Source organism: Thalassophryne amazonica, chromosome 4 (assembly GCF_902500255.1).
Source record: "Thalassophryne amazonica chromosome 4, fThaAma1.1, whole genome shotgun sequence".
NCBI lineage: Eukaryota > Metazoa > Chordata > Actinopteri > Batrachoidiformes > Batrachoididae > Thalassophryne > Thalassophryne amazonica.
Genome location: NC_047106.1, coordinates 91,839,924 through 91,912,012, shown reverse-complemented (window position 1 = coordinate 91,912,012; position 72,089 = coordinate 91,839,924). Strand labels below are relative to the sequence as shown.

Below are 72,089 nucleotides of genomic sequence, written 5' to 3'. Positions count from 1 at the left end.
AATCTACTCTCAAATGAATCACTGCTTTAGAGGCCAAAACAGACGACTTGGAGAATTGAGGAAGAAAGAAATGCTACCTGTGTGGCTGGGCTTACCACCGCAACGCACGTTTACACTGGAACGAGTTCATCGTACGCTGGGGTCTGCCAAACCAAACCAACAGAGAGCTGTCCTGATACGGTTTTTAAAGTTCCAAGAAAAGGAGTTTGTCTACTGGGAAGCGAGGAAGAGGGAGATTAAACATGACGGGCTGAAAATCACATTTGTTCAAGATCTCTCTGCGGAAACTCTTCACGTGCAGAAGGGGTTTTCAACCTGTGATACAGCGATTTGTGGACATTAACGCTTTTCGTGGATTCCAGTACAATCTTTGTAAACTCCGGATTCTGCATAATGGCAAGATTCATCTGTTTACATCGCCCCAGCAGGCAGAAGATTTCTATAAAGGCCTCCCAAAAGAACTTCCTGACTAAGGACAAGTGTAAACTGAGAAGATGGTAATATTAAAGAGAAGTTTTTGGACGTTATTAAGGAATGTTGGGCTGTAAATTTTGGTAAGAATTCATACCAATATTTTATTTGTTTTTTGTTTTTGACAATCATTCCCAGTTCAAAAACTTTAGAGTGTAAATTAAAACACTCACATGTATTTAAAAGGAGGTGTGGATAGTAATTGAAAATATTATTTTAATCGGAAAAGAAGGGTAGATAATAATAATTCTTGATAGCATGGTTCGGAAATGTTGTTGGGGGTCATGTTGACTAATTGCTCCTCAGTTTTATGGATCAATGTCCTTGCAACTCTTCATGTTCTAAGGGGAGGGGGAAGCACCTCACTGGTTTTGGTGCAAGTGTTCAGTGAGGGAAAGGGTACTAGGTTGAATGAGTGTGTGTGTGTGTATGTAAAACATGACCCATTTTGTTTTGTTTTTCTTAATATTCGAGTTAAATTAAACTTATAGAAAGGAACAATCAAAGTGAATTCGAGGTTATAATCACAAGTTGGAATGTCAGGGGAATGAGGAAACTGATAAAACTAAAACAAGTACTAAATAGGATAAAATATTTTAAATCTGAAATATTATTTCTACAAGAGTCACATCTAACCACAACTGATATGCACACTAAAAGATGGCAGGGCCAAGTGTTTCACGCTCCTTTTACAAGTCATGCTAGAGGGGTTGTTATAATACACAAATCAATACCATTCCAAAAATCAAAACTTATCACAGACTCAGGGGGGAGATTCATTATTGTCCAGGGGAATATTTTATCACAAAAAATAAATTTTATAAATGTGTATGGGCCTAATGAGGATTCACCATCTTTCTTCGAAAAATTATTTTTGAATATTTCTAACTTAGAAGGTCTGTATGTTATGAGAGGAGATTTTAACTGTACCTCGGATCCAGTAAAGGATAGATCATCTCAAAAGGATACTACACATGGCAAAACTAGAAAGCTATTTAATCAATATATTCATGAATTTAGGATATGTGACATATGGAGGAGTCTTAATCCAGACAGCAGACAATATTCTTGTTTCTCAAGTATACATAAAACCCACTCTTGTATTGATTATTTTTTAATCTCAATAGAACTACAGTCAAAGGTAAAAGAATGTTGGTACAGCAGCATTGTGTTAAGTGACCATGCACCAATCTCAATGAAGATTCAATTTGGTAAAATGGAAAGATGTCCAAAGAGATGGAGACTCCAAACTTATTTGTTAAGAGACTCAGATGGGAAGCTTTTAAGGCTTATATAAGAGGAGAGATTATTGGTTACACAAGTAACCAAGGCAAAAAACACAATCAAGAACTCATATTGATGGAGTGCCAAATTAAGGAATTAGAAATATTCTGAAACCAACAACCCAGAAAAATTACAGACACTACAGGTTATGAGAGCTAAATATGACAAAATAACAACAGACAAAATTGCTAAAAGTTTGATGTGGACGAAACAGGCATTTTATGACCAAGGAGAAAAGGCAGGCAAATTATTGGCCTGGAGAATAAAAAAACAACAAGCTGACAGATCCATTATAAGCATAAAATCAACTACAGGGAAATTAACCACTGATCCTAAAGAGATAAATGAAAGCTTTAGGTCATTTTATAAATTATTGTATCAATCAGAATGTAATTCAACTGAGGAAGTCCAAAATAAATTTTGCAACAAATTACAGTTTCAAACATTATCAGAAGAAGACAGGGCAATACTTAACAGCCCACTCACAGTTCATGATATAGGAGAAGCCATAGGGGAATTGAATAGTGGCAAAACACCCGGACCGGATGGGTTACCTGTTGAATTTTATAAAACATTTAAGAACAAGTTGACACAGCCTCTCCTTAATATGTATAGAGAATCTCTTGATTTAGGTGTCCTTCTGGACACACTGAGATTAGCTACAATTACATTAATTCTGAAACCAAACAAACCATCCACAGAATGCTCGTCATATAGAGGAATTAGTCTCATGAGCTGTGATACGAAAATATTATGTAAGGCTTTATCCAAAAGATTAGAAAATTTCATTAAAAAGAGACAAGGATACCATAACATTAGGTGGGTTTTAAATATTTTATATGAAAAACAGGATACAAGAGACACTGCAATGCTAGCTGTGGATGCAAGTCCAGCATTTGACAGAATAGAATGGCAGTATCTTATGGAACTGCTTCAAAGGTACGGTCTAGGAGAAACATTTATACAATGGATTCAGTTGTTGTATACAAATCCCACTGCACAAATTTTAACCAATAATAATATCTCTAAAATATTTAATCTAGAACGCTGAACCAGACAAGGGTGCCCTTTGTCCCCTTTGCTTTTCACATTAGCCTTGGAACCACTGGCTATGGCAGTGAGAAGCCATGAGGGGATAGCGGGAATCAATATTGGAAAATAAATCACTTGATTTCATTATTTTCTGATGATATTATATTCTTCTTGATGGACCTTAAAAAACAATTCCTAACTTGGTAAATATAATAAAGGATTTTGGTGAGTTTTCAGGCTATAAAATTAACAATACAAAATCTGTACTTATGCTACTAAATGCAGAGGAAAGGAAAAACCCTCCTGTCAGCACCGAATTTACCATCGCTACTGATGGTTTCAAATATTTGGGTATTAAAATCACACCCAATCTAAACCAAATTGTCGATGCAAATTACAGCCTCCTAGTTAACCCTTTATCTACGGCGATGGCGCCCACGCCATATTTTCCCTATGCGTATTTTTTTACCGTAACTCCGCCATAGTTTGCCCAATCTGAATGATTCCAAGTGCATTGTTAAGCTAACACCAAGGGCTTTCCAATGATATATGGTGTATTACGGTAAACGTAAGCCTGTGATGTCATAATGCAGAGGAAAAACACAGAGGTTTCACACTAGTGCGCTGCTGATTCTCATTACCGTAAGTTCTCATGTAAGCCCTCAATCTGAAAAATTTCAACACTGACAGCAAGCCAAGAACCCGTGCTTTCCAACAGTATGCTATATGTTGTATATATTACGGTAAAGTACGTTCGGTGACTTTTGAAACGAGGGAAAAGTATGAAAAAGAGTGCAAAAGTGACAGAAAAGTACAGAGACAGAAAGCAAACATAAATGTAGTAATTTTTGAGGAAAAGGCAGGGTGTTAGTGTCATTTGTGAAGGTGTGTGTGCGTGTTTGTGTGGGTGTGATGGCTCCATCAGCCACAAGCCACTGCCCAGTGTCAACAAGCAGTGGAAACCCAACTTGCCAGCAGTCCACAAAGGGGCGGCGTTCTTGCAAGGTTTACAAGAGGTCAACCTGCTGGATGTGCAAACTTTGTAAAATTGGCCTCTGTCTTCAGCCAGACTGAAACTGTTACAAGCAGTACCACACTGACTGATGTAGTTTAGATCTAATTTTGATTCTTGGTTATATATTTGTATATAGTTTGACACTTTATTGTTTTATTCATATTGTATAATTTTGCAGAAAATGAGTGATAAAATGAGTGATTTATTGCACATTTTAATAATACAGGTAATAACTGATATATGTATATATAGTTTTGCACTTTGTTGTTATTCATATTGTTTGGTTCTGCACTTTAAAATTGGTTACTTTTTGCATATTTTCGCCTTGTAAAATGTTTACTTTTGCACTGTTTCTGCACTGTTTCTGAGTTCTAGACACACAAAATTAATTATTTTGATTGTAAACACTTACAGCTTCCTGTTAAAAATGTGAAATCCAAACTTCCTTTACATAACAATCATTTTTCACTAAAAAACTGAAAAAAAAAATCAAGTTCGTTTTTGTGTTTTTTCTCATTTTAAATGCTAAAACTTACAAATAATGTGCATAAATAGTTAATCAGGTGTAATACAATTGAAATTCAAGTACTCTTGGAACAGGGTACCAAAGCACACAAACATAGAACATTATTTCTTAATTTTATTGTTATAATAAAAAATTATAACCAATCATCCATTTATAGCCTCAGTAGGTAAAGGGTTAAGGAAGTGATGGAGACGTTGAACCGTTGATCAACTTTGCCAGTGTCAATGATTGGCTGAATACATATAATAAAAATGTCCATCCTGCCAAAATTTCTGTATTATTTTCAGACACTCCCCTTGCCATTACCATCATCATTTTTTAAAGATTTAAATGAATCAATTAATAAGTTTATATGGAATAATAGGAAAGCAAGACTTCGTTTAAAATTAATTTATTTGCCATATGAAAGAGGGGGTCTGCAACTTCCAAATATGGAATGGTATTATATGGCTGCTCAGTTAACATCAGCTTCATATTATTTTTGTACTAATTCCCCCCCAGCTTGTGTAAATACTGAGCAGCAGTCAATTCCGGACTTGCCAATATACTGCTATTTTTACTCTGCAAATTTACGTATATTAAAAAAACGAACAAAGAATCCTTTTTTGAGAAACACTGTTATGGTGTGGCATGCTGCCCATAAACTTGTGAACGAATATGTGGGTTTATCACAGTTTACTCCGCTGTGGGGTAATGAACAGTTTACACCTGGCAAAAAAGATGGAGGATTCAAAATATGGAACACTAAGGGCATTCACACAGTCAAAGATTTATACAACGAAGGAACTTTGTATACATTTCAAGAATTGTGTGGTAAATACGAAATTCCTTTGAAACATTTTTTCAAATATTCATTCTGTGAGTTCATTCTGTGTTTGTAGATGGTGATATATTCAGAAATTTATGGTTTATTTTACAGTTTAAAGGATTCGTGTTTCCAAAAATGCTTAATTTGCTCTGTGAGAGAGAGGGAGGGGGAGGGATGGAGAGAGTAGGAGGAGGGGGGAGGGGAGAGTAGGAGAAGGGCTTCACTCATTTTCCACATGAAAAGATAATAGTTTTCATGTTTTTGAAATATTGACATGTTTTCATGTTAATAGTTTTATATTGTTTTGTTTTGTTTTTTTGTTTTTTTTTAAGAAATGCAATCCCACTCAAAAATGTTGAGAAATAACTGTCATAAAAGAAGAACTGTGTGCTTCACAGAATTAAAGGTGTCATTTTTCAATGGTCCTGTGTACGACCTAAAACTACATCTGGCAGTGAGGTCTCTGTTCAGGAGTTCAGAGATTTGAGGATAATTGGCGCTACCTCTTAATCACTGTTGTGCTTGGGTCACCCTTAGGCAAGGCGTAGCACCCACCAGCCTCCCCATGTCAAGGGCCACTGGCACACTGTTTTTGCTTGCGGTATATAAATCCCCAAACTCATGGACAGCAAACAAAGTCCTCAACGGTGGAGCAGGCGGAGAAGGTGTTTCAACAACACCAAACGGCTGTGAAAGTGGAAGAAGGCTGCAGCAGAACCTCAACGCCAATCGTCTGGTTTCCCCAGCCATTGGAACCAGTTGTGGATCGGTCAAGAACCGTGGGCCTGACGGAGTGCAACGTCATCCCTACACTAAACAAACACACGCACAGGCGTCTTCTTGCTTAGGCAATTGTTTCGTTGCAATCTGCCTTCTACTTCAAGTCTTTCAGTGACCGGGAATGAGTGATGGGGGCAGGATTGTGAGTCTGGGAGGCCTTAGTTTCAGACCCGGCACGGAAGCAGTGGGTGCTTGATCAGTCGTCTGACTCCTCGGACGAAGCAGGAGGATCTTTTGGCAGCTACACCCATGACTGAGCAGCCCTTTTTAGGACCCACTCTGCTCACCCTGAATAGGGAGGGGGCTAGAAAAGGTGCACTAAACATAGCCTGCGTCAGTTTCGCCTGTCTGGGTAACCACGCCCAGAGGGTCACCACTATGCGGTCGAAACAATGAGAAGATTCTGAAAATCAGCACGTGGAACATACACACCCTAATGGACACCACCAACACAGACTGGCTAGAAAGAAGAACCGCGCTGGTCTCGAGAGAGCTCACCAGGTATAACTTAGACATTGTCACCCTGAGCGAAACAAGAAGAACAGGAGAGGGTCAACTGAGGGAAGAGCTGGGAGGATACGCATTCTTCTGGAAAGGACTCCCCAAAGAAGAACGCCGGATCCACTGTGTCGGCTTCACTATCAACAACCGCCTCCTCCCCAAGCTGACTGAACTCCCACTTGAGGTCAATGAATAACTCATCACACTCTGACTCCAACTCACTTCCCAGCAGCATGCATTCATCATGAGCCCGTATGCTCCCACCCTGGATGCCTCTGATGAAATGAAAGAAGCCTTCTACCAGCATCTTGAAGACATTCTGGCAGCAGTCCCTGCATCTGACAAGATCATGCTCCTCGGCAATTTCAATGCCAGAGTCAGTAGAGACTACCAACTCTGGGGCAGAGTCATCGGAAGGAACGGGGTCGGAAAGTGCAACAACAACGGAACCCTGCTACTCACCAAGTGCACCGGACACTGCCTGGTTATCACAAACACCATCTTCCGACAGAGAGAGAATTTCAAGGTCTCTTGGCAACACCCCTGCTCCAAGCACTGGCATCTGCTGGACTACGTCATCGTCCGAAAGCGGGATCAAAAAGATGTCCTCTTGACCAAGGCGCTCACCGCTGCAGACGACTGCTGGACAGATCATCGGCTCATCTGCTCCAAACTCAGGCTAAACATCAGGCCAAAGAGAAGACTGCCAGGAAGTGCAATGTTGCGAAGCTACAGGATGACTCAATCAGGCAGGAATTCCAGCAACGGCTCGCTCAGGAGCTGCCCACGCAGTTTTCAGCCCCAGTTTCCACCCACTGGGAAGAACTCAAGATGTCCACCAGCGCCACATGCCAGAACCCCCTTGGCTATAACCAGAAGAAACATCAGGACTGGTTCGACAGCAACGAACATGCACTGCAACAACTAATGGACCAAAAGTGCAAACCCTTGCTGGAGTTCAAGAAAGATCCCAAGTCCAATGCAAATAGGGCTCTACACCAACAGAAGAAGGCAGACATTCAGAGGGAAAGCTGAAATCTGAAGAATAAATGGTGAAGCCACTGAAATTCAAGCCCTCGCTGACAGAAACGACACCAGGGGATTCTTCTCCACCACCAAGGCCATCTACGGCCCATCCACCCAGGGACAAGCCCCACTCCGAAGCAAAGATGGCACTAGACTCCTGAAGACCAAGACGGAGATCAATGCAAGGTGGAAGGAGCACTTCGAAGACTTACTGATGAGGTCCTCAGCCTTCTGCCCGAGCATGACATCATTGAACATCTTGCCAGAGTGCCAAGCTTCCAGGAGACAAGCCAGGTGATCCACAGACTGAAGAACAACAAGGCCCCTGGTCTGGACGGCATCCCTGTTGAGGTCTTCAAACTGGGCGGACCACTCCTGCAAATGCAGCTGCACCAGCTCATCCTGAAGATCTGAGTCAACGAGGAGATCCCAGCGGACCTGAGAGACGCCATCATTGTGACGATCTACAAGAAGAAAGGGGACAGGGCAGACTGCGGAAACTACCGTGGCATCTCACTGCTGTCGACCGCGGGAAAAGTCCTAGCCCGAATCACCAACAACCATTTAAGATCAGTGGCAGAAACCTTTCTTCCAGAAAGTCAAACTGGCTATCGTCCATCGCGAGGAACCTCGGACATGATCTTCACAGTCCGACAACTACAGGAAAAGTGCCACGAACAACACCTCCCACTGTACCTGGCATTTATCGACCTCACAAAAGCCTTCGACAGCATCTCCCGACCGCTTCTCTGGAAGATTCTAGCCAGGTTCAGCTGTCCAGAAAAGTTCATCAAGGTTGTACGACTGCTTCATGATGACATGACGGCATCCGTGCAAGCCAACGAAGAAAGATCAGATGCTTTCAGAGTCAACTCTGGCGTCAAACAGGGCTGTGTCATCGCCCCCACCCTCTTTGTCATCTTCGTGGCCGCCATCCTCCACCTGACTAAAGACAGACTCCCACCAGCAATCAAGATCAGATACTGGACAGACGGGAAGGTCTTCAATTTGAGCCGACATCGATCCAAGAACCTGACCCAGACAACATCTCTCTGTAACTTCGAGTATGCAGTTGACAACAGCGTCTCATTTCACACGGAAGCAGGACTCCAGACAACCCTCGAAGCCTTCCAGTTTGCTTACACAAAGCTCGGCCTTCACATCAACCTGAAGAAAACACAGGTTCTCCAGCAACTGCGCCCAAACGATGCCAATCCACAACCTCCAGCCATCGTACTCGAGGGCCAAACCTTCAAAACATCGACCACTTTCCCTACCTTGGCAGCCACATGTCATCCAAGGCAGACATTGATGCGGAGATCCAGCACCATCTTCAGTGCGCTGGCACAGCCTACGGTAGACAATGCACTCGCGTCTTTCGGAACCAAGACCTCCAAACTGAGACCAAAATCAGAGTCTACAGGGCTATTGTCATCCCAACTCTTCTGTACAGCTGGGAAACACAGACCATCTACCATCGGCACATCAAAGCGCTGGAACGTTTCCACCAACACTGCCTGAGAGGCATCCTCCACATCACCTGAGAGGACTACAGAAGAAACGACAGAATCCTTGAAGATGCCAAACTGTCTAGCATTGAATCTTTTGTCATCAAAAGCTAACTATGCTGGACAGGCCACATAGTCCGGATGAATGAGAACCGGCTGCCGAAACAAGTCTTCTACTCTGAACTGGAACTGGGCCACTGAACCAGGGGAGGACAGAAGAAGCGATACAAAGATCTGCTCAAACTAAACCTGAAGAATTGCAACATCAACAGGAACACCTGGGAAACTGCAGCCAAAGATCGACCAAAATGGAGATCCTCCATTCACCTTGGCACTCAGGCATTTGAAGAGGCTAGGATCTCCTACACAAAAGAGAAAAGAAGAAGAAAAGTGCAACTTCAAGACTCCAACAGGCAGAAACTCCCACCAACTATCACCTGTCCAACCTGTGGGAGGCAATGCGTACACGACTGGGACTACTGAGTCACCTAAGAGTCCATGCCAACAACGAGGAGACCATCATCCTCGGCATAGCCATAGCATAGCATATAGCATTTTTCAAGAAGAGAGCAAGTGCTTTGTCCATCAAATGTTAATGTGTTTTTAGCCTTTTCAATGTTATTTATGACCTTTTCAACATTATTTATTTTATTAACTTAGACTTTGACAGAAACATGCAAAAAGAACTTTGATATTACAAATATTACAACATAAATGTAATTTTTTGTCTATTATTCTTGCTTTCAATGCATCTATAACCACTCAAAATGAGTTAAAATAGGGCTTGCCGCACTTCATCAGCTCCTTGGGCTGCCACCTGGCTTCAGACTTCATCCTCACCATCTCCACCTGGTTCGGTTCATCTTAAACAGTCGCAAATGTGATACGCTTTCCGGACCGATTGTCATGGTAACCAGTCTGATTTGGGAAAATATCAGACTGGAAATCAGCCAATCAGACCACGTACACCCTTGCAGCCATATAATAATCATTTTTATTGCGAGTTTTCTTAAGTCAGGGGATGGATATATGAACATTTACAAGTCACTGTATATGTCTTGGACTTTATTTACATCAATTGTGTAGAAATACAAAGAGTATGGCACTGTATGGTAAATCTGGATGGTGAAGATATTTCTCAAACACTGAGTGACTGTGCAAGAAGGAGAAGAGTGAGGAAAGTCACCAAGACACCCAAACAACCCAGAAGACATTATAGGCTTCTGTGGCTGTGATTGGAGTAATTGTGCATAGTGCATGTTTTGTATTTTGTTTCCCCAGTTATACAGCTTCATAATGAAGTGGTACAGAGGAGACTTTTCTTAAAGATAAGACCTGAAAGTTCAGCTACAATTTACCAGAAGGTGCATCTAAGATGCATGCCGAGATTTGATGTTTCACCAAAACATCAAATCTCGGCATGCATCTTTTTGCATCAATGAGAAGAACAAGATACGGGTCAGCCAGGACACAGAAGATGAATTTCCAAAAACATAAGATACTTTAATTTCCACAATGGGTGGTGTTAGAGAAATTGTAAATATGTTATCATTTATAATGTCTTTCTTATACATTGTTTGTGGGTTTTCATTTTCCAAATTAACTACTGATCATTTACTGTGTGAAAAGCTCTTGCTGCCTTGAGGAATGTCTGAGACCGTGAATCTTATCAGCTGAGCTAACTTCTATTTGCTTAGAGAAATGAGCTGAGCACAGTAGTGTATTTTTTTTTAATTAACTGACTGTCCTTGACAGGGAACAAAGAGGGCCTGTGTAACCAGCTGCAGACAAACCTGTATTGACACTGTCGAAAAACCCATAATAATGGCTTATCTGTATGGAGACTCTAAAAATGATTTATGCTTGCTTCTGCACGCTCTTATGTGTTTTGTCTGAATTACCTAAATAAAAGCTGAAGAGAGAGATGGCAGAGAGAGTGAAGGTGGATCGGAGGAGGTGTCTCACTGTCTCTCTCTCCTCGCTGCGAGAAAGAATTCCAGTCTCAATGTGTGGTTCTTCTCTGTCTCATGTTTGGGTTGTTTCATTTCAACAGGTTTGACCCTAACAGTGAAATAACACAAACAGGTGGAGGGAAGTCAATAACCAAAATACATGTCTAATCCTGCCAAAGGATGGAGGAATACCAGGAGGTGAGACCATGAGGAGTGTTGGAGCCGACCTTTTTACCACAGTATCACACAACTGTGAACCCAAAACATCAACATGTAAATATAAAACAATTTACCTTGGTCACCCCGTGCATTCATTTAATGAGAAGAAAATACTAGGACTCAGACCATTGCTCAGTTTGACCTCGTCACCATTTTAATTAACAGGCTGAGTCAAAATTACAGTAACAACAGAAGTTCTGGTGGGTTCAATACAGGCCTGACAGAGTAAATTTATAGTCCAGTAAAGAACCTCATTTATCACTTCTACCTTTCTTTTGTATAATTCTTGATCCCTCCCTAAACTGACATTGCGTGACTATCTTAGATGTCCTCAGTCTGATTGGTCTTAAGGGCCGCCTTCTGTATTCCCCTCTTTCGCCGGCATTACCTAAGAAAAAAGTTACGTGCACTCAACAGATATTCACGACTTGTCGTTTTATCTGACCTTGCTAACTGAAACCAACAATTCTCTAATCGACTCTCCCGTGCCTGAGTTTCACATTCTTGTAACACAACCATATTTCTCACACAATGAACTGTTCTTTCACCATACAGTAGTGTTCAGAATAATAGTAGTGCTATGTGACTAAAAAGATTAATCCAGGTTTTGAGTATATTTCTTATTGTTACATAGGAAACAAGGTGCCAGTAGATTCAGTAGATTCTCACAAATCCAACAAGACCAAGCATTCATGATACGCACACTCTTAAGGCTATGAATTTGGGCTATTAGTAAACAAAAGTAGAAAAGGGGGTGTTCACAATAATAGTAGTGTGGCATTCAGTCAGTGAGTTCGTCAATTTTGTGGAACAAACAGGTGTAAATCAGGTGTCCCCTATTTAAGGATGAAGCCAGCACCTGTTGAACATGCTTTTCTCTTTGAAAGCCTGAGGAAAATGGGACGTTCAAGACATTGTTCAGAAGAACAGCGTAGTTTGATTAAAAAGTTGATTGGAAAAGGGAAAACTTATACCCATGTGCAAATAATTATAGGCTGTTCATCTGCAATGATCTTCAATGCATTAAAATGGCCAAAAAAAAACAAAAAAACAGAGACACTCGGAAGAAAACGGAAAACAACTATCAAAATGGATAGAAGAATAACCACAATGGCAATGGCTCACCCATCGATCAGCTCCAGGATGATCAAAGACAGTCTGGAGTTACCTGTAAGTGCTGTGACAGTTAGAAGACGCCTGTGTGAAACTAATTTATTTGCAAGAATCCCCTGTAAAGTCCCTCTGTTCAATAAAAGACGTGCAGAAGAGGTTACAATTTGCCAAAGAACACATCAACTGGCCTAAAGAGAAATGAAGGAATATTTTGTGGACTGATGAGAGTAAAATTGTTCTTTTTGGGTCTAAGGGCGGCAGACAGTTTGTGAGACGACCCCCAAACTCTGAATTCAAGCCACAGTTCACAGTGAAGACAGTGAAGCATGGTGGTGCAAGCATCATGATATGGGCATGTTTCTCCTACTATGGTGTTGGACCTATATATTGCATACCAGGTATCATGGATCAGTTTGGATATGTCAAAATATTTGAAGAGGTCATGTTGCCTTATGCTGAAGAGGACATGCCCTTGAAATGGGTGTTTCTACAAGACAATGACCCCAAGCACACTAGTAAATGAGCAAAATCTTGGTTCCAAACCAACAAAATTAATGCCTCGCAGATATGAAGAAATCATGAAAAACTGTGGTTATACAACTAAATACTAGTTTAGTGATTCACAGGATTGCTAAAAAAGCAGTTTGAACATAATAGTTTTGAGCTTGTAGTGTCAACAGCAGATGCTACTATTATTGTGCACACTCCCTTTTCTACTTTTTTTTTACTAATAGCCCACTTTCATAGCCTTAAGAGTGTGCATATCATGAATGCTTGGTCTTGTTGGATTTGTGAGAATCTACTGAATCTACTGGTACATTGTTTCCCATGTAACAAGAAATATACTCAAAACCTGGATTAATCTTTTTTAGTCGTATGTACAGTAGTGTACATACGAACATCTTGTTGTGAAAGTGTCGTGACACGGACCCACAACAGGGGGCGTAAATGAACGGACAATGGATAAGCCAAAAGTAACAATTTAATGTTGTGAATCGCACAACGACGTACAGACAATAACAATATGGTGACTGTCAATCATACACCAGGTGACGTGTGGGCAGGCTCGACGATAGAAGACGCCTGGCGAGAGAAGAGCCGGATCCCAGACAGCTTCCACCGCCAAAGGAGCTGAAGAACACCGGAGCCGCCAAGCCCTGCGCCCCAGGTGGCCGCTGTCTTCAGCAGTCAGACCCGGTACTGCTGGCAGAGAACAGAGACAGTCCTGATGAGTGTGAGGTCGCACACTCAGTAATCCCACAGTCTGTACACAATGAGGAGGGAGAACCTCCACCTCCAATCACACACTCAAGCAGCTCCTGTCTAACCACTTATCTGGTTGGAGTGTGAAGCGAAGCCGTCGCTGATCACACTAAACGCCAATCCCACAGATAAGGAAACCACAGGAAAACGGCTGCAAAGAAGTTCAGATTATTACTCAATGTTTTGAGTCAGCAGAGAAAATTACCTGAATGGTAGCTGATTTCTCGGCGAGGAGGTGGAGTCGCAGTCCGGCCTTTACGGAGATGGTGATGAGTTGACTGAGTGACAGCTGGTGCTGATGAAGAGTGACAGCTGTCACTCCCAGTGGCTCCGGCGCCCTCTCATGCTTGAAGCCCGCACTCCAAGCAGGGCGCCATCGGGTGGTGGTGGGCCAGCAGTACCTCCTCTTCAGCGGCCCACACAACAGGACCCCCCCCTCAATGGGCGCCTCCTGGCGCCCGACCAGGCTTGTCCGGGTGCCGCCGATAGAAGTAGGCCAGGAGGGCCGGGTCCAGGATGAAGCTCCTCTTCACCCAGGAGCGTTCTTCGGGTCCATACCCCTCCCAGTCCACCAAATACTGGAACCCCCGGCCCTTTGACGGACATCCAGGAGCCTGCGCACGGTCCAGGCAGTCTCTCCATCTATGATCCGGGCAGGAGGCGGCGCCGGTCCGGGGGTGCAGAGAGTCGACGTGTGGTAGGGTTTGATCCTTGAGGTATGGAACACTGGATGAATCCGCAGTGAAGCTGGTAGCTTCAGCTTCACTGCGGCCGGACTGAGGACTTTGGTTATGGCAAAAGGTCCTATGTACCTGTCCTTGAGCTTCTGGGATTCCACCTGCAGGAGGATGTCCTTTGTGGATAGCGAAACCTCCTGCCCGGGCTGGTATGCAGGGGCCGGGGAACACCGGCGGTCTGCATGGGCCTTAGCCCTCGTCCGGGCTCTGAGCAGGGCAGAGTGGGCGGTACGCCACACCCGACGGCACTTCCTCAGATGGGCCTGGACCGAGGGCACCCCGACCTCTCCCTTCACTAGCGGAAACAATGGGGGCTGGTACCCCAAACACACCTCAAACGGGGAGAGGCCGGTGGCAGATGAAACTTGGCTATTATGAGCGTACTCGATCCAGGCCAGATGGTCACTCCAGGCCGTCGGGTGCGCGGAGGTCACGCAGCGGAGGGCCTGCTCCAGTTCCTGGTTCGTCCGCTCTGCCTCCCCGTTCGTCTGGGGGTGGTACCTAGACGAAAGACTGACGGTGGCCCCCAGTTCCCTGCAGAAACTCCTCCAGACCTGGGAGGAGAACTGAGGACCATGATCCGAGACAATGTCTGATGGAATCCCATGCAGACGCACGACGTGGTGGACCAGGAGGTCTGCAGTCTCCTGGGCCGTCGGGAGCTTTGGGAGGGCCACGAAGTGGGCCGCCTTGGAGAACCGGTCCACTATCGTTAAGATGGTGGTGTTGCCCTGGGACGGCGGGAGGCCCGTGACAAAGTCCAGGCCAATATGAGACCAGGGGCGACGAGGCACGGGCAGAGGCTGGAGGAGGCCTTGGGCCTTGTGGTGGTCGGCTTTGCCCCTGGCACAGGTGGTGCAGGCCTGGACATACTCCCGGACATCGGCTTCCATAGACGCCCACCAGAAGCGCTGCCGGACCACTGCTACGGTCCTTCGCACCCCTGGATGACAGGAGAGCTTGGAACCGTGACAGAAGTCAAGGACCGCAGCCCTGGCCTCTGGTGGGACGTACAACTTGTCCTTCGGACCTGTCCCCGGGTCCGGGCTCCATGTCAGGGCCTCCTGGACGGTCTTCTCCACGTCCCAGGTAAGGGTGGCCACGACAGTGGACTCGGGGATGATGGTGTCAGGGGGGTCTGACGGCTCGGTCTTGACCTCCTCTTCATGCACCCGGGACAGGGCGTCAGACTGTTGGTTCTTTGTCCCGGGGCGGTAGGTGATCCGGAAGTCAAAACGCCCGAAGAACAGCGACCAGCGGGCTTGCCTGGGGTTCAGACGCTTCGCGGCCCGGATGTACTCCAGGTTCCGATGGTCCGTGAAAACCGTAAATGGTACCGATGCTCCCTCCAACAGGTGTCTCCACTCCTCAAGAGCCTCCTTCACTGCAAGAAGTTCCCGATTGCTGATGTCATAGTTCCGTTCAGCTGGGGTCAACCTGCGGGAAAAGTAGGCACATGGATGGAGAACCTTGTCGGACTCCCCGCTCTGGGACAGCACGGCTCCTATCCCTGAGTCAGAGGCATCCACTTCAACAACAAACTGGCGCTTGGGATCGGGCTGCACCAGAACCGGTGCAGTCGAGAACCGGCGTTTCAACTCCCTAAACGCGGCTTCGCACCGATCCGACCAGGTGAAGGGGACTTTTGTGGAGGTCAGGGCTGTCAGGGGGCTAACTACCTGACTGTAGCCCTTGATGAACCTCCGGTAGAAATTTGCAAAACCGAGGAACTGTTGTAGTTTCCTACGGTTCGTTAGTTGGGGCCATTCTCTCACCGCCGCAACCTTGGCCGGATCAGGGGCGACGGAGTTGGAGGAGATTATGAACCCCAGGAAAGACAAAGAAGTGCGGTGGAACTCACACTTCTCGCCCTTCACAAACAGCCGGTTCTCCAACAACCTCTGTAGGACCTGACGTACATGCTTGACATGGGTCTCAGGATCCGGAGAAAAGATGAGTATATCGTCTATATATACGAAGACAAACCGATGCAGGAAGTCCCGCAAGACGTCATTAACCAATGCTTGGAATGTCGCGGGCGCATTGGTGAGGCCGAACGGCATGACCAGGTACTCAAAGTGACCTAACGGGGTGTTAAATGCCGTCTTCCACTCGTCTCTCTCCCGGATCCGAAACAGGTGATAAGCATTCCTAAGATCCAATTTCGTGAAAATTTGGGCTCCATGCAGGGGCGTGAACACTGAATCCAACAGAGGTAACGGGTATCGGTTGCGAACCGTGATCTCGTTCAGCCCTCTGTAATCAATGCATGGACGGATTCCGCCGTCCTTCTTGCCCACAAAAAAGAAACCAGCACCCATCGGGGAGGTGGAGTTCCGGATCAGCCCGGCAGCTAACGAGTCCCGGATGTAGGTCTCCATTGATTCGCGTTCCGGACGTGAGAGGTTGTACAGCCTGCTGGACGGGTACTCAGCGCCCGGTATCAAATCAATGGCACAATCGTACGGACGGTGCGCGGGCAGCGTGAGTGCCAGATCCTTGCTGAAGACGTCAGCAAGGTCATGGTACTCGGCTGGCACCGCCGCCAGATTGGGGGGGACTAAAACCTCCTCCTTAGCTGTCACACCGGGTGGAACCGAGGATCCTAAACACTCCCGGTGGCAGGTTTCGCTCCACTGAACCACAGCCCCAGACGGCCAGTCAATCCGGGGATTGTGTTTTAACACCCATGGAAAACCCAAAATCACTCGGGAGGTAGAAGGTGTTACATAAAACACAATCTCCTCCCTGTGATTCCCAGACACCACCAATGTCACTGGCTGTGTCCGGTGTGTGATTAGTGGAAGAAGGGTGCCATCTAGCACCCGCACCGACAATGGTGACGGTAAGGCCACTAGAGGGAGCCCAACCTCCTTTGCCCATCTGCTATCCAGCAGATTCCCCTCCGACCCCGTGTCCACCAGTGCTGGGGCGTGAAGGGTTAGATCCCCACTCAGGATCGTGACTGGGATTCGTGCAGATCGTCGGGGTTTCCCCACGTGGGTGTTGTGACCCACCCTTAGCCCAGTCTCTAAGGACGAGTGCTGCTGTTTTGACCGTTTGGGGCATTCTCTCTGTGTGTGCTCGGTAGAGCTGCAGAGAAAACACTCTCCACAGATCAGCCTCCTTTGTCTCTGCTCTGATCGCTTTTTGGCCCTGCTCCTTTCCATAGCAACGTCAGCAGGGGGAGCTGTCGTCACGTGGAGAGCCCTGGCAGCGGAGCGTGGGGAAGTCGGCTCCCTTTCGGACCCGGGAGGAAGAGGGACGGCTTGTGCCTGACCACGCCCTTCGTCTCGCTCCCGTTGGTGTTCTGTTAATCGGTTGTCTAACCGTATAACCAGGTCGATAAGCCCATCTAAATCCCGTGGCTCGTCCTTCGCCACCAGGTGCTCCTTAAGGACCAGAGACAGTCTGTTTACAAAAGCGGCGCGGAGCGCAACAGCATTCCAGCCGGCTCGCGCTGCCGCAATGCAGAAGTTGACTGCATACTTCGCTGCGCTTCGACGCCCCTGCCGTATCGACAGCAGCACACTTGAAGCAATCTCGCATCTATGAGGGTGGTCGAACACCTGTCGGAACTCCCTCACAAACTCAGTGTAAACTGTTAGGAGCCGTGAATTCTGCTCCCAAAGCGCTGTAGCCCAGGCGCGTGCCTCTCCTCGAAGCAAATTGATCACATAAGCCACCCAGCTAGCGTCTGATGCGTACATGACGGGACGCTGTGAAAAGACGAGTGAGCACTGCATCAAGTCCGCGCACGTCTCCACACAGCCTCCGTACAGCTCCGGAGGGCTTATGTATGCTTCAGGGGAAGGTGAGGAATGTCTGATTCTGGCACACGGTCAGCAGGAGGAGGTGCTGCAGCAGCGCCCTGAGCATGCGCTTCCACCTGGGCGGTGAGAGCCTCCATCCTACGATTGAGAACACTGCTCTGCTCGGTAACTAAGTCCAACCGAGCAGTAAAGGCGGTTAAGATGTGCTGCAGCTCACCCAACATGCCTCCTGCTGGCGCCTGTGCACCTCGCTCTTCCATTGGCTGTTCAAGCGATGGTTGACGCCCCTCGGGATCCATGACACTGGCCGAGAAATCCTGTTGTGAAAGTGTCGTGACACGGACCCACAACAGGGGGCGTAAATGAACGGACAATGGATAAGCCAAAAGTAACAATTTAACATTGTGAATCGCACAACGACGTACAGACAATAACAATATGGTGACTGTCAATCATACACCAGGTGACGTGTGGGCAGGCTCGACGATAGAAGATGCCTGGCGAGAGAAGAGCCGGATCCCAGACAGCTTCCACCGCCAACGGAGCTGAAGAACACCGGAGCCGCCAAGCCCTGCGCCCCAGGTGGCCGCTGTCTTCAGCAGTCAGACCCGGTACTGCTGGCAGAGAACAGAGACAGTCCTGATGAGTGTGAGGTCGCACACTCAGTAATCCCACAGTCTGTACACAATGAGGAGGGAGAACCTCCACCTCCAATCACACACTCAAGCAGCTCCTGTCTAACCACTTATCTGGTTGGAGTGTGAAGCGAAGCCGTCGCTGATCACACCAAACGCCAATCCCACAGATAAGGAAACCACAGGAAAACGGCTGCAAAGAAGTTCAGATTATTACTCAATGTTTTGAGTCAGTAGAGAAAATTACCTGAATGGTAGCTGATTTCTCGGCGAGGAGGTGGAGTCGCAGTCCGGCCTTTATAGAGATGGTGATGAGTTGACTGAGCGACAGCTGGTGCTGATGAAGAGTGACAGCTGTCACTCCCAGTGGCTCCGGCGCCCTCTCGTGCTTGAAGCCCGCACTCCAAGCAGGGCGCCATCGGGTGGTGGTGGGCCAGCAGTACCTCCTCTTCAGCGGCCCACACAACACATCTAACACCACTCATTAGAAAATGTGTGGCCATTTGCACTATCATCATGAAAACACTCAGCAGACAATCACTGTCGAGCTGGATGTGAAATCTGTCTAAGTGCCACACGACTGTGGAGTTGCAAAAAGCCACACACATGTGGTGCATATGTCGCACATGTGTATGTGTGCACCTGTGTCCCACACTTGCATAAAATGTAGGTACAAATCTGATCACATGGGGCTGGACAGCAAGGTCCAAAGGTACCTGTCAGATGATCACAGCACACTGACAGCTGGATGACAGCTCAGTGCACACATTAAAAACACAGAAACCACTACCAGGACAGTTATATAAATAATTACGACAATACCTACGTACACAATTACATAACAAACTAGAATCACTCAGAGAGTGCAAACCTCTGCCAAGGCCATAGGGTCACTGACCCTAAAGAGATTCCCTCCTTGGCACAGTGATCTATTCAACAATTCAGTGTTACAACCAAAACTATGATACATACACTTTTCTTTCCTGTATATTTGACAGCCTTGACCATGAAAACATACCAATAGAACTTGGAATCACTTTTATGTCTTTATTAGTTCAAAGGTTATTGTATAAAAATGATTTTTCGGTAATGGCGGTTTTCTTCTGGATCTAGCTCGATAACATTTGAAGCTACATCAAATCTGATGACACTTTACTGAATCAGTACAGATTCAGCTACAATTTCGTGTTAGTTGTGCATCTCTAGCTTCATTTGTCACCTCACACTGACACATTTTCTATTTTCCCTATATTTTTGCATATTCTGATCACCAGATCCGGAATCCGGATCCGATCATCACCAAACTTTGTTGTTTGATAGAACATTTGACTATGTTACACCCTAATTTTTTTTCAAGCCTTTCTGCCTTGTTTTTGTGGAGTTAGAAACTAGAATGTCAAAATTCCCCCTATCCCGCAATGGTGAAGAATCCTTTAAAAACTTCCTGGATCCGGATTGTGATCCGGATCACCATTAAAATTTAATCACTTGTTCCTCTTGTCATTTCCAACCACTCCACAAAATTTCATCAAAATCTGTTGAAAACGTTTTGAGTTATCCTGCTGACAAACAGACAAACAGACAGACAAACAAACAAATGCGACCGAAAACATAACCTCCTTGGCGGAGGTAATTATAGAAATAATTCATGGAAAAATAAATGTATAAGCTTCAACAAGTAATATTTGTGATCCACTTGATTCTGGGGCTTAGTAAATCAGGTTCTAGACTGATTAACTGTGGCCCGATTCACTGTGCCCCGGGTGCATGTGACACACGAGTCATGTTATCAAATAGCTGATAGTCTGGAGAAGACATAACACATGCTCATTAGTTGGACGGGGTAGTCTTCTAACTAATAACAATTTCTGGGCCACCTTTCCTCTGTTGTGAGAAATAAATACAAAGACACTGACATCCAAAAAAATTACTTTGATAGGAAAAACTGACTTCACTTGCCACTTAGTTTTACCCTTAATGTATCCAAAAATAAAATGCTAATTTATATGGGGATGTCTTTATGCATTAAAATATGGCATAACTGCTGCAAATATATATGTAGTTTTGCAGATATGGCTACTGATTCACTGTGCCCCTTGGTTGACTGTGCCCCAGTTTCCCTTACTGTTATGACTTACAGTCATAGGAAGCATGTACCACAATGCAGCAGATGAGGTAAAGCTACAGTGGGTAGGATTTAGGAGTGTTTGTAGTGTGGTGTAACCAGTTATTGTAACCAGGACGTCTACTGCGTTAGCCAGTATTAGCAGCATCAGTTGATAAACACCACCTTATGTGGTAAATATTCAGCAATTTTCCATAGACAGTGGTAGGATAGTACTGTGTGCAGGATTTATTAAACTGGACATACAACAGACAGATGTGCCAAAAGCATTAAAAAAATACAGCTTTCAGTGTCATTGCTGCTCAGAGGAGCCATGATGGATTGTGAATTTGGAGTACATGGGGTTTGTATGACTTGTCAAGAACAAATTATGACTTCAGTGGCTGTTCCTGGGAGTGCATAACTGAGAAAGTTTGACCTCTGAGTACAAATGGTATGCACCAATACTTACTGTAAGCACCGCATTTCACATTTTGCAGTGCGTCCCCTTAGAGTGCAATCAGTTTTGGAATCAGTGGTTGTACTGGTTGCTCATGCGGGTCTGAGGACCCCCAGTTTTGTGAAATGGAAAATCATAGATCTTGCTTATCACAAGAGAAAGCAAGGAAGCATGAAAAGCAAAAATGTGAAAGAAAAACTGATGAGCATCATGACCAGAGATGGCATAATGCAATCTGCAACCTCACCACTAGAAGACACTAAAACCTCTACACTGTAGCTTTAAGTTATGGTATGTAATGTAGTTTTGGTCCTGTATAATCTGCAGTTGCCATTATGACACCTTCACAATAGTGATCGATGTGTTTCCAATGAGCAAAGATTAAGTTTTGACCAGATATGTCTACACACACACACACACACACACACACACACACACACACACACACACACACACACACACACACACAAGGTGGTGATGCACAAAGGCTATGAATATGTTGGTAAGAAGCTATAAGCACTCAGAGAGTGCAAACCTCCACCACTAGAACTTGGAATCACTTTTATGTCTTTATTAGTTCAAAAGTTATTGTATAAAACAATTTTTCGGTAATGGCGGTTTTCTTCTGGATCTAGCTCCATAACATTTGAAGCTACATCAAATCTGATGACACCTTACTGAATCAGTACAGATTCAGCTACAATTTGGTGTTAGTTGTGCATCTTTAGCTTCATTTGTCACCTCACACTGACACATTTTCTATTTTCCCTATATTTTTGCATATTCTGGATCACCAGATCCGGAATCCGGATCCAATCATCACCAAACTTTGTTGTTTGATAGAACATTTGACTATGTTACACCCTAATTTTTTTCAAGCCTTTCTGCCTTGTTTTTGTGGAGTTAGAAACTAGAATGTCAAAATTCCCCCTATCCCGCAATGGTGAAGAATCCTTTAAAAAATTCCTGGATCCGGATCGTGATCCGGATCACCACTAAAATTTAATCACTTGTTCCTATTGTCATTTCCAACCACTCCACAAAATTTCATCAAAATCCATTCAAAACGTTTTGAGTTATCCTGCTGACAAACAGACAGACAGACAAACAGACAAACAAACAAACTCAACCGAAAACATAACCTCCTTGGCGGAGGTAATAATGAAAATGAATGACCACATAACACAGAGTGACACGTTTGTCTGGGTGCTGAATGCACGGGGGAGCGTGTCCCCTCACAGACGCGGCTGTAAATATCTCTGCTCCTACACGTCCCAGACTGACAACACGTTCCGTGTTTGGAAGGACATGAACTTACAACATTCCTCCATGAGGCACATGTCTGCCTGTCGTCCTCACGTGGAAATATATAAAACATCTTACACCTTTGTGGCGGGCTGTAGTTGCTGGGCACAGTGCACCTCGTCCATGTCTTTATTGATTTCAGGCATTTTTCCACACTAATTACAGGCCAGTGATTTTTGCACAGTGGCAAAGTTTCCATCTGGTAATCAGAGCTTATGGGTGCAAATCCTGTGACTTTTTTTTTAACAGGGTTATTTAACCAAGGTGTTCTGTATTACATCCCCTTTTATGTATTGTTTATATTGTTTATATTATATTGTTCCTTCCCACTGTCGCCAAGTGCTTGCTCATAGGGGGTCGTTTTGACCGTTGGGGTTTTTCTGTGATTATTGTATGGCTTTTGCCTTGCAATATGAAGCGCCTTGGGGCAACTGTTTGTTGTGATTTGGCGCTATATAAATTGATTTGATTTGATTAGCCCAGTGATATTCACTAATTATACAGCTGGTTTTTATTTTATTGTTCTCCACATCAGTGGCGTGATGTGGTGCAGCTGCTCGGAGTGTGTTCCTGCTCAAAAGGCTCGCATGCACGAACCATCACACTGGGATTGTGTACACCTGTCAGCAAGATGTTTTCGTAGTTCGCTCATAAGAGCTGTTTCGCCGTGAGTTGCCCTGAGTTGTACTTATTTGTATTATGTGTGAAGGGGCCCTAAACACAGTTGACTGATATTTTGAGAATATAAATAATGATTGATAATTTTATTACTGAGACATCTGTTAATAATGAGACATTAAAGAAGAAGCAGTGAAAGAACAATGTGTAGACATTTAATGAAAAAAACAATTTGGGTTCACAAATTATTATTAAGAAAATTAACAAACTAATAGCCATTTTGCATCATTTGACAACAAAGACTGTCAGACACTTGGTTGGTTCAGTTGTCTGGGTCTGTTGGATCAGATGTGTTTCTGATCGGGTCCAATTTCCTGATGGGCCTTTGCAGTCTTTCATTTGACCTGCATCTGGTTAACTCACTGGGTCTCCCAGGTGACCACAGGCTGTAGGTCCGGACTGTTTTGCCAGCAGAACTGTATGTGGTAGTTCAGTGGTTCCATCAAAATTGGTTCTGATTGACCAACGGATGATTTAAAGACTTTGTAAAAATTTAGAAAAAGTTCAAGTCTTGGCAAACAACATTTGGAGGGCATAAAAGCTAACAAAAACATGTTTGGCACCAAGCTGAAAATAGAATTTGGAGATTTCACAAATTCACTCTTAATCTGAAAAATGTGGCCAAGAAGTTGTCTTTGAAATGAAGAAAACTTGACTCAAGTCTTAAAAAATATTAAAACTGGTGCAAAAAGACTAAGAGCAATGAAAATGAAACAAAAGGACAATGAAACAAAAGCCATGAGGTTGAGAGTCTGGAAAAAGGAGGGCCACACACAGCCAATAAGAGGCTGTTGAACAGCCGGCAAACAGGACAAAACTTTTTAAGGGGTGCATGGTCATAACCTCCGCTCATTTGGATTTAGATTTCTGACCCAAAGGAAATGATGGAAAAAGATCACATATAATTAATAACATTCCTTATTTAGCTAACATAATATAAGATGACTAAGTTTCCTAAGTACATCCTAGAACCCGGAAATCGAGTAAAATGAATATGTGTCACCATAACAATTCATTAATAATTCATGAAATAACATCTGACGTACATCAACAGTTATAAAAGGCATTGCATAAAAGAAACATATTAACAGCTTAAACTGGAATATACAATTTGTCTTTTGGATACCTATAACAAACATCCATCCATCCATCCATTTTCTTCCGCTTTATCCAGAGTCGGGTCGCGGGGGCAGCAGCTCAAGCAAAGCCGCCCAGACCTCCCGATCCACACACACCTCTCCCAGCTCCTCCGGGGGAACCCCAAGGCGTTCCCAAGCCAGCCGAGAGATGTAGTCCCTCTAGATTGTCCTGAGTCTTCCCCGGGGCCTCCTCCCAGTGGGACGTGCCCGGAACACCTCTCCAGTGAGGCATCCAGGGGGCATCCAGAAAAGATGCCCGAGCCACCTCAACTGACTCCTTTCGACGTGGAGGAGCAGCGGCTCGACTCCGAGCTCCTCCCGAGTGACCAAGCTCCTCATCCTATCTCTAAGGGAGCGCCCAGCCACCCTGCAGAGGAAACTCATCTTGGCCGCTTGTACTCGCGATCTCGTTCTTTCGGTCATGAGCCGAAAGAACGCTATAACAAAGATAAAAAATAGAATTTCTCTGTTTGGTTAAGAGGGGTTATCTGCGCACCGGAGTGTGTCAGTGTTTTCCCTGTTGGTGGCACTGTGGTTCCACTGCCATGAGGGATCTTTGTGTCTGGATGTTGGAACTGATCGACCTCTTTATAAAATCTGCAAGAATGCTTTGAAGACCCTTTTCTGGAGACATGGGAGGCTATACATTGATCACAGAGTGCTTTGCAGTTGATATTTTCTGGCACCATATCAACAAATGTAATTTTTGATGTAGAGGTCCTGTTCGTTATATGGCCTGGAACATCTCCAATGTAGACAGGTTTATTTCAACTGTCTAATAAATTCAGGCTGAGCTGGGTTCAACCCATCCTGATTTCAGAGGAACCTTTGAAATACAGTATAACAGTGTTTGTTGGAGACTGGTCATGTTTGTGAGGAGGTGCGGGTTTCTTTGGTTACCCCAGGTCAGTGATAACACAGTCCTTCACCTCAAGACATTCGGCCTTTGGAAGGTTTGGAGAAAAAGTTCTTTGAAAAGGAGAAGATTAATGTATTTTTTGATTCTGTGAAGATGAGTCTGTGTCTGAGTCAGATTCACTACACAATCAAAATATATTTAGCTTGTAATGGAGGAGTGGGGGTGTCTAGCTGTCAAACCAAACTATTTTTAAGTACCTTACCTGCTGAAAATTTACATTATTTTTTCCTCAGAATACAAATTTGCATACATTTGAATATTAATTAAATCCCAATTGATTTCCTGAGAAATTGTCTGTTTACTAAACTCTATGCTTCATCTAACTGAAATAATAACATGACTTAACAGTTTTTACAAACCCTTCATGGGCAAGACTCTGAATTAAATACTAAATAAAGATATTACGTCATAGATTTTATGGACAATATCATCCAGGCTAGCATTCAACATTTTTTATCAGAAATCCCATGGTGATGAATTTTTCAATCACCTTTGTTTTTCCACTTATTCAATTAATAACCTGCTTCACTGTTAATTTCTTTTGTACATAAGTGAAAATGTCCAGATGTCAGTCTCGTGCAATGTTTGCAACGTAAGTGTTCCAGCAAAATAATAATGTAGTGTAGTTTGTTTATTGTAATGTTAACATATTATAGTTCATTCATTCTATAATTTATATGTATTTCAGTTTTATGTTAAATATGAAACTTATTTTTCCTGAAAAAATGTGTTTTTATACTACAATATATTTAGTAGGGGGAGGACATCAAAAGAATTATGGACTACATAATGGATTATATCAATTTATATTATATCAACTTCTGAACAGACAATATCATCCCAATCAAGACTGTGCGGTGTTACCCCAGTAACAGACCCTGGGTGACCAAGGACATCAAGGCAATACTAAACAAGAAGAAGGCTGCATTCAGGAGTGGAGACAGGGAGGACCTGTAGAGGGTACAGCTTGAATGGAGGAAGAAGACTGTAGAGGGGAAGGACAGCTAGAGGAGGAACCTGGAGAGCAAGCTCCAGCAGAACACCATGAGAGAGGTGTAGAGTGGGATGAGAACTATCACTGGTCAAGGTAAGGCAGACCAGATGATGGAAGAAAACATGCATGAGCCCAAACCTGTTCTTCAACAGGTTGGACAACATGGACTCTTCCCACCCTTCCCCCAGCTAATCTCATTGCTCCCCCTCCCCGGTGCACTCACCTGATTATTGCCACCCCCTCCTCCCACCAAACTTCCCCCACTCCCTTCCCTCCACTACTCCCTCATTCTCCTCAATGCCTCCCATCACCATCACTGCTGAGGATGTGAGAACCGAATTTAGTTGCCTGTGTCCGGGAAAGGCTGCAGGTCCGGATTAGGGTTGGGTATCGAGAACCGGTTCTTATAGAGTATTATTAAGAAATGATTTGATCCACCGATATCAATAGCCTTTTTGCTTAATGATTTCCTTGTCGGTCCTTCAGAACAGCCATTGTTTTTGAGCGTGTTTCTCAGGAAAATGATCATTCCTCTACGTTGATTACAGACTCTGCAGCAGCTCTGTTATCAACTGTTTCTGCAGCACGACACCACTTTGAAGCGTGAACCAATGAAGCAATGCTTTGATCCACTAGCTCGTTGGTTCTTTGATTCACTGCTCTTCAGAAATGGCAAATCCGCTTCTTAACCTCTCTCAAAGCCATTAAAATATTGTGAGTCATTTTTGTGTGGATTAAAGTCACTAACTGGGACTCATGTCTTGTTGCAGTCAAGAAACGAGAATCATCCTCCATTCCATTGACACAGCTCCAAATGCTGTGCCGCTCTCTGCTGAGACAGAGTCCGGTCGGAATTAATAACTTCAAAACGAATTGCCGCTTTAAATAAAATGACACCTCTTACAAATGTTGTAATACAGACAAGAAACTACAGTTGACTAAAACGTTTTTTTTCCTCCCAAAATGAGATGTGCTGCATTCTTTATAAATTACATCCTGACGTGCAGCGCAGCCAGCTGAGCTCAGCTCAGATGTATGGAAAGACATTCATGTCAAGAATGTCTGAAAGGAAATGCTTTTGACAATAACTACATATTTTGTTTATTTCTATTTATGTCCAGAGATCAAGGATCCACCATGTAGAGTTTATTATGTCCAAAGTTTAAGGAACCAGTAAGCAATTTCATATTTATTTACTTTAAGACTCAATAAAATGTTCAGTTTCAATTCGATTTCAATTTAATTGGCTTATAAAGTGCGAAATCACGACAAAAGCCGTCTCAAGGTGGCTCACATAGAACAGTCCAACATAAAAAATTAAAATAAATAAATAAAAATTAAAAAATCAAATACATAATTAAAAACAAGTAAAAGAATAAAACAAATAAAAACTAAAAACTATTCATAAGAGAATAAAAATAGGCATTAAGTCGTGACTTAAAAATGTCCACAGACTCTGACTGCCTCATGGTTGCAGGAAGACCGTTCCACAGAGCAGGTGCATGATAAGAAAAAGCTCTCTGACCCACTGACATAGAAAACCTTCAAAGCCTACTTTTAGTAGACAAAAATTCACAAGAGGTATTGATAAGGGAATCGATAAAGAATTGGTTCGATAAGCGGAATCGATAATGGTATCAATATTGATAAAATCTTATAGATACCATCCCTAGTCCTGATGGCCTCAGGACCAGACTGCTGAAGGAATGTGCTATCCAGCTGTGTGTGATTTTTCAATGCATCTTCAACTGTCGGCTGAGCCAGGTGGGTGTTCCTGAGCAGTGGAAAATCTTATGTCTTGTCCCTGTGCCCAAGAAGAATCCCAACACACTTAATGACTGCAGACCTGTGGCCCTAACATTACAGATGATGATGTAATTTGACCAGCTCAGCACCTCAGCACAGTCGTCAAATCATTGTTGGATCCCCTGCAGTTTGTGTACCAGCCCAACAGGGGAGTGGGGCTTATTCTCAACTGGAGGAGGCAGGCAGATCTGTGAGAGCCATGTTCTTTGACTTCTCCAGTGCCTTCAACACCATATGGCCTGACTTGTTTAGTGAGAACCTACATGAGATGAGGTGGCCTGGACTACCAACTACCTCACAGGCTGCCCACATTTTGTGAGGGATAGGGTAAGTAGAGGAGTGTGGTGGACAGGTGTGTGGAGTGGTGTGGACTCAACCACCTGCAGCTCAATGTATCTAAGATGAAGGAGCTGGTGGTGGAGTTCACAATATGGAAGACCTGTCCGATCCCATTTACCATCAATGGAACAAAGGAACATTTTGGACGACTACAAGTACCTCGGTATCCACATAGACAACAAACAACCGGACTGGACTGTAAACACAGGCCAGTTGTTATGTGTCGGACGCAGCTCGGAGAACCGACCAGCGTTTGAAGGACCCAGTATGAAATAAGCAGAGCACGGTACAAAGGCTAACTGAATTTAATACATAACAGTGATACAAAAATAACAGAAAGTGCGGTCTGGCGTGGTGCGCTCCCAGCAGCGCTAACGGTCCGGAGCCAGAAGCTGTTCGGACCCAAGGACCCCTGCCGACACCCCCCAGGTGGCCGCAACAACCGAGTCTGTGAAAGAAGGAACCATTATGTGAGTCCACACTCTACACACAGAGAGAACACTTAAAGGTGTACAAACAGCAAACACTTCCTGGTTTGATTACTAATCAGCTTCCCAACCTGCAGGCATGGAACATCCAGTTCACAAAACTCCACTGCAGTGGAAGCCGATACATGACTAACATACAGCTCAATATAATAAAGGTGTGAGGGACACCACATTTACTGACTGTATAAATGTTAGTCACAAAATCTAACGTACCTCAGGAAGTGTGCTGACGAGCGTGAGACCTCACCCCCTCCTCTTTCACAGACCGTGCATCAAACCCTGGACGTTCTCTGCATCCACTGATGATGAGATGGCTCCCGAGACGACGATCTCACCCGTCTGGTCACAAGGTCGAGTCTCTGGCAAATACACACTGTATACTCCAGTCTTAAATGCCACCATGTTCCAATCCATATAGATGCACCTCAGCTGTGAGTCCTGACGAGCCGCAGGTGATCAGGGTGAGGTCCTGATAACCTCAGCAACACAGCCACTCAGTCCCAAATGCAAGCCACCTGGAAGGAAAAACAAAAGACAGAAACAAAAAGGCAGCCAGGCCCCCCAACCATACAACAGTACCCCACCCTCACGGGAAGCCTCCCGGCGACCACACAAACCTGGCCCAGGAGAAACACCCCCCTCCAGGGACCATGGCTGGAAACCGCATCTGCATTCGTCTTCCCACAGAATGGTTGATGTCCTCTCCTCTGGCTGCATCCTTGCCTTTGTTTCTGTCCGTCACTTAGCACAGGTGTGGCCAGGAGTTCTTAAACCTGTGCGGTCAGCCTTTATCCAACCATGTGCGGTCATTAGTCACAAAACAAAAAAGACAAACACAAACAACCAAACCACCCCCCCCCCCTCCCCAGGGGACCGTCCCATCAAACCCCGGGATGAGGAGAAAAGAAAAACCCCAAACTTAAGCTTACAAATAAAAGCGCTAAAACACCCCCCCCCCCCCCCCCCCAAACGACATGCAGGGACCAACACCCCCCAGAGGACTTCCCGCCAGCTCCAGGAGTAATAACCACAGCCGAGGTCCCTCTGGGATCCAACGTCACCCACGAGGACTCCCAGCGCCTCCCAGAGGACCACTCGTCAACCCCAGAAGACGCCTCCCCTCACGACCAACGGACCCAGCCCCGGCCGCCTATGGCTAGATGGACCCACAGCCCTTTTCCCCCCCAGAGGACACCACAGTCAAACCCTGAGGGCGGAAACTGGGGGGAAAACACCCCCCCCCCCCAGGTGCAGAGGTTACCTGGGAAACGCCCAGCATAACCACACTGCACCACTCCAGCAACGCCGACACTACGGCTCACACGGCTGGAGTTAGAGGAGAAGAGAGGGCATAACAAAAAACAAAAACAAAAAAAAAGAAAGAAAAAACAACAACCCAAATACCCCCCCCCCCCATGACCCCCCAGGGGACCGTCCCATCAAACCCTGGGAGGTGAAACTGAAAAAAAAAATAAATAAAAAGAAAGACTAACAGACTGACATAAGGTTGCTCGGGTCCCTTTTTGTTTTTTGTTTTTTTTGTTTGTTTTTTGGCAGAACTGCAGGGTCACGACCCCAGACACTAAATAGTGAAAAACAAAAAATAAAATCCCACACAAAAACCAACTCAAAAAACACCCACACAAAATGAACTAACACAAAACAAACAAGTGATTTATACCGTCAAGCTCAAACAAATGGAACACACCTGTTCCAACTTAAGAGCTTGACGGTAATGTGACTCAGTCACCAACAGAGGGAGCCAGAGTGCTAAAAATAAAAAAAAACCCTTTGGTGACAGAGAAAACAAACAAGCTGCTTTTCTGTGCGCAGCTGTGAGCAACACACAACCAAAAATGTGATTCAACTAAATAACACCGGAGCTGACACAACAGACGCAGTAGTTATCTTCATCCGGGGAAACGGGGCTACAACTGTCACACGGGAAGCACAGCGACCCGTGCCACAGAGCTCCGCCGTGCGCGTGCACCCATTACAGACACACTCTTGCAGCTCCCGTTTAAACTTCTTATCCGGTCGGAGCGTGACGCGAAGCCGTCGCCAGTCACACTCCACCACGACCCACGGATAAGGCACACACAGGAACACGGCTGCAAGAGCGCTCAAATCAGTATTTGGTAATGGGTTCTCCAACGCGCACCATCCGGGCGGAGAGCACCCGCAACTGATCCGGATAACTTCTGAACATCTGCTGCCGCCTTCCCGGCGCGTTACCATCTCTGCTACCGCTGGGTCCGTGATGTTTGGCCAGAGACTACTGTTATGTGTCGGACGCAGCTCGGAGAACCGACCAGCGTTTGAAGGACCCAGTATGAAATAAGCAGAGCACGGTACAAAGGCTAACTGAATTTAATACATAACAGTGATACAAAATAAAGTAATAATAAAGTGCGGTCTGGCGTGGTGCGCTCCCAGCAGCGCTAACGGTCCGGAGCCAGAAGCTGTTCGGACCCAAGGACCCCGCCGACACCCCCCAGGTGGCCGCAACAACAGTCTGTGAAAGAAGGAACCATTATGTGAGTCCACACTCTACACACAGAGAGAACACTTAAAGGTGTACAAACAGCAAACACTTCCTGGCTTGATTACTAATCAGCTTCCCAACCTGCAGGCATGGAACATCCAGTTCACAAAACTCCACTGCAGTGGAAGCCGATACATGACTAACATACAGCTCAATATAATAAAGGTGTGAGGGACACCACATTTACTGACTGTATAAATGTTAGTCACAAAATCTAACGTACCTCAGGAAGTGTGCTGACGAGCGTGAGACCTCACCCCCTCCTCTTTCACAGACCGTGCATCAAACCCTGGACGTTCTCTGCATCCACTGATGATGAGATGGCTCCCGAGACGACGATCTCACCCATCTAGTCACAAGGTCGAGTCTCTGGCAAATACACACTGTATACTCCAGTCTTAAATGCCACCATGTTCCAATCCATATAGATGCACCTCAGCTGTGAGTCCTGACGAGCCGCAGGTGATCAGGGTGAGGTCCTGATAACCTCAGCAACACAGCCACTCAGTCCCAAATGCAAGCCACCTGGAAGGAAAAACAAAAGACAGAAACAAAAAGGCAGCCAGGCCCCCCAGCCATACAACACCAGTGTTGACTGTACTTCATCAAGAGGCTCAGATCTTTCAAAGTCTGCAGAAATATGTTGCAAATGTTTGTTCAGTCTGTGGTCTCTAGCATCATCTTCTATGCTGTAGTGTGCTGGGGCAGCAAGCTGAAGGCAGCTGTCATGAAAAGACTCAGCAAGCTCATGAGGAGAGCTGGCTCTTTCCTGGGGGTTAAGCTTGAGTACTTACTTGGTGGAGGTGTCAGAGAGGAGGATGCTGAGGAAGCTGCTCAGCATCCTGGACAACACCTCCGATGCATGCCACACTGACATCCTGTCAGAGCACCTTCAGCCATAGACTGAGACCACAGAGGTGCACTGCAGAATGCCACAGGAGTTCTTTCCTACCTATTGCAATCAGGCTGTATAATTACTCCCCCTTCTGCTGCATGAGTACATAACAAACAAAGTTATTCAGTTATGTGCAAAAAAAACAAAACAAAAAAAAACAAGCATTGTTCAGTGTTTACTGTTTCTGTTCTCTGGCAAAATAATTTCCTTTTGGATAAATGAAGTTGATCTCATCTCTTCGAGAAATTGGTTTGGCGAGTCCTTTTTAATAAAAATTCATCTTTTAAAACCATGTTGTATGGCCTACCAACAGTTACATACAATCATATCACTTGTATCAGTGAGCAGTCACAGAGTGGCATCTGAGGACCAACTTCAGACAATGTAGATGGAATACAAACCAAACGAGCATGCTTGTGATGGTAAAAGGAAACCCACACAGATACAGGCGGAACAAGCAAAATCCACACATAAAGGAACTGGGCATTGGCAAAATCAAACCCTGGCCTATCCGCTGTCCACTGTGCCACCTTAATAATATATAGATTATCAAATTTAACAAATGCTAATTACCTCATATATATGTTGTTATGTCTGTCTTTTCCCATCAGGTGCTGTTTAGTATTTTGTTGTGGCTTCAGTACAATAATGTAACACTTTGGGGCAAACAGGCAGAACAACAGGCCAAAGCTGGAAGTCAGAATTGCAAAAGATTCTACTGCATCAGTGTAATTTCCAGGAGAGCTGATATAAGCAGGGATGAATGCCAGCCATACAGCACAGAAGATCAGCATGCTGAAAGTGATAAATTTAGCCTCATTGAAGTTTCCAGGTAACTTACGGGCCAGAAAGGCCAGTATGAAGCACAGACAGGCTTGGAGGCCAATATATCCTAGAATGCACCAGAAAGCAACATTTGAGCCCACACTACACTCCAGTATGATCTTTGATTGTTCATACTGTGTGTTTCGGATTGGAAAAGGAGGAGCATCAATGAGCCAAGCAGCACAGATTATTACCTGAACTAAAGTGCTGCTGAAGATAATGGCCTTCTGCTGCTTGGGCCCCAGCCACTTCATAATGCGATCCTTTGGCCTGGTGGCCCTGAATGCAGCTAAAACCACAAGAGTTTTTCCCAGAATGCATGAAATGCAAAGTGAGAATGTGATGCTAAAAGCAGTGTGGCGCAGCATGCAGGACCAAGTTGTCGGCTTTCCAATAAACACCAACGAACACAGGAAACACAGAGTCAGTGAGAGCAGGATTAAGAAACTGAGTTTAGAGTTATTTACACACACTATGGCTGTATTTCTGTGATAGAAAAAGACTGCAAATACACTTAAAGTGATGAAAGCCCCGACCAGAGCCATGACTGTGAGCGTGATACCCAAAGAATCATAGGTCAGGAACTCCACCTGCTTAGGAATGCAACTTGTTCCATATTTGTTTGACCAGAAGTCTTGAGGGCAGGATATGCACTCTATGGAATCTAATGAGAGAACAAGAGAAGATTAATAATAAATACCTGATTGTGATATCACATGACAGATGACAATGTTAACTCAGCCAAGACCGTAACTACCATGATTACTCAAAACTGCTTTTCATCAAACTTGGTTGGGCCGTACAGTATGGGGCCAAGAAAGAAGACATTAAATTATGGAGTTGATGCCAATAACTAAATGTGCCTAAGAACTGACCAACATCTACATCAATCTGACTAATGTCTGCAAAATTACTTGAGCAAAAAATCATGAAATGACACGCACATCACAAACTGTATTGGCGTGCAGGGTCAAAAGATAGCATCAAAAGCAAAAAAGAAAGAGACCCGCACAGCCAGTGAGCTCCCGAGCAAACCTTTAGTGCAGCACCAAAAGAAAGTGTGACGTTTCAGGCCTCGCCCTTCCTCAGACAAGACGTGCGGAATTCCTCCTCACGTCTGTCTTAATGTGCCAAAAAAGTGCTGATGTCCACGTCTTTTCACAATTCCTGTGCTAGTCATACAACGTCCCGGATAAAACACAGCGTCCAGTTTGGAAATGAACTGCACATTCCACTGTTACAGGAGTTTTTGTCATGGAAAGAGGAGCGGAGGCTTCGCACGTCGCGGCGGTGCCGCATGGTGCACAGCAACGCTGTGATGAAGCCTCACGGGACATGTTCTGGCATGTCCAGGCACATCCACAATTTCTCGGATAATCACTCGATGGAAAAACCACCAACAGCTGTCTGAACGCCATCTCAAAGCCATTCTGTGAGACCAAAATGGAGGTGTTCCTTTGTCTCGCTCCATCAGCAAATCGGTCGTGACACGCAAAGCCTCCGCTCGGCTTTCCATGACAAAATCTCTTGTTAAAAGTGAAATCTGCCGGAAAATGGCTGATGTTCAGCTCTTGTGACAACCAGAGAAAGTGCACACGACGGTCTCGGATCCACAGAGCCATCCGTTTAAAAATGATCCGGTGGTTTGTTGCTCTCGATGGCGGCACAGAGCGCGGCGCGCCGAGCGTCCTTAAAGCCATCCTTAAGGCTGTAGTAACAGTCCTTATTCTCTGTGAAGCCCGTAAAATTTTCACCGAAAGCCAGATAAATTTTTCAAATGGTTTCCAGCTGCCAGTCTCTAACAGTTTCTGAAAAAATTCTGATGGAAAAAAAGCCCAAATCATTCCGCCATTTCCTGACAATGAAAATCCGCTGAGGGGGTGGACCACTCCTCACTCAAAGCCTGCTCACAGGCGAATGACGCAACCGACAGGCATGGAAAAACTCACGCATGCGCACGAGGGTTCAAGGGTTCAAGCTTGTCTGATGCAATCACACGTGATTCAAATCCATATGGTTTTTGAAAAAAATAATAAGGTCGGATACTTTTCTAATAGACCTCGTACATATGGACATAAGTAAACGAAAGTGTGTAAGAACAAAATAAATGTGACAGCACAGAGTCAGAATATTATATGAACAATGAATGTACTGTTTAAATGTAAGACAGTCATGTTACTGGCCATGAATCTGTTCTCGTAAAAAAGAAACAAAACACTGCAATTTCTCTAATATTTAATTCCTGTTCACACAATACAAAAAATGATCCTCCTATGCAATGTACACCAGGAAGTGATGACTTTTTCTTCTTTTTTTTACATGAATGACCATGCGCTCATATCATAAACACATGAGCCAGCTCCACATGTCCAGCATCCACTTCCGTATTGGTATCCACGTTCCAAAGATGCTATGTGTTTTTTTTTTTTTTTGTTTTTTACAATGTTAGGAGAGCCCCCTGATGCACATGCCTCTTCATGTCTTGTGACATGATATTCTGCATCATGTGATATGTGTTCTCCAGCTTTGAGTAGCAATGACACAGTAGTCAAGTGCAGCTTTGACTGCATGGTCATCTCTGTGCTCGCTGAGACATGGTTGCGGCGATCCAGTTTGTTTTTATTTCTCCCCATGTTGTCATCATTTGCACACATGTGCAGTACCATACCTTGCACATTGTTGAGTGGAACACATGTGACAATATGTGTCTCCAGCTTTGTTTTGTGCTGATGGTCAGCTGCGATGTGGAGCGATGCACACAGTAGGACGTCATCCATCCCATGATGTGGTTTCATGTCAACTGCGGTCCCCTGACCTATGCATAACTGTAGTGCATGTGACAGTGTCAATCAATATATGATCGACATGCAACACAGCCACCTCTCCTCACATGAATGGGCTCCCTGTCATTGTTCACTGGCACACACGTGAACACAGAGGCCAGCTATGATGTGAAGCAGCAAAGCGCTCAAATGAATGGTCACATGTCACATGAGGTGTAGCGGGCTGGTGAGCTGTTTTTATTTTTCACCATGTCAAAAGAGCCCACAGATATATGTTCATGGCAGTGGCATGTTGTGAAAAAGTGCTATTCTTCATGGCACGATATCTGTTCTCCATCTATGAGTAGCAATGACAAAGTGGTCAAGTGCAACATGCCTTGTGGCACATGGTGTATGAGGCATTCGAGTGTGGCTCCGATTTCCCAGGAGTCCCATTGGACTCTTTCTTCATGCACCAGTCTGCCTCAATCTTGTTATGTGTGAAGGGGCCCTTCCAACTGCCAGATCCATTTTAATGAAAACTGGTGAATGAGTACAACCCCTAACAAGGAGAGTGGTTTCGGAGCCGAGGCTGTGCATGGAGGCGATGTCCACCAGATTTAATTGGTATCACTCCACCTCCCGCACAAGCTTTGGCTCCTTCCCCCACAGTGAGGTGATGTTCCACAACCCCAGGGCTTGCCCCACCACCAGGGTCTGGTCCGTCGATGCTCTTGACTTTCATTGCCACCCAAGGGACAGTGCACCCAACACATAAAGGGATAAGTATGTATCCTGCTCTGTGGTTCTACCCGCCCTGTGCCACCTCCAGCACGAGATGAAGATCTCAGATGATGATCCGGCCTATATTGTGCGATTCAAGGCTGCCTTCACCAAGGACCTCAGTCAGTGGAGGGAGAATTTAAATCTGGAGTGGCTTAAGGTATGGCAGACTGACCAGAAGATAACTGCATTGTTTGACCATTAGACTGTTAAGCCAGTAGATCAATCAATGAATAGATGAATAACTCATGAAGAAATATGGAGGTTGGATTTGGAAAGTGAAATTTTCATCAATCAATCATTTTTATTTTTTATTTTTTATTCATCAAAGGTGGCGACTGCTCTAGATCCACGGTTTAAGGACCTCAAGTGCTTGGCCAAAGCAGACAGGGAAGCAGTGTGGGCAAAGCTACGCGAGTTGGTGATGGGAGAAGAATCTGCTGTGCAGCCACTCAGGGAGGAGAACCCTGTGCCACCTAAAAAGAAACCAGCCTTGCTAGTGATGAAATCAGACTCCGAATCAGATGAAGAAACACCAGCAGACAATACTATGGAGAGGTATAAGGTAGAGCCCAGTGCCAGTCTAGATCAATGTCCACTGAAGTGGTGGTCGGAGCACACCGCTGTCTATGGTAAGATGGCCCACATTGCCCGTAAATACTTGGGGACACCTGCCACAACTGTCCCATGTGAGAGACAGTTGGTCTGCCTAAGTGACTGGTGGAAGAAGGAAAAGTAGCGCTTGGACTGATTAACACAAAGCTACTGATGTAAACAGTTCATCAAGCCCTCTTACTAAATGTAGGCTTACAGTTCAAATTTCATGGTTAGCTAAATAAACAGCTTATCAACCCCTCTTACTAAATGTAGGCTTACAGTTCAAATCTCATGTTTAGCTAAATAAACAGGTTATCAACCCCTCTTAATGTATGTAAGCTTACAATTATAAATTCACAGTAGAGAAGCTTGAATCTTGAATCTGAGAGCCTACACAGAAACATTATAAATTCATGTTAAACTGAATATGGAGGGTATCACCCCCACTTAATGTATGTCGGCTTACAGATCAAATTTTCATGTTTAACTGAATAAACCATTTAACACAAGTACATTTTATTTAACATGTTTTTTTCTTTAGCAAGTATCAAAGTAGAACAGCTTTCTCAAGCAGTCAGTGATGCATTTTGGAAACAGGAGATGAGCCCCTGGTCTAATGCGTCCTCTGTATTAAGAAACCCGATCTCAAGGACTTACTTTTAGTCATTACTTAGGTAGCACGCATATTCTGAATGAGCCATTTTAATCTAGATTAATCTAGATTAATTTCAAGATTTCAGTGAGATTAATCTAGATTAAAAAAAATTAATCTATGCCCACCACTTATATATATATATATATATATATATATATATATATATATATATATATATATATATATATATATATATACACGAGGTCTGTCAATAAAGTAATGGTCCTTTTTATTTTTTTCAAAAACTATATGGATTTCATTCATATGTTTTTACGTCAGACATGCTTGAACCCTTGTGCGCATGCGTGAGTTTGTCCATGCCTGTCGGTGACGTCATTCGCCTGTGAGCACGCCTTGGGAAGGAGTGGTCCCGCTCCCTCGTCGGATTTTCATTGTCTGGAAATGGTGGAATGAAAAGGACTTTTTTCCATCAGAATTTTTTCAGAAGCTGTTAGAAACTGGCACCTGGAAACCATTTGAAAATTTTATCTAGCTTTCGGTGAAAATTTTACGGGCTTCACAGAGAATAAGGACTGTTATTACAGCTTTAAAGACCCCTTTAAGGATGCTCGGCGCGCCGCGCTCCGGGCTGCGACGACGCGGCACAAGCCACCGGACCATTTCTAAACGGATGGCTCTGTGGATACGAGACCATCATGTGCTCTTTCTCTGGTTATCACAAGAGCTGGATATCAGCCATTTTCCAGCAGATTTCACTTTTAACAAGAGATTTTGTCATGGAAAGCCGCGCGGAGGCTTCGCGCGTAAAGACCAATTCGCTTTGGAAGCGAGACAAAGGAACACCTCCGTTTCGGCATGTCAGAGGACAGGTTTGGACATGTCCAGCTCTCCACAATTTCTCTGATACTTACTGGACTGGTAAGCATTGAAAACCGAGATAGGCATGTCCAAACCTGTCCTCTAACACGAGAAAGAGCACACGACGGTCTCGTATCCATAGAGCCATCCGTTTAGAAATGGTCCAGTGGCTTGTGCCACATCGTCGCATTTCAGAGCGCGGCGCGCCGAGCATCCTTAAAGGGGTCCTTAAAGCTGTAATAACAGTCCTTATTCTCTGTGAAGCCTGTAAAATTTTCACCGAAAGCCAGATAAATTTTTCAAATGGTTTTCAGGTTAACAGCTTCTGAAATAATTCTGATGGAAAAAAGTCCTTTTCATTCCACCATTTCCAGACAATGAAAATCAGACGAGGGGGCGGGACCACTCCTTCCCAAGGCGTGCTCACAGGCGAATGACGTCACCGACAGGCGTGGAAAAACTCACGCATGCGCACGAGGGTTCAAGCATGTCTGACGTAAAAAACATATGAATGAAATCCAAAGGACCGTTACTTTATTGACAGACCTTGTATATATATATATAAAAAATGGAAATAAGCCATGAATTTTTATAATAAAAATTCAACAAAGTAAAATGATTTTGATGTATCTTTCAAGAAATGAATAAAAATATGTTGAGGTTACTGAAATAATTATTACCTGTCTTAGTGCTAATTTTGCCACTGTCACATGGTACACAGTCATAGCAACAAACAGGCTCCCCACAACGGACAGCCTTCCGGAAACCTGGTAGGCAGCTGGGACTGCACAGATACCAACACCTACTGTGCACACATACAAGAGTGTTTTTAGGGTCTGTAGATATTAATGATAAACATTGTTGTACAAAAAAAATAAATGCTGTCTACTACATGATGCTGTCCTGCTCTGCTCTATATTTCTTCCATACCCCTCACCCCAAATTTTGTGATGCCATCACAAATTAATTTTGTGATACTGTCAAGAAAATATGATACATTTTCTGACTGTATCATGAACAGATTAAATCACTTTTTGTGATGACATCACAAACTGGTGTGAGATCAGGCTGTTTATACATGTGCTCAGTGCTCCTTTCCATCAGGATGTGACAATTTAGGGACCCTCATTGCTTCATTTAGTGATGGGTGGGGAGAGGCATTTTTTAATCATCAGGAAACATTTGTCTATGTTTTGGTTGTGGTTCAGGTTAAGGGTAGGACAGGAGGTAGGTTTTCCAGATGCATCACACAGCAATGCAACGCCGGTACCCAATGCATCACAGATTAATGCCCAGTGGAAATAAATCTTTTGCATCAAAATGTGATGACTTGAGTTTGACACTGGGTTGGAATAATCATTATTGTTTCAGTTATTCACTGGGCTCCTGCTAACAGAAACGCCCCAGAAGGCATAAATTCATCAATGGGCTTTCTGTACTGCTTAGATATACAAAGATGTTCATATTTTAGCCAAACGTACTCCTGACTTACCTCAACCTCAATCTACAGAACTTCAACAGGTGGGATCTGATGAAGGTAAAAACACAATGTGAGCAGCTTGCCTTGCTCTGATGTCCTGCCCATATTATCCTGTCCTCCTGGATCACCAGTTCCTCTCCGGCAGGTTTGGTTCCATCAAACAACCCCACAGTGACAAATTCAATTTTCCCCCCTGTGCTTCTCTGCCAGTTGATGATGTCATAATAAGGTACAGAGTCGCCCTTCGGGTCAAAGTTCACCTCCTCACCAGCCATGCTAAATGCAACTTCCTGAAGATAGTGTTGGAGCTTTAAGACAAATACGTAAAACTATATCATCAAATATTATGAACAGGAGTGACAATGTGACATAAACAATGGTAAAATTTACCTGCCAGGGTTGGATGTTGTTGCTTTGAGCACATGAATTATTGTAGAATGGCCCACTGCCTGGCTGACACAGAAGAAGGTTGTGCAAAGAATGTGCAATAGCATATACAGACTTATAAACATTATATTCTGTTCTCAGACTGGAGGTATCCATATAAGTCTGGTCCAGTAGCAGCTCCTGCCCTGTGCACGGAGGAAGCAGTGATCCAGAGGCAGATGAAGGAGAGCAACCATAGATATACTCCCACAACTCCTGCACTAGAGGATTGTTGGGGTGTGTATCAGGGTTAACTGTCTGCAGATAATCACTCATTCTGGGAATGTGACCTTTCTTGATGGTAAACCCAATTGTACCCCCCAGATAGGGATAGTATTCACTCCCTCTAAAGAATGATGTCATAGCCCAGGCATCGCTCGCTACCCACTGGATTCCAGTGATATTCTGCTCCATGCAGTCCCTCAAGAGTGGTTTCATGTACGTTGCTGGTGAGAATAACACCACTACTTTTGCCCCAGAGTTACGCATTACCTTGGGGAAAAAACAAAACAAAAAACAAAAAACTAATAATGACATGGAACGTCGAACAAGAAAAAGAGGAACACATAAATAAAATAACATTGCAACAGAAACCAGAAAATGTGAAAAAGCAAAACCCAGTATAAATGTATAACAGAACTTCTCATCAGTAATTTCTGAGTTTTTAAATTGAAATAAAATTGTCCTCTTAATCTGTAAAACTTTGGTCAACATGTCTGACTGTGTACCTCTATAATTTCCAGACCCCTTCTGCGGTTGTACTGAGATGGAATTGTTTCTTGGAATGCCACACAAATTACGGTCCCCCTTAACTCCCTCAGTAAACCTTGTAGAGCGAAATGGCCATATTCATGTTCTTCCCGAAGCAGTCCAACCCAAGTCCAGTTAAAGTGTATCAACAACTGAGCAAGAGCTTTCACCTGTGATCAGGGGAAAATAAATTAAAAACAACCTCACATAACTTGAAGAATTGTATTTTTTTTGTTGTTGTTTGTTTTACTTAATTTGTCTTATTTTCTGCAGTATTTCTCTTAAAACGTATGTCAGGTCAATGAATACAAATAAACAAATGCATTTGTATTGTATTTTGCGTATTGAAAGCATTCAAGTTCAGATTTGTGACATTTTTTTCTCTTAGAACAGTAAGGCAGTCTTTGAGAAATGTCCTTATCGTGGTATTATATGATGAGAAAATCACACATTCATTCTCTCACCTGATAATCATCATGAGGAACAACTCTGAAGAAGTTAGGGTAATTTCTCCTGTCACTGAGACATGTACAGGTTGACGAATAACTGATCTGTGCAAACAGATTACATGCAAGTATTGAAAATTACTTCCTTGACATTTTTTTTAAACCCACTCATTCTTACCATTGGAATTTTGAATAACTGAAGGATTCTTGACACCACAATGGACAGAGAAGATAAAGAGGCTCCAATCACAGCAAGGATTGGAGAGGTGCCATTGCATATGGGAGAATGGTTTGTCCTCAGACCATTCAACATCAACAGGGTAGCCTGCTGAGCAGTCAGTGAATATGTGCAAGAATCAAAGATTTTGTACCCAAGAGTATGATTGGGTAATAAGTCCTTTTTCTGGTTTATCTCCGCCACTGCCAGCCTCATTGACAGAGCCCAACAGAAACTCAGAGTAACAAATCTGCAGGCACACAAGCATAAGAACAGTTGAGAAAATGCAGAGACATGATTCTGGATTACAATTTACAGCCGTCTGACAGGGTGACATAATGAAGAAAGTGTACTGCATTGACCACAAGTCTCATTTTATTTTTATAATATTTGTCAGAGCTGTATGTCTTTGCTTAATTCTTTGCTTTAACCCAGGTCTCAAACACAGCCTAAAAAATCAAGAAAATATAACTAAAAGCAACACTATAAGGCTTGTGACACAATATCAGATATGTTTCAAATGGATAAAATCAATCAAACAGTCACACTCTGATTTTCACTGCTGTTCCATCAAACTTACCTGCTGCACTTGAAATCTGTAGGTCGGTGAGTGAAGTCAGGTTTTGGCATCTCCTGGTCATAATGCAAAGGGAAGATGCCACCAATAACGTAGTCACCTTCGGCAATGAAGCTTGGCTCAAAGTTGTTTTGAAGAGTGCACATGTTGGCAGAAAGTGGGACTGGAGATGTCAATCTAGAAAGAAGTGTGAAAGAAAAGGAGAGTACATGGAGAATGTAAAGAAGTAAAGAAAGTGCAAACATACTGCCAGATGTTTCCAAATCGAATGAAAGCAGGAAATGTTATAAGTTATATAAAGCATGTAACTTTCTCTGACTTGCATCTTATTAAAGGAAGTGCAGCTGGATTGGATGTTGTGAGTACCGCCTAATTTGCCAAAGTAAGTTCACAACCACTGGTTGATTCATGCAGGCAAGAGGTATGAGACAATATGGCTTCCTTTGCATTTTTGTGTTAACATCCATGTAAGAAGTAAAGGCACCAGTATTTTTTCTGTGTGTGATAATGTAGTATTACTTAATTGGTATAATACCTCTGTGAGCACTAATTGGCAGGGTTCAGAGAGGTAATGTTAGCTACACTGATAGCACCATGTTTATTGAGACATTGTGCCACTCACAGTTTTTAAAACACACCCAAGTTATTTGAGACATGGCTAGCCAACAAAAATGTGTTCTTTAACCATACCAGGTTATCAAGCTTATTGGCCTTAGCTTACTTGGTATATATTATATAGGTGTTAGTCATCCTACCTAGGTCAAGCTCGCCTTTCCTGTACTACCAACCCAGTCTCACGGCATGTTGTGATTCAGCAGCACAAAATATATATTAACTATTGGTTCATGATATTGTCACGAAAAGTGCAAATGTTAATTCGAATAATAATTCTAATACATTCCGTGACGGCTGCACAAAATTAAAAGTGATGAAGTGGGGGGTGGGGGGGGGGGTCCTGGGGGATGATGGTTAGGGTTTGGGAAAGGAGTAGGGTTAGTAATAGTAACTTTAAAAAACCCATCATGAAAATTTTAATCATTTTTTGATGGGAGCACGAAAAAAAAAGTGAGACTGGGTTGGCACTCCCCCTGTTTACCTATTCTTAGGTTAATTGGGAGTTTGACAGTCATGCATTGAAAGACATATTGAGTCACCCCATTGAAACTTCAAACCTGTTCATAAGGAAATCTGAGTGATGTCGTGGAATGTTGTCCAGTATATATGGAGTCTATGGTAAAGACCAAATCTCATATTACTAAAACTGACAGGGCTGAAAAAAAAAACCTTAATTTGCCTGTCTGTTCCATATAAAAAAGTACAAAATTAAAACAAAGTTTGACACAGTGTGTTCTGTGAGCCATATTAAACAATGCTGTCAGCTGTCCACTGTACAAAATATTCGATTTTATCCTTAATTTGAGCAGCACGGTGTCTTGGGGCCCCTTCACACATAGTTTGAAGTTTGGACACCATTTGGACAAAAACGGCTAAACAGCACAAAACAGTTTGAAAATAGCACATCATGAAACATCGTGCTGATGGGCAGGCATGCACGAACCCAGTGCGAGAGTTCATGCATGCGGCGGTGTCTTTCAGGCAGGAACACACAGTGCCAGCTGCGGCACATCGTGCCACTTATGTGGAGGAAATATAAAACACCAGCCGGTACTTGTGGGACCACATCGTGCCACTTATGTGGAAAAAACAACAACATACGACCCACTGGACGCAAACTCACACCATCCAAAAGCTTTAATTGCTAGTCAGAGACTGAGCGACGGAGCTGTTCTTTGAAAGCTGCGGAAATCTGCCTCATATCAGGAAGGACATGGACATACATGTCAACCCCTTTGAGGGTCCACCTGTATAACCAAGTGAGAAAATCCATAAAATCAACACAAAATCCTTATAACCTCCAAATTGCACCAAAATCAGTTTTATTACAGTACACACAACCGCATAGCAGTGTCACATAACTGCATTTTTGTCCACAAATTATGAGTTGCCGCAATGACATTAAAGTCAGGATCATTAGTATTTCCTCCACAGTTGAATTTCAAACAATAGCGATCTAGTATTCATGCGTCAAGCTGAATTTTATTGAACTGAATGTGTCGAATTTAGTTATTTTTTACAGAAACAAGAACTGTCTGTCACTAATGAAAATACATTAATAAAATCATGAAAAATAAATTGAATAAAGTAAATAAATATTAAATTGGTCACTGGTCCTTAAACTTTGGACATAATAAACTCTTCATGGTGGATCCTTGATCTCTGGACATAAATAGGAATAAACTAAATCTGTAGTTTTTGTCAGAAGCATTTCCTTTCAGACAGTATTGACATGAATGTCTTTCCATACATTTGAGATCACTGTGCTTCACATCAGCATCAGATTAATTCATAAAGAATGCAGGATGTTTCAATTTGGGAAGAAAAAAACGTTTTAGTCAATTGTAGTTTCGTGTCTGTAATACAATTTTATTTAAAGCGGAAATTCGTTTTGAAGTTATTATTTCCGACCGGACTCTGTCTCAGCAGACAATGGAATGGAGGATGATTCTCGCTACTTGACTACAACAAGGCAAGAGTCCCAGTTAGTGATTTTAATCAACACAAAAGTGACTCACGATATTTTAATGGCTTTGAAAGGAGTTAAGAAGAGGACTTGCTGTTTCTGAAGAGCAGCGAATCAAAGAACCAATGAGCTAGTGGATCAAAGCATTGCTTCATTTGGTTCACGCATCAAAGTGGAGTCACGTTGCAGAATCAGCTGATTACAGAGCCGCTGCAGACCAAACCCTGAATATCCATAAGACTTTATTTGTACGTCCGTATGACAATGAAACTCGGAAAAATCCATATAATTTACGGACAATCTGTATAGGTTGACATGTATGCATGGAAGCATTACAAAATAAATTAAAATCACACACCATATAAAAACACTGCATTTATCAAGCAAGCAATACAAATGAGATCCATCTGTTCCTCTGTAAATGACCCATGGTCACAGACATACAGTCATGAAATGACATGAATGAGAAGCAGTTCACTAGTCTCATTCATGTCCACATCTGCTGGTGCGTCTCCAACCAGCCACGCACGTGTCTTGTGCACGACACACCGCAGGACAGCGCATCATGTGGAACAGAGCTCGCATGGGTGACGTGACAGTGAGTTTGCCTGCTGCGTGTTCTGATCAGATGGTCCATTTCAACTTGGGAGCAGCCTGTCCATGTGCACGCCATGCGCATGCTCACTCACTGCAGCACATTGGAGAGATAATTGTAGGTTTAACCGAGGTTTCACATAACCCAATCATATCTAAGTGATGATCCATAATTAGATCATTAATCAACAATGATTTTGAGGGCAGTGATCTTATGTTAATGAGACCCAAACTAAGGACCTCAGTGGGGTTGACTGTTGGACTGTTCGGATTTAGGGGTGGTTCCAGAGTAGCATATACAAAGTGCCTGGAAGTAGGTTTAGGTAGCTGCTTGGAGTGATTGAATAAACCATAAGTTGAATCATTGCCTCTCTGTAGAAACTGCCTTTTTCTAGCTGTTTGAATACCACAGCCATCTAGATTGACCCTCTGAACTCTAATGTTTGGCTTATATCTCTGATTTGCCTGAGATTAGTCCTCATGGAAATGTTTGCCTGACTGACTGATTCTCTGTGTTTGACTTTGGACTGTTTGCACACTGTGTTTAAAGTCCTTTGGACTTACACCCTGTGCTGGGGACTTCAGTACAGTAACTGTTGTTCCTTTGTGATGCAAGGAGTGCACTTTATCAGAGTCTCCATAAATCACCACTCATTATGGTGCACAGTCTGTAGCACAAAGTGCAAGTCCTGAAATCTGAGCACAGGCAAGGCCACAGAGCACAAATGGGCTGGGTTAACTCTTTATATTATTCAGGGGAGTTTTGTGGGCAAACAATAAATTCAACCAATTAGAGTTAGACTTGTCATCGTTGTCTTGGCAGTATCTCAGTGGTGAGGAAAATGGTCTCTTGTCGAAACACCTGTGCATGGGTTTGTGTAATGTGGGAATGTCGTTCCACACTGAAGTTCTATTTTGTTGTTTTAAAAAGGGTGCACTGAAAAGTAATATATTTTGAGCCAAATTAGACAGGCAAACAACTTCATATTCTATTTAATTTCTCTTTACTTATGCAGCATGATTTACTTTGAAAATATGACACTGTTATCAGGACACGTGAGTCATTCAATGCATCATCAATCACTCAATCACTGGAGCCTAAAGGCCCTGTCACACCTTGGTGATTTAGCCTGCATATTTTTGGGCAATTTGCCAATTTAACTTAATTTAACACACACGTAACATGGGTTTGTTTACTAATGTGGGTCACTGTGAACTTTGACCGGAATACTTGACACGGTCACAACCCATACATGTTAATGATGTTGATTTGGCTGATTAACACCTAGGAATTTAAAACCATTTGTTCTACAGGTCCACCAGTACCTCATATCACAAATAAAGAACTGATGAAAATGTTGGATGCATCAGATAGATCTGATTTAGAGATATTACAAGGAGTGCTTTCTTCCACCTGCGAAATATAGCAAAGATTCGTCCTATCTTGTCTATGGCTGATGCTGAGACCCTGATTCATGTGTTTGTCTCTTCTAGATTGGACTACTGCAATGTTCTATTTTCTGGTTTACGGCAGTCCAGCATTAGTTGTCTCCAATTGGTTCAAAATGCTGCTGCCAGACTTTTGATACGAAGCAGAAAGTTTGACCACATTATACCCATTTTGGCCTCTCTTCACTGGCTTCCTGTCCCAGTGAGATCAGATTTTAAGGTTCTGCTACGAGCCTATAAAATTGTTCACAGACTGACACCTCCCTACCTAGCTGACCTAATTAAACTCTACGTACAGGGCCCCGGCTTTGTGTTCTCAAGGTGCAGGACTACTTTGTGTCCCTAGGGTGAATAAAAAGTCTGCAGGTCACAGAGCTTTCTCTTATTGTGCCCCTGTTCTGTGGAATCAATAAAACAGTCAGATTCTGTAGAGATTTTCAAGTCCAAACTTAAGATACACTTATTTTCCCTTTTGTATGGCTAACATACTGGCATAGTATGTTTCTATGCTTTTTTCTCTTTTAATTAATTTTATTACGAAACGGAGTGTGCCGCATCCTCAACTTTATCTAATTTCTGGGTCTTTTAGTGAAGCTTAGGGCTAGTGGCCAGCGATCACCTTAGTATTTCTTCTGTTTTTCTTGTTGCTTAATGCTGACAAATTACACTGTATTTGTTGTCTTACTGATGCTTGATTCTGCTTTTTTCTTTTCTTTCTGTTTGAGGTGCAGCTCCATCCAGAGATGAGTGTGGTGTCTGTTCCGGAAGCTCTCCTGTGCACCGGCAACATTTCCTGTATGTTCGTTTTGTGAATTGTTTTGTAATATGTCTGTAGCATGGCCCAAGCAGAGGGTCACCCCTTTGAGTCTGGTCTGCTTGATGTTTCTTCCTCAGAGGGAGTTTTTCTTTACCACTGTTCCTCTAGGGGTTGATAAGGTTAGACCTTACTTGTGTGACGTGCCTTGAGGCAACCTTGTTGTGATTTGGCCCTATATAAATGAAAATGAATTGAAAATTGAAATCAGATATCAATGTGACATTGTAGTACTTTAAAATGCCACTTCATCACCGTGGCTTGAAAGGTTGTCATCTACAAACAAAGCCATTACTGTTAAATCAACATAATCAATGGAGACAAAAGTTAACCTTTCACCAGAAGGATCAAGGTCATGTCTTTATTTGTTCTTTGTAGTTTTTTCATTCTTACATTGAATCAGGGGCAGATGCAGTGGTGGAGCAAGACTGGCACTGGCCTTAGCTGAAAGCTGATTGGCCCCTGAAGTGTCCATGTTCTCTCAAATTATACAAATTATTATATCTTTTGAATTTACCATGTGAGTTCCACTCCAGAGTCGATTGCCAGTTGTCAGTTATGCACTATTATGATGGCCATTAAGCTTTTCATGTTAACAAGGAAAAACAAAACTGCCAATAAAAATAACTTCTTTAAACTGGAAATTTCACATTCACAATCTGTAAAGCATAGTAAGTGAACACCATTCAATAATCAAGAAATGGTACTTAAGAATTTATATGAAGTCATAGCAGATAGAGTTAATAGAAAAATATACAAATCAGAGCACATTTCATTTCTCTATAGTTTTCTCTGCAGTAGTAGCTCTCATGATATACACCTCTGTTCACTTGCTGTATGCCTCTGTGCTATGCTACCAGAAACTATGCTACCAGTTTTCAAAAGGACCAGTGAAGTCAACATGAATGCGCTGCCACAGGTCCTCTGGCCATTCCCATGGATTACGAGGGGATGGTTGTGGAATGCAACTTTTTTTTTTTTTTTTTTTTTTTTGCATGTAGGGCATGTTGTCACAGTCTCTTCAATTTGCATGTCAAATCCAGGCCACCAAAATTAACTCCTGGCTAGCTCCTTCATGTTCACCATTTCACAGTGACCTGCATGCAATCTTTTTGTCAAGAATGGTGGAATGATCACTCTGTGTCCCCAAAGAAGATATCCTGCCTGGACAGAGAGTTCACTCGTTTTTTCTGATGTAAGGTTTTAACTCAGGAGAATCCCCTCTTCCTCCTTTCATAACAACATCCAGTAGTTTTGACAAAACCAGGTCATTTCTTGTGTGCCATTTCACCTGGGCAGATGTGATTGGAGCCTTTTCTACTTGTCTGAGGTAGAAAAGGTCTGTTTGTTTCCCTTTCTCGTGTCCAGCAGGTCAGGGTAACCTGGAGAGACCATCTGTGTTTGCATGGAGTTCTGACTTTGGGTACTTGATGTTGTACATGTCAGCGGATAGCAACAAGGCTCTTCTTTGCATCCTGCTGGCTGATAATGATGGAATAACAGTATGGGGCCCAGAGATAGTCGTGAGTGGGCAGTGATCAGTTAGAAGGATAATCCTCCTTACAAATTGGTATTGGTGTAACTTTCTGACAACAGACACTATTCCCAGAGCCTCTTGTTCAGTTTGAGCATAATTGCTTTCTGCTTTATTGAGTATGCGAGAAGCAAATGCAATTTGGGTGCTCCTTGCTGCCAGGTATTATGCCTGAAACAAGTGCTCCTACCCTGTAGGGGCTAAGCATTACATGGAGGCTGGGCAATTTTGGGTCAACATGTGTCACAGTGTCCAAATCCAGCAATGTTATTTTGTTTGAGTGAATGCTAGCCCACATTTCTCTGTCCAGTTCCAGGCTTTGTCATGGCACAGTAGATGGTGAAAGGGGTTTGAGCATTGAAGACAGGTTCTGTATGAATTTTCCACCAACCAGCTCTCACAAGGATCCTGGAGGTTGCCTGGGAGTATGCCCACACAGTCTAGATGCATTTTGTGGACTTGGAGAAGGCGTATGATTGGGTACCCCGGGAGATACTGTGAGAGGTGCTGCGAGAGTATGGAGTGAAGGGGTCCCTTCTCAGGGCCATCCAGTCTCTGTACTCGCAAAGCAAGAGCTATGTTCGGGTGCTCGGTAGTAAGTTGGACTCGTTTCCAGTGGAGGTTGGTCTCTGCCAGGGCTGTGCCTTGTCACCAATCCTGTTTGTGATCTTCATGGACAGAATATCGAGGCATAGTCAGGGGGAGGAGGGGTTCCAGTTTGGTGTTCTCAGGGTTTCATCACTGCATTTTGCAGATGATGTGGTCCTGTTGGCTTCATCGGCCGGTGACATCCAACACTCACTGGATTGGTTTGCAGCCGAGTGTGAAGCGGCTGGGATGAGGATCAGCACCTATAAATCTGAGGCCATGGTTCTCAGCAGGAAACTGATGAATTGCCTACTCTGGGTAGGGAATACGGCCTTGCTCCAAGTGAAGGAGTTCAAGTACCTCGGGGTCTTGTTCACAAATGAGGGGACAATGGAGCATGAGATTGGTGGGAGAATCGGTGCAGCAGGGGCGGTATTGCAATCGCTCTACCATACTGTTGTGACGAAAAGGGAGCTGGGCCAAAAGGTGAAGCTCTCAATCTATTGGTGAATCTTCGGTCCTACTGTCACCTATGGTCATGAGGGTTGGGTCATGACTGAAACAACTAGATCGTGGGTACAAGAGGCTGAAATGGGCTTCCTCAGGAGGGTGGCTGGTGTCTCCCTTAGAGACAGGGTGAGAAGTTCGGTCATCCGTGGGCAGCTCGGAGTAGAGTCGCTGCTACTTCGCATTGAAAGGAGCCAGCTGATGTGGTTCGGGCATCTGGTAAGAATGCCTTGTGGACACCTCCTTAGAGAGGTGTTCCAGGCATGTCCATCTGGGAGGAGACCCTGGGGAAGACCTAGGACTAGGTGGAGAGATTATACATCCACACTGGCCTGGGAACACCTCGGGATTCCCCAGTCAGAGGTGGTCAATGTCGCTTGGGAAAGGGAAGTCTGGGCTCCCCTGCAGGAGCTGTTGCCCCCGTGACCCGAACCCAGAAAAGCAGTTGAAGATGAGTATGAGTTAAAAAGTCCAAGATAAGCATGTAGGTGACTCACATGTTGTGGTGTTGGTGCTCTAGAATCACATTCACCTTGGATGGGTCTTTGTGCAGGCCATCGCCATCAATAACATGCCCCAAATATTTCACTGATGATTTATAGTAGAGAAGCTTGAATCTTCGACTGGACTGGGTTGCTTGACACAAGGACATGTCGCTTCAAATCGCAGAAGCTTCCTCAGCTAAAATTCTTGCTCTGGTAGTCTGACTTCTGTTTTGACTCTTGCAGAGAAGAATAAACAGAAGCCAACAAAAGCTGGAGTTTTTTAAACCTAACCAGACCCCTCCTACCGAGAGGCCGACTGCTATAGACTAGTGACTAAACAATAGTTCTAATTAGCACCTATTGTGCTAATGACAGGGCAGCTGTCCCTCCTAATGATGGGACGGAAGCCTCTCCTGATGGCTCCCTTGATGACTCTCCTGATGATGTAAATGACTCATTACTATGAACAAAAGACTGAAACTGCTTTGACCTGAGTACCCCATTTTAAACAGGGGACAAAGCGTGTCTCAGACCCAGTGGTGTAGTCTACTTGGAATGCAGGTAGACGCCGTCTACTCACCTAAAATTACCGGGAATTTCTGTCTACCCACTTCAAATTGCCCCGGGGAACGTGACGGTGTAAATAAAATAAGTGCTTATTGACTGTAATTTTATTTTCTCCCTTTAAAAGAAAGCCATCAGGCATCCATCACTGCAGAGTGCACCGTATGTCCCACCCCCGCTCGCTCTGCTAGATAAGAGTTTTAATTGCCTCATAGAGAGATGGGGTGGGGCTACCAGCTGATCAGCACGAAAGCCACACACAAACAAGAAGAATGCTGGAAGTATCGATGGTGATTATTACCCGAAAAAATGAAAAAAAAACAGGCCTTGGTTTTAGATTTTTTTTTCCAAAACGTCAACCTGCTGCTTCAGGGCCGATTCATGAAGTTTGCACCCTGAGTGGAGGAGATAAACCTGGCGCTGTCTGCATTTCTGGTAAGTGGGCTAGCCTACGACAGCTAGTTTTTTATTTGTTCACTAAGCTAATGGGCCTTTCACACTGAATACGTCAGACGCATCAAAAAACGGTCTAAAAAGCATTATTTTCAATGAGACGCGTTGCTTTTTAGATGGTGACGGGAGCGCGCATTGCCGCTTGTCGGCAGGCTGACGTAGACAAAGTTCAAGCCAATCCAACTTTCTGAGCCGTGACGTACCTTTGCATTGTCCAATAGGAACGACGCGTCGGGCCAAAACACGGAAGACTAGTGGCAGAAACCATAGGCATATATAAGAGTAGACCACGCATTGACCGCTGCTTCCTACTGGTGCTGGCGAGCCGTAGGGCAGCCATCTTGGAAGGGGCACCTGCTCCGCTCAGTGTCATCTATTTGACAGGCGCAATGAAGTGTCAGTGCGTTTAATCAATCATAACTCGCTGTATACAAAATGGATTTTCACGATTTGTTTTTTGTTGTTGTTTGTTTCAAACGTTATGCATGTAGCCATGAGGCAGGGCACATGGTTCAGTGAATGTAATTTTAATATTTATAGTGGGCTTAAAAGTAATATATTCTGATATACCTATAGGGTGCATTGGCTTAATTTTTTGCATTTCAGAATATTGAAGTAAATTGTGATATGAATTCAATTGACTATATATACACTCAGTAACATTTCTGTAATGCTTACTTTGTTTTCTACTCAAATAAAAAAAAAAAGAAAATGTAGACCTCACACTCCAGAATGAAATACTTAGACCATTTATAGTAAGAGTGCCAACATTTCTCAGACAACCCATTCAGCATTGTCCGAAAGTGGGAAATGTATTTAGTATTATAGACAAATCATTCAAATTCACATGCAATGAAGATAGACAGACAGACAAACACACAGACACACACACACACACACACACACACATATATATATATATACAGAGAGACAGAGAGAGAGAGAGAGAGAGAGCACATTTTTAACACTAAAGCCGACACCTACTCTTTGGAGGTAAACCGGGAAGCTGAAGATGGATGGAATAACACCATCCCACAGTCAGACAATCTGACCTGTCCTGTCGAAATCATCATTCTTAAAGTGTTCACTGCACAGCACAGAAGAATCATTTGCAGTGCACTGCTACTTCCCATTTCCTCCGGACATCTTTGTCTTTGGGAAACCTTCAAAACAAAAATGGCCAATTTTGGAGAGCCTACAAAAAAACACTGTAAATGTTTACTTATTTACTTCCTCCTACTTTCTTCAACAAAACTCCTATTTTCATGCATATCTACAGATAATGAACCAAAGCTGCTGATAACTGAGTAAGCTTGTTTTGCAAACTACTGTACAATCAGATATTCTGTTGTCAGGATTTTTAAGGATGTAAGTGGGTGGGTTTGAGACACGAGAGGTAGCCTATACTGTTTTAAAGTGAAATAATCAGCTACATGTGAATAATGCAGTCTCTGCCACCTGTGTAAAATTAGCTGATCATTGTTATACCAGTAATATTTATTTTATTTCGACAGGAGCATTCTTTTGGCAGTTGTAATACAGCTGTTATGTCTCAGTTAGCCTCCGGCACTAAACTATAGTTAGCCGTCCGGCATCTCGCTAGTGGTACAGTAAGTAATATTCTATTCACAAAATACAATAATAATGTTCAATCTTACTTGTGAAAAGCAATGCCCTCATCCCTGCTTCCAATAGTCCGCCTATGTGAACAAAAATAGGCTGCACAGTGGGCAGGTATCTTCTGTGACTTTGTGGACTTGTTTTGTTTACAATAGGACTAATTGGTAGGACGCCCCTTCAAAGATGGCGGCCGCATTTCTTGTGCCACAGCAGCCAATGCAGGGTCTATTCATATATATGCCTATGGCAGAAACCACTGATCTGTACAAAATGGATCGGTGTAGAAATAAACCACTGATCTGTACAAAACAAACGTGTCACAGGACTGCTCATTTATGGAGCAGTTTTATGAAGAAAAATCCTTGGAAATGTTTTTTTGTTGTTGTTTGTTACCTCAGAATTTCTGATTACTGTTAAAAAAAAGTTTAAAACACTTGTAATTAAAATAGCTAAATAAATCAATAAATGGTTCTTTAGAAACCTTTCATCTGTAAATTAAAACCACCTGTTATTTCAGATTAGATAATTTCTTGTTTAACATAAGGAACCTCGGACATTTATTTTTAGACAAAATAACATGGAAATTTGTACTTTTTTTAAGTCTGGTAGATTATTTATATCTCATTTCAACTAGAAAAACAGACACTGTAAATAAATACAAATGTTTATTATAAATGCAACAGAAAATAATTTAACAATGACTGCAGTGATTGTAAAGTAGGATTTCTGTGACATAAACCTCTTGATGAATTTTTTTAATGCTCATTTCAACTTGTAATTTTGACAAAATATGTAATTGCCGGCCCTGCGACAGACTGGCATCCTGTCCTGGGTGTACCCCGCCTCACGCCTTATGACTGCTGGGATAGGCTCCAGCCCCCCATGACCCTTAATTGGACTAAGCGGTAGAAGATGGATGGATGGATGGATATGTAATTGCCTTTAATGTTGTTATCAGGACGGAGTCATTTCTAAAATATGAATTTGAGCACAATAAGTGGAGAGCTTCTACTTGTGCAAATGTCTTTTGACTTTGATTCGTGGACATTTTTAATGATCCGTTCATTTATTGTTAAAATATAAAATGAAACAGCTTTTTAAAAAATAATAGAGTTTTGCCGGTAATCTACAGATGTCTCTTGAGCTTGAGTCCCGTTGGCTGTTGGATAGTGTAGTTTTAAAATGACTGGAATTGGTAAGTGACATACCCCCAGTAGTTGCATGGTTGTCTTAGTTAGTTAGTTGGTTGTCTTCATACTATACTTTTGTGCCACTGATTTGGCCTACAATGTTTTTGTCATGGGTTGAAAAGGTTTCTGCAAAGTAAAGCATCTACCATATTTTCATTGTATGTGAATTTTCTGGGAGCTAGCTTCTGTCCCGGCTTCTGTCCTTCAGCCTAGCTGCTGTTTTAATGGAACTTAACGTATACTAATACTAGCTTGTTTATACTGGGTAGGTTTCCTTATGGACCACAAAGTCTACAGGTTCCAGTCCCCCGTCTGGACCTGATGATGGACTGTCAATTTCAACAGAGATTGTGGTAGGAGGCGTGAGGCTCTGCAGCCAGTGCATGCTCATGTAGACCGGTGTGTTCTGCTTTTTTTTTTTGTTTATGCGTCTAAACTGTCCACAAACAACGTGGGGCCATGCGGATTATATGAAGGGTGAATCTTGCAGCTGCTGAATTTGACAGTACAGGCTCATATCCAATACTAAATAGAGGGAGGAAAAGTGAACTCTTGCAATATACTTAGTTGGGAGGCAACAATCTGCTTCTTATTATTGTTAAGAGAACTTTTCTTTCTTAATAACAAGGAGTCACAGTCACCTTTTTTTTTTGAGTGACTGTGACTTAAAGTTGTCTTATTTACTGTTAAACAATGCACAGTAGCTTGCATATGATACTTTTGTCTGGATTTAAACATTGTTTATTCCTGGTTTATGACCTGATTAAATTTATTTGTTAAATTAGGTTTTCAGATGCCAAAAAATAAATGTATTTGATCTTTGTATTTTTTTAATCACTCTTTTAGATTTACTGCTGTATACTGTATTTTGCAATTGGTGCAAATTACTTACTTACATTCTGACACATTTCTCACATTTATAGTGGCAAATATAGAATATAAATGATCAGATGGAAAGTATAGATCTATTTGTTGTTATGGTGTTAAAAATGTTAATAACCGGGGCGCAATGCACAAGGTTGATGACGGGCAAAAAACACAGTCTACCCACTTCAAAAATGTAGACTACACCACTGCTCAGACCCCCTCCCCGCTTAAGGCTGGGTTTCAACTGTTTCACATAGAATGCTTCCTTGACACCTCTCTCAAACCATTTCTTCTCTCTGGCTAAGATTTTAACTTTCTTGTCCTCAAACGTGTGGTTAGTGTCTTTCAGGTGGAGATGAACCGCAGAGAGGTCCATTTGCGCCCTCTCTGCAGTGCTGGTATAGCCTTTTGTGTAAAGGTTGCTTAGTCTCACCTATGTAGTGTTCATTACAGTTTTCCTGACATCTGATAGAATACACTACATTGCTCTGTTTGTAACTAGGGATCCTGTCCTTAGGGTGAACTAATTTCTGTCTCAAGGTGTTAACCGGTTTAAAGTAAACTGGGATTCTGTGCTGTCTGAAGATCCTCTGTAGTTTTTCCCCTACTCCTGCTAAATAAGGGAGAGACACTCCTCTTCTTCTTGTCTCCGTCTCCTGTCTATCTGGTCTCTTTGTTTTCTGGGACTTCTGCACTTTGTCCAGGGACCATTGTGGGTACCCACATACTGTGAGGGCTTTCTGTACAAGTTGTTGTTCTTTAGCCCTTCCCTCTGCAGTTGTGGGCACCTGTAGGGCTCTGTGTTGAAGAGTCCTGATCACCCCAAGCTTGTGTTCAAGGGGGTGGTTTGAGCCAAAGAGCAGATATTGGTCAGTGTGAGTGGGGTTTCTGTAAACCCCTGTCTGGAGCTGCCTGTTCTCTCCAATCGTAACATCACAGTCCAAGAAGGCTAAATGGTTGTTTCTGGCATCCTCACATGTGAACTTGATATTGGAATTCACAGAGTTGATGTGTTCTGTAAAGTCCTCAACCTCCTGTTGCTTGATTTTAACCCATGTGTCATCGACATATCTGAACCAGTGACTGGGAGAGATGTCCGTGAAAGACGTCAAGGCTGTCTTCTCCACTCGCTCCATGTACAGATTGGCCACAATGAGGGATACTGGAGACCCAATCGCACAACCATGGATCTGCCTGTAGTAATTCCCCCTAAACAGGAAATACGTGGTGTTAAGACAGATCTCCAAGAGTTGGCAGATGTGGTCTGGTGTGACTCCAGTACATACGAACGTCTGAAGAGAGACCCCACGAGCGGCTATAAGAAGAAAATCATTAGCTACCTCCAAAACCTGGAGAAAGAGGGACTCATCGACAGGCAGACATACTACAGACTGTACCCTGGGGACGCCACTCCATGCATCTATGGACTGCCCAAAATCCACAAACAGATAGAAAAAGACTGCAAATACACTTAAAGTGAGAAAAGCCCCGACCAGAGCCATGACATTGAGCACTAGACCCAAAGAATCATAGGTCAGGAACTCCACCTGCTTAGGAATGCAACTTGTTCCATATTTGTTTGACCAGAAGTCTTGAGGGCAGGATATGCACTCGATGGAATCTAATGAAAGAACAAGACAAGATTAAGAATAAATACCTGATTGTGATATCACATGACAGATGACAATGTTAGCTCAGCCAAAACTGAACTACCAAGATTACTCAAAGCTGCTTTTCATCAAACTTTGTTAGACTGTTCAGTATAGGCCATCAAAGAAGACAATAAATTTTGGGTTGATGCAAGTAAGTAAAACACATTTGTTTTTGTTTTTTAAGCACATTTGTTAAATGTGCCTAAGCAGTGACCAACATCTTCCTTGATTTGATTAATGTCTGCAAAACTGGGGAGCCAATTTTTCATGAAGCCTGCATGGGCCAAAAAAATTCAATTCAATAAATTGATATTGCATCAAATCACAATATAAATCACTCCAAGGCACTGCACATGGTGAGGTATAAACTTACCCACCTCTGACCACATGGGCAACAGTGGTAAGTGAAAAGTCCCTCAATTAATATATTTTTTTCTTTGATTATTGACTATGATTTGATTGATTTGATTATTAAAAAAAAACCTTAAGCACATCGGGCTCAGTCGGTTGACCATCTGCTTTGGCCACCACTTTCAATAATGATACAGACCTGAATTACAGTGTTTTAAATAGAAAATTACTTGCTTGGGCTTCTCTCAACATTTTTACATCTACAAATGGCAAATCCATGTTAATGAACATTGGTGAATGAGTACATATTTGGGATAAAGGAAGAGGAAAAACATTGGGTCCAGGGATTTATTAGGACCCGAGTGACGGTGAAGTCATCCTATGAGGACCCTATTATCGTTGCGCTGTTTATTATTATTCTTTACACTTTTCAAGCCCCAATTTCGCCCCTTTCCCATGCTCAAAAAGTCATCAAACTTTCCAAAGTCATTCAGTCGGATCTGAAAATCAATATTTTGGGTGTTGCGCACATGCTCGCAGTGAAATGGCACTCCCTACCAATTTCCAAAAAACCCTCCCCATTGGGTTTTTTTATTGTAACCACACAGAATTTGGTACACATATTTACCATGCTAGGATGCACAAAAAAGTCTCTTAACGTCGTGGTGAAATGTCGACACGGAAGTTGGCCATTTTGATTTGAAGTTTTGATTTTGGGCTAATTTTTAGACACTTCCACAACTTACATTTGAATGAACTCATCCTAGGGATTTCATCCAATCATCTTCAAATTTAACACACATCATCATGACCCAATGCAATCAAAAGTTATTAAAATAATTTCTTTAGGTCAAAAGGCATGGCTGCTAGGGTTTGTCAAACTTTGGCGAGCGTTTTGGACCACACCGTTTCACTTCAAATGGCTGTTATGCCCACATACTTCATCGTGGAGCCTTCGAACTTGCTGGACATGATGAGGCCTCTGCCCTGAACCTCCCCATATACAACCCCTGGCAAAAATTATGGAATCACCGGCCTCGGAGGATGTTCATTCAGTTGTTTAATTTTGTAGAAAAAATGCAGATCACAGACATGACACTGTCAAGTCATTTCAAATTGCAACTTTCTGGCTTTAAGAAATACTATAAGAAATCAAGAAAAAAATTGTGGCAGTCAGTAACGGTTACTTTTTTAGACCAAGCAGAGGGAAAAAAATATGGACTCACTCAATTCTAAGGAATAAATTATGGAATCACCCTGTAAATTTTCATCCCCAAAACTAACACCTGCATCAAATCAGATCTGCTCGTTAGTCTGCATCTAAAAAGGAGTGATTACACCTTGGAGAGCTGTTGCACCAAGTGGACTGACATGAATCATGCCTCCAACATGAGAGATGTCAATTGAAACAAAGGAGAGGATTATCAAACTCTTAAAAGAGGGTAAATCATCACGCAATGTTGCAAAAGATGTTGGTTGTTCACAGTCAGCTGTGTCTAAACTCTGGACCAAATACAAACAACATGGGAAGGTTGTTAAAGGCAAACATACTGGTAGACCAAGGAAGGCATCAAAGCGTCAAGACAGAAAACTTAAAGCAAACTTAAAAAATGCACAACAAAACAAATGAGGAACAAATGGGAGGAAACTGGAGTCAACGTCTGTGACCGAACTGTAAGAAACTGCCTAAAGGAAATGGGATTTACATACAGAAAAGCTAAACGAAAGCCATCATTAACACCTAAACAGAAAAAAAACAAGGTTACAATGGGCTAAGAAAAAGCAATCATGGACTGTGGATGACTGGATGAAAGTCATATTCAGTGATGAATCTCAAATCTGCATTGGGCAAGGTGATGATGCTGGAACTTTTGTTTGGTGCCGTTCCAATGAGATTTATAAAGATGACTGCCTGAAGAGAACATGTAAATTTCCACAGTCATTGATGATATGGGGCTGCATGTCAGGTAAAGGCACTGGGGAGATGGCTGTCATTACATCATCAATAAATGCACAAGTTTACGTTGATATTTTGCACACTTTTCTTATCCCATCAATTGAAAGGATGTTTGGGGATGATGAAATCATTTTTCAATATGATAATGCATCTTGCCATAGAGTAAAAACTGTGAAAACATTTCTTGCAAAAAGACACATAGGGTCAATGTCATGGCCTGCAAATAGTCCAGATCTTAATCTAATTGAAAATCTTTGGTGGAAGTTGAAGAAAATGGTCCATGACAAGGCTCCAACCTGCAAAGCTGATCTGGCAACAGCAATCAGAGAAAGTTGGAGCCAGATTGATGAAGAGTAGTTTGTCATTAAGTCCATGCCTCAGAGACTGCAAGCTGTTATAAAAGCCAGAGGTGGTGCAACAAAATACTAGTGATGCGTTGGAGCGTTCTTTAGTTTTTCATGATTCCATAATTTTTTCCTCAGATTTGAGTGATTCCATATTTTTTTTCCCTCTGCTTGGTCTAAAAAAGTAACCGTTACTGACTGCCACAATTTTTTTTCCTGATTTCTTATAGTGTTTCTTAAAGCCAGAAAGTTGCCATTTGAAATGACTTTAGTTTTGTGTCATGTCTGTGATCTGCTTTTTTTCTACAAAATTAAACAACTGAATGAACATCCTCTGAGGCCGGTGATTCCATATTTTTTTACCAGGGGTTGTATTAACTTCACACCTAACTCATAGCGCCCCCCGGTGGTAATAGGAAGTGTCTTATTTATACTTTAAGAGGTACTGATGTCACAGAGTTAACCCCATCAACGTCATTCCACTTCTAAAACATGCAGAACAAGTTGGTGAACATACATGATGATCGCCGTGAAGCTACGAGTAATGGCATCCGTGTGGTGGCGTGCTGAATATAGATCCTTCACCATGAAATTACGTTTTGATGGCTTTAATTTTGTCATATCATTGATACACAGGTCAAGAACGACAACCTCTTACATGTAATTGGGGCAACGCCCATGGGCAGGGCAAAATGTCTCTATAGCGTCCCCTTGCAACTTTGAAAAACCTCTCCCCATAGGGTTTTTTGGAGTAGGGAGATGAGAATTGGTACACATGTGACTTGCATAGATGTATAAATAAATCTGTTGCACCATTGTTCTACTCCAAACAGGAAGTCGGCATTTTGAATTTTCATGTCATTTTGGCATGATTTCCACACGTTGCATTTGAATGAACTTCTCCTAGGGATTTTGTTCAATGCACTTCAAATTTCTTTCAGAACATCCAGAGATGATAATAATCAAAAGTTATTAAAAGCTTTTTTTCTATGTCGAAGGGTGTGGCCCGCCATTTTGATCCTTCGCCATGGAACATCAAGTCATAACTCCTTCATGCTTTGTCTGATTGACTTGAAACGTCACATATGTGATGAGGGTCGGCCCCTGAACAAAAATTGTGCTGGCCTGGGGAGGCGGTGGTGCGGACACGAGGGCCCGTCCATGACTGCTTGCAGTCCTATTTATTACTTTCTCATGATATTTTTTTTTATTGAAATGAAATAAGCCATGCATCTTTATAATAACGATTCAGTATAGTAAAATGATTTTGATTTGTCTTTCAAGGTATGACTAAAAATATACTGAGGCTATTGAAATAATTATTACCTGTCTTATTGCTAATTTTGCCACTGTCACATGGTACACAGTCGTAGCAACAAGCAGGCTCCCCACGACGGACAGACTTCCGGAAACCTGGTAAACAGCTGGGACTGCACACAGATACCAACACCTAGTGTGGACAGATACAACAATTTTGATGATAAATGTCGAACCTGGTTGTACAAAAAAATAGCTGTTGTCTAATACATGATACTGTCCTCAAAACAGAGAATAACTAACACATTGTAACTCCCAACTCTTCACATATTTACACAGCCCATTCTCATGCTTTTTTTCTTGACACTGTCACCAAATGTGTAACTTTTTCATGACGTGCTCAAGTTTAGTTCAATGTTTTTAAAGCCTAACCCTAAACATACCCCCACCCCAAATTTTGTGATACCATCACAAATTACTTTTGTGATACTGTTAAGAAAATATGACACATTTCCTGCCCGTATCACATATAGATTAAATCACTTTATGTGATGACATCACAAACTGATGTGAGATCAGGCTGTTTGAACATTTTTTAAACTGATGTGATAGTGCATGCAGGGCACTGCACATTAGGAACAGTTGTGGTTGAATTTACAGTGCATCTGGAAAGTATTTACAGCACTTCACTTTTCCACATTTTGATATGTTATATGCTGTCTTATTCCAAAATGGACAATGTAATTTTTCCCGGTTCTATGAAATTTACTGCCCCTTACAAAAAAACGAAATCGATATATTCCTCATTTTGAATTTATTGAAGGTTACGTTGAAAACCAGGATTGGGTCGTCACAGATGGAGTCTATCTTGTGAAAGATGACAAAGATGGCTCAAACCACACTTTTAAAAAATGTGGGTGTTACAGTGGTTGTGGTTTAGTCTATATGTTACTGTTTAGTCTATATGTTACTGGCTCTCACAGACAGGGGGAGCCATCCCTGTATCTGAAACTTGCATATGCGTGATGGAAGTGAAACTTAACTCTTATGGGCCTTTCACACTGAATGTGTCGGAAGCGTCAGAGGCATCAAGAATTGGTCTAAAAAGCATTATTTTCAATGAGACGCATTGCTTTTTAGAGGCGTCAGAAGCGTCACGTCAAAAGCCAAGCTAATGCGACGCTTCCCATGGGAGTGCACATGCTGCTTATCGGCAGGCTGACGCGGTCAATGTTCAACCCAGTCCAACTGTCGACGCTCTGAGCTGTGACGTAGCTTCGTGCTGTCCAATAGGAACGACGCGTCGGGCCAAAACACTTAAAATAGCTAAATAAATCATTAAATGGTTCTTTTGAAACCTTTCATCTGTAAATTAAAACCACCTGTTATTTCAGATTAGATAATGTCTTGTCTAACATAAGGAACCTTGGACATTTATTTTTAGACAAATAAAAAACATGGAAAGTATGGTAGATTATTTATATCCCATTTCAACCAGAAAAAACAGGCACTATCAATAAATACGAAAAGTCCTTAAAGCGACAGAATCACCTCAAAATCTCTCATCAGCTGTTAAAATTTTCACTGAAGACCAGCTTAATTTTTCGAACCATGTCCACTTCGATGTGTCTCACAGGTTTAGAAAAAATTTTGATCAAACAAAGCGCCAGTCTCTCAGCAACTTCTCAGACAAAGGAATTCCGACGAGGGGCTGGACGACTCCTCCCACAAGGAGTGCTCACAGGCGAATGACGTCACCGACAGGCGTGGAAAAACTCACGCATGCGCACGAGGGTTCAAGCATGTCTGACGTAAAAACATATGAATGAAATCCATATAGTTTTTGAAAAAAATAAAAAGGACCTATACTTTACGGACAGCCCTCGTATATAAAAAGAAAAAAAAATGGAAAAAAAAAGATGGAAAAAATGCCCAGAAAAAAAAAAAAAAGTTATTTAAAGTTGAGCTTTTGTGGTCTCCGAAAAAAGCTGTAGCTTTATGTGGTAAAAATAAAAAGACTGAACCATTTACAAATTAAAGCATTCACTCAGATCAACTGTGCTAAAAGGCTAAGCTAACGTTAGCCGATCAATAAACCTTCACAGCAGTGCAGTAAACGTCATGTTTTACTTTTATATTATTCTCACCTCGATAAAGCTGCAGAACTAAACTCCACTGGTCAAACTGGGAGTTAGCATATATCCAAAAAGTGGGACTGAGTGGGTCTGCTCCATCACCCCGGCTGCCTGCCTCACTCTGCCCAGGGATGGTGGCCCAAATCCTGTTTTCTCCTTGCGGGTTGGCCCGCTGTCGTGGTTCAATCAATATCCCACCAAGTCAGTCCTCTCTCGGTTGGCGTCACTCCGAAAAGTAGCTGAAAAAAGCTTCTCCCAGCAGGGTGAAGGGAGAATCGTTCTGCTGCTGTTTTTTAAAGCTTTTATTGTGGTACAGGCGACACAAATTAAAGAGGGCGATCGCTCAACTTTTTTCGGGTTGTGGAAACAGCCAGAGTGTGACATAGCAATTTCCGCCCCCCCTTGACGCTTCCAAAGCGAAGCAACTGACATCACGACGCGTTGGAAACACATCGGCCTGGCATTACGATGCGTTGGAAAGCTTTGACGGATAGGCCTTACACTTTCAGTGTGAAAGGTCCATTATGTTTAAACTTTAAACCAGATCTCAGAGACTTCCAAACAGATAACAAAGGCAAGCACTTGATCACTAACATAAAATAAGGAATATGCACAGACATTATCTAATAGATGAAATTAATTTTTTCCTCAAAATTCTACAAATTTATTAAAAATAAAATACTAAGAAATCACATGTATATAAGCATTCTCACACTTTGCTCAATGCTTTGTTGATGCAAGTGGCACATCTATCTTTGCTACACCTCTCAAGCTCCACTGGGTTGGATGGGGAACATTGGTGCAAAGCCATTTTCAGATCTCTGCAGAGATGTTCAATCGGACTCAGGTCAAGACTCTGACTGGGCCACTCAAAGACATTTTCAGAATTGTCCTGAAGTCCTGACAAGTCTCCCAGTACCTGCTACTGAAAAACTTCCTCACAGCATGACTCTGCGACCACCATGTTTCACTGTAGGGATGGTGCCTGGTTTCCTTCAAACATGACACCTGGGATTCATGCCAAAGAGTTCAATGTTTGTTTCACCAGACCATAAAATTTTGTTTCTCATGGTCTGAGAGTCCTTCAGGTGCCTTTTGGCAACCCCCAGGTGGGCGGCCATGGCTCTTTAACTAACGAGTGACTTCCATATGGCCACTCCACCATACAGGCCTGATAGGTGGATTGCTGCAGAGACGGTTGTCATTCTGGAAGGTTCTCCTCTCTCCACAGAGGAATGCTGGAGCTCTGACAGAGTGACCATTGGGTTCTTAGTTACATTCCTGACTAAAGCTCTTTTCCCCTGTTCACTCAGTTTAGGGCCCTGTCCCACTGGTCTTTAGGAGATTTGCGTATGGATTGCGCACATAATTGGCTCATATTCGCTTAACATCCGCAATATGCGTGAAACATGCTTGTATGAGTCGGCCGACACCCGGACACATCCGCAATTATCCGCAGAGGCACGTTTTTCCGTTTCCAGGATTTTTGAGCTGCACAAAATTTTGGCTGCGGATGACATCCACCTTACATACTCCATACATACACAATACATATTCAATCTGTGCGCTGTATATTCGCAGTCATCTGCTGATATCCGCAACTGACAGAGATTTGCGGCTTGGCAGCGGACTGGGACAGTGTGTACAATGGATATTTTGCGTGCCCATCATGTCCACATCACAAACTAAAATAAGGTGTAGCAACTACATACAGATTGGCCATGAATAAAGTGTTTTTATTACATCTACTTTGCATCTGATTTGCGGCGGATGCAAATCAGATGCGCTGTGTCTCACAGCTGGATGCCGTTCTTTGTTCTACCGGCTGCCACGCACTCTGCGCTGTACGCTAAGTATATAAAATAATTATTTTGTGGTGGATTCATCATTTTATTCTGCAAATTGGCCGTTGAAAACAGCTCTAATCACCTCCTGAATCAGAGGAAAGCATTTTCAGTCATCTAAAAAGGTAATTATTTGACTTGTTTACATTGTCAAGGCTTGATAAAACAGTTGTGTGTTTTTTCCTTCTTGTCTGCAGCTGTATTTATTCCTGTGTTTATAACAGATTTAACTTCTTATAATCGTTCAGATGAGCTGCGCTCTGATGTGATCCACTGACGTCACCACTTGCCCTGTTCACTGCTTGTTTACTCCAATCAACTTGTCAAGCCCAGCAATTGCTCCATAGGCTGTACTGTTGGTGTGGATAGTGATGCCGACGGCCCAAGTGCACTTTATTTATGACCACAATGCAGATGCCGAGCACACACAACATGTGCGCGATGCATCATAATACACCCGTAATACTGCTGTGATAATCGCAATGCGTCTGATCTGTTTCCTCACTGCATGTGTTATACAACTGTGATTGTTCATCATATATTCACTATATATTATTAATATATCTGTAATTCATACTGGGACATTTGCCATTTTTGGCCATTTTTGTTGCGGACAACAATGAACGCCCGTACTTTGTATACTCAATTCATGCTCAATTAATCCTCTCCCCAGTGGGACAGGGCCCTTAGACAGGCAGCCAGCTCTATTAATAGTTCTGGTGGATCCAAATTTCTTCCATTTATGGATGATAGAGGCCACTGTGCTCTTTGGGATCTTCAAAGCAGCAGCTATGTTTCTGCTGATGTTTCCCCTGATTTGTGTCTCAAGACAATCCTGTTTCAGGGGTCTACAGACAAGTCCTTTGACTTTCTGTTTGCTTTGTTCTCTTATGCACTGTCAACTGTGAGACCTTATATGTGGATAGATGTGTGCCTTTCCAAATCATGTCCAATCAACTGAATTTACCCCAGGTTATTGGGGTCTGCTCCTTTCTCTGCCCCTGACCAAGGCATTGTCTCTACATGTGGAGTTCATCCCAGGGTGCTGGACTGTGGCTGCCCACTGCTCCTAGTGGTCGCATTGTGTATAACTGCAGTTTGGATGAGTTAAATGCAGAGGACAAATTTTGTTGTATATGTGTATGTACAATGACAAAAATGGCACTTCACTTCAAATAAAGTTTAATTGCCGGATAACAAATGGACTGGGTTTTATACTTTCTGGTGTCTCACCAGGACATATAAAATGAGATCCTGGTTCCTTCATCAGCTTCTTTGGCGTGAGTACCTTGGAGGTCCCATAGAGTGCATCCTCAGACTCCAGTTGCAGTATCAAGCGGCCCTCCTACGAGCATAACTGAACCTGCAAAATTCTAATATGTACAGTGGGGGGCTCCATTGTTCTGCTGGGGGACTTCAACGCACACGTGGGCAATGACAGAGATCCTAGGCCAAAGATCGATAATCGATTTTGTGATCGTATCATCTGATTTGAGGCCACATGTTCTGGACACTTGGGTGAAGAGAGGGGCAGAGCTGTCAACTGATCACCATCTGGTGGTGAGTTGGATCAGAGGGTGGGGGAGGACTTTGGACAGACCTGGTAAGCCCAAACGGACAGTGTGGGTGAACTGGGAATGTCTGAAGGAGCACACTGTCTGACAGATCTTCAACTCACACCTCTGGCAGAGCTTCTTTAGCATCGCTGTGGAGGTTGGGGGCATTGAACCAGAATGGGCAATGTTCAAAGCTTCCATTGTTGAAGCTGCAGCGGGGAGCTGTGGCCTGAAGGTCTTAGGTGAATCAAGGGGTGGCAATCCTTGAACACCATGGTGGACACCGGTGGTCAGGGAAGTCGTCCGACCAAAGAAGGAGTCCTTCCGGGATATGTTATCTCAGAGGACTCCAGAGGCAGTTGCAAGGTACCGACAGGCCCGAAGGGCAGCAGCCTTTCCTGTGGGGGAAGCAAAGCAGTGGGTGTGGGAGGAGTTTGAGTTTGGAGCAACCATGGAGAAGAAATTTTGGTCGGTACCAAGGTGCTTCTTGTGGACAGTGAGGCACCTCAGGAGGAGAAAACGGGGAACCATCCAAGCTGTCTACAGTAAAGATGGGACTCTGTTGACCTCAACTGAGGATGTAATCCGGCGCCAGAAGGAACACTTTGAGGAACTCCTGCATCAGACAGGAGCACCCCTATAGTAGGGGCAGAAAAGGGATTGTCATGGATGAGACGCCTCTTCAACACTGCATTGACGTCTGGGACAGTGCCTAAGGAGTGGCAAACTGGGGTGCTGGTTCCCATATTTAAAACGGGGGACCAAAGAGTGTGTGCCAACTACAGGGGCATCAGACTACTCAGCCTCCCTGGTAAAGTCTACTCCAGGGTGCTGGAAAGGAGGGTTCAGCCGATAGTCAAACCTCTGATTGAAGAGGAACAATGCGGGTTCCGTCCTGGTTGTGGAACAACTGACCAGCTCTTTTCTCTCACAAGGATCCTGGAGGGTGCCTGGGAGTATGCCCACCCAGTCTACATGTGTTTTGTGAACTTGGAGAAGGCATATGATCGGGTACCCCGGGAGATACTGTGGGAGGTGCTGCGGGAGTATGGAGTGAGGGGTTCCCTTCTCAGGGCAATCCAATCTATGTATTCGCAAAGCAAGAGCTGTGTTCGGGTGCTCGGCAGTAAATCGGACTCATTTCCGGTGGAGGTTGGTATTCGCCAGGCCTGCACCTTGTCACCAGTCCTGTTTTATATATTCATGGACAGTATATCGATGCGTAGTCGGGGGGAGGAGGGTTTCCAGTTTGGTGGGCTCAGGGTCTCATCACTGCTTTGTGCAGATGATGTGGTCCTGTTGGCTTCATTGGCCGATGACTTCCAAGAATCACTGCAGCGGTTCGCAGCCAAGTATGAAGTGGCTGGGATGAGGATCAGCACCTCTAAATCTGAGGCCATGGTTCTCAGCAGGAAACCGATACGGCCTTGCGCCAAGTGAAGGAGTTCAAGTACCTCGGTGTCTTGAACTGGTGGAGCATGATGGAGCATAAGATTGGCCGGAGAATCGGCACAGCAGGAGCGGTACTGCATTCACTCTACCGTACTGTTGTGACGAAAAGGGAGCTGACCCAAAAGGCAAAGTTCTTGATCTACTGGTCAATCTTTGTTCCTACTCTCATCTATGGTCATGAGGGTTGGGTCATGACCGAAAGAACTAGATCGCGGGTACAAGCAACCGAAATGGGCTTCCTCAGGAGGGTGGCTGGTTTCTCCCTTAGAGAGGGGTGAGAAGTTTGGTCATCCATGGGAGGCTCGGAGTAGAGTTGCTGTTCCTTCTCGTTGAAAGGAGTCAGCTGAGGTGGTTCAGGCATCTGGCAAGGATGCCTCCTGGGCACCTCCCAAGGGAGGTGTTCCAGGCACGTCCATCTGGGAGGAGACCCCAGGGAAGACCCAGGACTAGGTGGAGAGATTATATCTCCACACTGGCCTGGGAAGACCTCGGGATCTCCCAGTCAGAGGTGGTCAATGTGACATGGGAAAGGGAAGTCTGGGGTCCCCTGCTGAAGCTGTTGCCCCTGCGACCTGAACCCGGAAAAGCGGTTGAAGATGAGTGAGTACATACACACACACACACACACGCACACACACACACACACACACACACATATATATATATATATATATATATATATATATATATATATACATATATATATATATATATATATATATATATATATATATATATATATATATATATATATATATATATATATGTGGGTTTTAAAATATGTTTTTATATTTTATGGCAGTGTAATAAAAATGTTCTACCTCATGAAAAAAATAATTGGGTGAAAACTTCATGAATTTTGATTAACATTTACTGGGTCCCCATCGAGAGTGAAAAAATGGAAAATCATTATGAACACAAGAAAAAAGAATAAAGTAATTTATAATTTCACAAATATATTCCATGTTCACACTTTCTTGAACAATGTATATGACCAAGTAAAATAAAAAGTTAAAAATTTAAATAACTTTAAGTTTTCATGAAAAGTTGCTAGAGTTTTTTTATCTGATGGTCTTTTTCCAAAATGAACCAATCAAGGGTAACCATAAAAATCCAGAAAGTCATTCTCTTCACACATTTATGCACTATTCAGTTTGCTTCCTCTTCCAGAGGTTTGGTCTCTCCTTCCTGTCCATTTCCACTACTTGCAGGACATTCTGAAAGTGCTCTTCTGACTTAGCAGCACCAGGAAAGTTGCCACTTAGCTTCAATCCTCTTTCATTCATTAATGACGTTAATGGCATTGATCTGCGTTTTTGAAGAAAGACAGCAATTCATTCTCTCATTAACATCTTTGGTCAGGAAATCATTGTCCAGAAGCATTGTCTAAAAATGAACCATGAGTCGTGCAACAAAATCTGCTCGTCTTATAGACTTGGTGATGTCAGTTGGAAAATGCATTTTCCCGAAACCTGTACAAAAGCAATCTCTAGGAGTGTTCTGGGCATCACCATATTCAGATTTTGGGCACTAACACACCCCATATATCACAGATGCTGGCTTTTGAACTTTGAGCTGGCAACAATCTGGGTGGTCTTTTTCCTCTTTTGTCCAGAGGACACAATGTCCATGATTTCCAAAAACAATTTGAATCGTGGACTCATCAGACCACAGCACACTTTTCCACTTTGCATCTGTATATTTCAAATGAACTCGGGCCCAGAAAGTTCTCCAGATTCTCTGAATCTTCTGATTATATTATGGACTGTAGATGATGGAATCCTTAAATTCCTTGCAATTGAATATTGAGAAACTTTGTTCTTAAACTGTTGGACTAATTTTTTCATGCAGTTGTTCACAAAGTGGTGATCCTTGCCCCATCTTTGCTTGTAAATGGCTGGGCCTTTTGGGGATGCTCCTGTTGGGAAAGTGTAGTGACACGGACCCACAACAGGGGGCGTAAATGAACGGACAATGGATGAGTCAAAAGATAATTTACTGTTGTGAATGTGCACAACGGAATACAGACAATCACAGATTTAGAATCCAGTCAATATACAAAGGTGACGTGTGGGCAGGCTCGAGGATAGAAGACGTCTGTCCAGAGAAGAGCCGGGTCCCACACGATTTCCACTGCCAACAGATCTAAAGCACACTGGAGCCGCCAAGTCCTGAATTCCCAGGTGGCCACCGTCTCCAGCTGTCAGACCTGGTACTGCTGGCAGGAAGCAGAAACAGTTTATGGTGGGTGAGTGCGCACCCAGCAAAACAGTCAGCAAACAGTTCAGTTCCATTTTGTGGGTAAATCTCCACCTCCAACACAGGAACAATAAACGTGCAGCGCCTGAGTGACTACTTATCCAATTAGATGTGAGGAGCGAAGAGCGTCGTCTCCTCCACAATCCACAAACCCAGCTTCCAGCTGCAGATAGTCAACAGGTACGCCTGCAAAATATTCAGAGACAAATGTGTGCGTTCGGCACCAAAAACGGCTGAGGGTTTTACCTGACAGGTAGAACAATATCTCGGCAGGGAGGTGGAGTTGCTGCCCGGCTTCTATTGTAGATGGTGAAGTGGTGGTGATGAGTGACAGCTGGTGATGAGGTGGTGATGAGTGACAGCTGTCCCGGCTGCTCCTGCGAGGCGGCTGCGCCCTCTCGTGCCTGAAGCCCGCACTTCAGGCAGGGCGCCCTCTGGTGGTGGGCCAGCAGTACCTCCTCTTCAGCGGCCCACACAACAGGACCCCCCCCTCAACGGGCACCTCCTGGCGCCTGACCAGGCTTGTTGGGATGACGTGTGTAGAAGTCGGCCAGCAGGGCCGGATCCAGGATGAAGCTCCTCTTCACCCAGGAGTGTTCTTCGGGTCCATACCCCTCCCAGTCCACCAAATACTGGAACCTCCAGCCCTTTCGATGGATGTCCAGGAGCCTGCGAACCGTTCAAGCAGGCTCCCCGTCGATGATCCGGGCAGGAGGCGGCACCGGTCTGGGGGTGCAGAGGGCTGAGGTGTGGCGTGGTTTGATTCGTGAGACATGAAATACCAGGTGGATTCGCAGTGAAGCTGGGAGCTGTAGCTTCACTGCTGCTGGGCTGAGGATCTTGAACGGTCCCATGTATCAGTCCTTCAAATTAGGGGAGTCCACTTGTAAGGGGATGTCCTTTGTTGAAAGCCACACCTCCTGCCCGGGCTGATATGCAGGGGCCGGGGAATGCCGGCGGTCTGCATGGGCCTTGGCCCTCGTCCGGGCCTTCAGCAGGGCAGAGCAGGCAGTGCGCCACACCCAACGGCATCTTCGTAGGTGGGCCTGGACCAAGGGGGCACCGACCTCTCCCTCCACCATTGGAAACAATGGGGGCTGGTACCCCAAACACACCTCAAATGGGGAGAGGCCGGTAGCAGAGGACACTTGGCTGTTATGAGCGTACTCGATCCAGGTCAGATGGTTACTCCAGGCCGCCGGGTGCGCAGAGGTCACGCAGCGGAGGGCCTGTTCTAGCTCCTGGTTCACCTGCTCTGCCTGTCCATTCGTCTGTGGGTGAAACCTGGACGAGAGGCTCACGGTGGCCACCAGTTCTCTGCAGAAACTCCTCCAGACTTGAGAGGAGAACTGAGGACCACAATCCGAGACAATGTCAGTTGGTA

The 72,089-nt window shown here is 43.5% G+C and overlaps 1 protein-coding gene across 1 annotated transcript; it reads right to left on the bottom strand.

Annotated features, from left to right (window-relative positions):
- Positions 1-32,884: 32,884 nt before the first annotated feature.
- On the bottom strand, positions 32,885-42,798 carry LOC117508978 (extracellular calcium-sensing receptor-like). Its single transcript, XM_034168804.1, has 8 exons — positions 42,656-42,798; positions 42,037-42,325; positions 41,877-41,963; positions 41,391-41,582; positions 40,627-41,154; positions 40,309-40,544; positions 39,437-39,549; positions 32,885-33,804 (listed from the first exon to the last, which is right to left on the bottom strand). Exons 1-8 carry the CDS (start codon positions 42,796-42,798, stop codon positions 32,885-32,887), a joined length of 2,508 nt encoding a protein of 835 aa, XP_034024695.1.
- Between the last annotated feature and the right edge of the window lie 29,291 nt (positions 42,799-72,089).

Coding starts and splice junctions, on each gene's coding strand:
- LOC117508978 (XM_034168804.1), bottom strand. CDS start 42,798: ATGTGCACTCTTCAAAACAACTTTGAGCCAAGCTTCATTGCCGAAGGT. Junction 41,964..42,036: donor AGTTATTCAAAATTCCAATG/GTAAGAATGAGT, acceptor CTGTTTGCACAG/ATCAGTTATTCGTCAACCTG. Junction 40,545..40,626: donor ACAACATCCAACCCTGGCAG/GTAAATTTTACC, acceptor TTTGTCTTAAAG/CTCCAACACTATCTTCAGGA.